At 42.7% G+C, this 71,923-nt stretch overlaps 4 protein-coding genes across 4 annotated transcripts; 2 read left to right on the forward strand and 2 right to left on the reverse strand.

The window, feature by feature from the left end:
- Window positions 1-15,929: 15,929 nt before the first annotated feature.
- On the reverse strand, window positions 15,930-34,329 carry snrnp40 (small nuclear ribonucleoprotein U5 subunit 40). Its single transcript, XM_033044992.1, has 10 exons — window positions 34,132-34,329; window positions 26,633-26,762; window positions 24,180-24,273; window positions 23,412-23,577; window positions 22,544-22,666; window positions 19,601-19,721; window positions 18,576-18,658; window positions 17,702-17,763; window positions 17,261-17,364; window positions 15,930-16,296 (listed from the first exon to the last, which is right to left on the reverse strand). Exons 1-10 carry the CDS (start codon window positions 34,243-34,245, stop codon window positions 16,247-16,249), a joined length of 1,047 nt encoding a protein of 348 aa, XP_032900883.1. The 5' UTR covers window positions 34,246-34,329; the 3' UTR covers window positions 15,930-16,246.
- Window positions 34,330-34,469: 140 nt separating this feature from the next.
- zcchc17 (zinc finger CCHC-type containing 17) lies at window positions 34,470-43,953 on the forward strand. The gene is made up of 8 exons (XM_033044993.1): window positions 34,470-34,504; window positions 37,423-37,583; window positions 37,669-37,726; window positions 38,034-38,134; window positions 38,860-38,951; window positions 39,627-39,727; window positions 42,895-43,022; window positions 43,578-43,953. The coding sequence occupies exons 2-8, from the start codon at window positions 37,542-37,544 to the stop codon at window positions 43,767-43,769; spliced, it is 714 nt and encodes a 237-aa protein (XP_032900884.1). The 5' UTR covers window positions 34,470-34,504; window positions 37,423-37,541; the 3' UTR covers window positions 43,770-43,953.
- Window positions 43,954-44,997: 1,044 nt separating this feature from the next.
- Window positions 44,998-56,792, reverse strand: fabp3 (fatty acid binding protein 3). The gene is made up of 4 exons (XM_033044994.1): window positions 56,723-56,792; window positions 51,986-52,158; window positions 46,905-47,006; window positions 44,998-45,201 (listed from the first exon to the last, which is right to left on the reverse strand). Exons 1-4 carry the CDS (start codon window positions 56,790-56,792, stop codon window positions 45,148-45,150), a joined length of 399 nt encoding a protein of 132 aa, XP_032900885.1. The 3' UTR covers window positions 44,998-45,147.
- Window positions 56,793-57,752: 960 nt separating this feature from the next.
- Window positions 57,753-60,031, forward strand: LOC116988359 (52 kDa repressor of the inhibitor of the protein kinase-like). Its single transcript, XM_033044995.1, has 3 exons — window positions 57,753-57,941; window positions 59,021-59,289; window positions 59,753-60,031. Exons 1-3 carry the CDS (start codon window positions 57,832-57,834, stop codon window positions 60,001-60,003), a joined length of 630 nt encoding a protein of 209 aa, XP_032900886.1. The 5' UTR covers window positions 57,753-57,831; the 3' UTR covers window positions 60,004-60,031.
- The last annotated feature ends 11,892 nt before the right edge of the window (window positions 60,032-71,923 follow it).

Genomic DNA, 71,923 nt, shown 5'->3' on the forward strand with positions numbered 1-71,923 from the left:
AGCACCTGTAGTCGGGATTGAACCCGGGTCTCTGGCGCTGTAAGGCAGCAAATGTACCGCTGTGCCACCCTGTTCTGTTAAGCTATTACTGGCCATGCTCTGTCCTGCCCCTCCTCTCTCCTAGCTTTCTTACCTATCCCCATACAATCAGCCTGAAGAAGGGCCCTGACTCCATGGTTGTTGTTGCTTGACCTGCTGAGTTACTCCAGCATTTTGTGTCAATCTCAACTATTCCACCCTGTGGTTTTGAAGTTCCACACGGTGCGAGTCGGCCACAAGGTGATTATTGAGAGCAACTCAGAAACAAAATGGAAGGTAAACATGTTTTCATATCCTGTGAAAGGGAGGAACCACAGGGTGGAAAATCAATGGGGTTTTATCTCCCAAGTTCTTTCAACTTTTCTCTTTAGAAATTAATTGAAAGAGTCTTTCAGTTCCTGCTGCGTTCTGGTGTTTCTGTCAGGGACGATCAAACAAGCTGCCACATGGATGATCAAAATGTTTGCAGTGTTTCAGATCTGCACAGACAATATTAGCTCTTTATCTATCTGATGCAAACTGCATTTTAAGGTTTAGTTACCCAAGCAAGATATCTCATTTTCTTGTTCTTTATAGTTTACCCATCAATAGAAAATCATGTGTAAAATCATGAGAGGAATATCGGGTAGATGCACAGTGTCCCTTGCCAAGTTACAGAGAAAGGTTGAATAAGTTAGGTCTTTATTCTCTGGAGCGCAGAAGGTTAAGGGGGGACTTGATAGAGGTCTTTAAAATGATGAGAGGGATAGACAGAGTTGATGTGGACAAGCTTTTCCCTTTGAGAATAGGGAAGATTCAAACAAGAGGACATGACTTCAGAATTAAGGGACAGAAGTTTAGGGGTAACATGAGGGGGAACTTCTTTACTCAGAGAGTGGTAGCGGTGTGGAATGAGCTTCCAGTGGAAGTGGTGGAGGCAGGTTCGTTGGTATAATTTAAAAATAAATTGGATAGGTATATGGATGAGAAGGGAATGGAGGGTTATGGTATGAGTGCCGGCAGGTGGGACTAAGGGAAAATAATTGTTCGGCACGGACTTGTAGGGCCGAGATGGCCTGTTTCCGTGCTGTAATTGTTATATGGTTATATGGTTAGTAGGGGAATCAAGGACCAGAGGACATAGGTTTAAGGTGAAGGGGAAAAGACTTAATAAGTATCTGACAGGTAACCGTTTCACGCAGAAGGTGGTGGGTGTATGGAACGAGCTGCCAGAGGAGGTAGTTGAGGCAGGGATTATCTCAACATTTAAGATCCAGTTAGCCAGGTACATGGATAGGACAGGTTTGGAGGGTTATGGACTAAATGTGGGCAGGTGGGACTAGTGTAGATGGAACATGTTGGCCGGTGTGGGAGAGTTGGGCCGAAGGGTCTGCTTCCCAATTAAATTGAATCTCCTGTTGATTTAGTAGAATTCCCTATATCTCTCTCTGTATCTGGCACCTACTGTTGGAATGCCATAGAATTAAATGGATGTTCCCTTCTCTAATTCACAATCTGCTTCAGTGCCACACTTAATGCACATACATCATCTATACATCAACACTGTTTTTTTGCTTCAGATTTATCTATAAACCTCAATAACGGCTCTTTGCAAAGTGTTTCATTGAAACTAAATATTTACTAAGTAGATTTATCTCTTGGCTTCCAAGTTAGCAAAGTATTAAACAAACAATTACCATACAATGCAATTATTTTTCACAGAACCATTAATAGTCTTTTTTGGTATTCAGTAAAAATGAGACATGAAACCTAACTGGACTTTCTTGATTAAATGCATTTGTAAATCAAATGAATATAAGATACTTAAGCAATTTCAGGGAAATTGATCTGAAAATGTCCTCGCATTTATTGTGTATAGCATTCTGCTTCTTTTCAATTAGTCATAAGATAGCCACAGGGTAGCAAATCATTCTCACTCTAATTTTTATAAAAAGATTATGCATATTAAATGTTTGATAAAAATAGTAAAGATTAATCAGTCAATTTCATGCAGTAATAGTCATAGGCAAGTGTTTTTAAATATTAAACAATATTAATATATCAATTTATTTAAGTTTTTCTTACGAAGATATCTGGCTTGCAATCTCCAGTTTTAATTATTCGCTTCATGTGGAATTTAAAAAAACTTATTGATATGTCCCTCTGTATTTTGATATTTTAATTAACCTCACTAGTTTATAGTTTTTAAGGATTGGCTTTTGAAGATAGTTTTTCATTTGGTTGAAAACGGTGTAAATTGGTTAGTATGTATGGAGCAGTATGCAACGATGAGGCCATGTTTTTCTGTAACATATTAACTTAGAAGCTCATGTCTTCAGCGGCCACAGCCTCAAGCTCTAGAATGTCCTCCCTAAATTACTCCCTCTCTGCCCATCTCTTCTCCATCCAGCCACATCTTAGAACCTACAAACAAGATTTGGTTTATCCTTCACAATATCTGCTGATGGGGGCAGTCACGGTGGCGCAGCGGTAGAGTTGCTGCCTTACAGCGAACGTAGTGCCGGAGACCCGGGTTCGATCCCGGTTGCGGTGCTGTCTGTGTATGAGATGGTAATAACTATGTCGTTCATTTAACTTCATATGAAGTTCATTATTATCCATAGAGACCAGAAGAAAGCCTCCATACATTCCAGCATCTCTTATCAGAATGCCCAAACCGCATCCTGAATAATACACATGCGCTAGCTAGATCGCATTTTTGGGGAGAAGGAATGGGTGACGTTCGGAGTCGAGACGAAGGACACGAAGCTGGGGGGCAGTGTTAGCTGTGAGGAGGATGCTAGGAGGCTGCAAGGTGACTTGGATAGGCTGGGTGAGTGGGCAAATGCATGGCAGATGCAGTATAATGTGGATAAATGTGAGGTTATCCACTTTGGTGGCAAAAACAGGAAAGTAGACTTATTATCTGAATGGTGGCCGATTAGGAAAAGGGGAGATGCAACGAGACCTGGCTGTCATGATACACCAGTCATTGAAAGTAGGAATGCAGGTGCAGCAGGCAGTGAAGAAAGCAAATGGTATGTTGGCATTCATGGCAAAAGGATTTGAGTATAAGAGCAGGGAGGTTCTACTGCAGTTGTACAGGGTCTTGGTGAGACCACACCTGGAGTATTGCGTACAGTTTTGGTCACCTAATCTGAGGAAAGACATTCTTGCCATAGAGGGAGTACAGAGAAGGTTCACCAGACTGATTCCTGGGATGGCAGGACTTTCATATGAAGAAAGACTGGGGGGGGGGGATCTTATAGAAACTTACAAAATTCTTAAGGGGTTGGACAGGCTAGATGCAGGAAGATTATTCCCGGTGTTGGGGAAGTCCAGAACAAGGGGTCACAGTTTATGGATAAGGGGGAAATCTTTTAGGACCGAGCTGAGAAACAAAAGATTTCACACAGAGTGGTGAATCTGTGGAATTCTCTGCCACAGAAGGTAGTTGAGGCCAGTTCATTGGCTATATTTAAGAGGGAGTTAGATGTGGCCCTTGTGGCTAAAGGGATCAGGGGGTATGGAGAGAAGGCAGGGATGGGATACTGAGTTGGATGATCAGCCATGATCATATCGAATGGCGGTGCAGGCTCGAAGGGCCGAATGGCCTACTCCTGCCCCTATTTTCTATGTTTCTATGTTTCTATGAGACTCTTCTTTAGACTCGACCCGAAACGTCACCCATTTCTTCTTTCCAGCCCATCCCGTTGAGCTTCTCCAGCATTTTGTCGATCTTCGGTGTAAACCAGCACCTGCAGTTCCTTCCTACACACTTCTCACAGATTGAATGGGCTGCTCTGCACAAGATCAATGCTGTCGAACAACTGTTTCCATTATGTGGAATTATTATATTCCAGTTCATAAACCAGTTTCTTCATCAACAGATTGTTAAACAATGCTTCTTTTCAATGACAATTACTGCATTAAAATAACAATGGGTGAGTTCATATATATTATACTGCCGACATGAAGCAATAATAAATGTATGATTCATGAGTGGTTCCAGTCAATCTTCAGGATTCTGAGAATTATGTACATAATTATGGCTTCTGTTGGGAGCAATGCTCAGTGGCATCATAGAAGATAATCTTCATGTGGAATTGGAAGAAATAGGCAGTAAGATGTGTACAAGTGCTAAAGATTTAGAGTCATGGCATCATAGAGTGATACAGCTTGGAAACAGGCCCTTCGGCCCAACTTGCCCACACTAGCCAACATGTCCCAACTGCATAAGTCCCACCTGCCTGTGTTTAGCCCATATTATTCCAAACCTGTCCTATCCATGTACCTGTCTAACTTTCTTAAACATTGGGATTGTCCCTGCCTCAACTACTTCCTCTGGCAGCTCGTTCCATACATTCACCATCCTTTATGTAAAAAGGCTACTCCTCAGATTCCTATTGAATATTTTCCCCTTCACCTCTATACATTCTAGTTTATGATGTTCAAGAAGGAACTGCAGATGCTGGAAAATCGATAGTAGACAAAAGTGCTGGAGAAACTCAGCGGGTGAGGCAGCATCTATGGAGCGAAGGAAATAGGCAATGTTTTGGGCCGAAACCAGCCTTTTGTGATCTCTGCTTAGACAGGAGACAATGGTTAGGAGAATTTTCTTTATCAGATTACAGCAAGGTAGATTTTGAGCTAAATGTGGATTGCTTTACGCATGCATTCAATATAACATCAAGAGATCCTTATAAGTTGTCAATTTGCCTCCCTCATTAAGTGTCGAGAGGAGACTCAAGGAACTGCAGATGCTGGTTTGCAAAAAAATAGTTAAATGTCCTGGAGTAACTCAGCAGGTCAGCGAATACCTTTGTGGGTATTCATGTTCCCCAGAGATGCTGTCTGAGCCGCTGACTTACTCCAACGCATTCTTTTTTTTAAAAGAAAACTTTTTTTCTCCCGTTTATCCTAAGGATAGTCATGAGAGCTTGTCCTTTTTAACATCTAAGCAGGATTGAAGTGTTTTGAAGCCGGATCTTGTAGTTTTAGATGAGTAGGTAGGCCAGGCATCTTTGGAAGGACGCCCTTCAGTAGCGAATTGTGGACGCAGCCCAGACCATCACACAAACAAACTTCCCTTCCATTGATTCCATTTACATCTCACGCTGCCTCAGCAACGCCAGCAACATACTCAAGGACAAGTCGCTCCCCGGCCACTCCTTCTTCTCCCGTCTCCCATCAGGCAAAAGGTACAGAAGTGTTAAAACGCACACCTCCAGATTCAGGAACAGTTTCTTCCCAGCTGTTATCAGGCAACTGAATCATCCTACCACAACCAGAGAGCAGTCCTGAACTACTGTCTTCCTCATTAGTAACCCCCAAGCTATTCTCGATCGGACTTTGTTGGCTTAACCTTGCACTAAACGTTATCCCCTTATCATGTATTGGTGCACTGTGAATGCCTCGATTGTAATCATGTTATTGTCTTTCCACTGACTGGATAGCACGTGACAAAAGCTTTTCACTGTACCTCAGCACATGTGACAATAAACTAAACTGTAAACTTTGTAATTGTAATTATAGCCTTTTCAACTGAGATCAATTAATATCAGTTGATCGCATCTGTGCTGTGTGGGTCAGTACATAACAGGGAAGATTGAGGAATCGTAGTGGCTTAGTAGAGGAATAATAAATAGATTAAAACATAAGACTCGTTTTGTGATATTGAATGACTTGGTGTTGTGAAGGGGAATGAATTCCAGCTTAATAATATTGCCACGATTCTTGAGTTATTAACAAATAAAAATGCAAGAGCTGCTAATATTATGTGGGTATTTTTAAGGCGGAGATTGACAAGGTTCTTATTAGTAAGGGTGTCGAGGATTATGGGGAAAGGCAGGAGAATGGGGTTGAGAGGGAAAGAAAGATCAGCTATGATCGAATAGCAGTAGACTCGATGGGCAGAATGGCCTAATTCTGCTCCTATGATTTATATGTGGAAATTCAGACTCAGACAGGTGGAAAGTAAAGACCCATCTCTGCACTCTTGCATCACTTTTATGGATGCTGTATTAAAATATTTTGTCACGAGTGAGAGAACTTCGTATAGGACCATTATTTCTATATGAAATTTTTATTGTGTAGAAGCAAATTAACATCTAGGATTCATGACTATCGCTCGGGCCACAGCTAAATCGGGGAAACCGTCTCGTTCAATGTAATAGAGAAACATTGTATAAAATGGGATACTTAAAATCTATGTGTAGGAAGGAACTGCAGATGCTGGTTTAAACCAAAGATAGACACAGTAACCTGGAGTAACTCAACGGGACAGGCACCATCTCTGGAGATAGTGGTCTGAAGAAGTGCCTTGACCCAAAGCGTCACCCATTCTTTCTCTCCAGAGATGCTGCCTGTCCCGCTGAGATACTCCAGCTTTTTGTGTCCGTCTACTTTTAAGGGCCTGTCCCACTTCGACGACATTTTTGGTGACAGCCTGGAAAGAAGTTGTCGCGTAAAGCACGTAATGAAGCGCGGTGTCGCCTTGCTGCCGCTGGGTTTTGGAATGTTCAAAATCTTTCCTCGACACCTGCGTGTCTTATCGTGTCGTGCGCTCTGTCGCACGCTGACGCAAGGTCATGAACTCGGCCTGCGTCATCATACGTCAACCTGTCGTCCTCAGATTTCGTAGACAATAACGCAGCCTGTCGTATCGTGTCGCGGGTGGATGTATGTTGACTGGCTGTCGCTGTTTGACGTCCGTGCGGTGGCAGGATATCGTAGGCGCTGTCGTATGTTGTCACTGTTGAGGACCTGGAAATTTTGACGTCAGCCGAACCAGATTGTCGCAGCTTGACGTCGGCCGAACCAGATTGTCGCAGCTTGACGTCAACTGTGTCGTAGCCTGTCGTCGATTCTCGTACAACTTGCTGCCAACCGTAATGGAGATTTTACAAACAAACATTACTCCTGATGACCTTTGCTTTCAAGCCCTTATCACACCTCGTAATCACTCTACCCAATGCAATTTCCTGAAATGCAAGCGGCCGTTCCGGAACTCCGAGCCGCTGAGCGCGTTCTTCCTACGCCGGAATTCCATCAACCCGACGAGAGTGCCTGAAACATCGGGCTACCGTAGCAGCGACTGCGGAGGCCTCAATAGGCCCCGACTACGGGTGAACATAGAGGAGGTGGACTGAACTTTGCTGCCTTCCCACAGTGGGAAACGTTGATCCCGCTGTGGGGGGATGTTTTTATGTTTACCGTTAAATTCTATAATGTTGTGTTTATTTTATTGGTGTGCTGCAATGGCAACTCAAATCTCACACCAATTGGTGTATGTGACAATAAACGTCCTTTGTCCTTTGTCAATGTTATCCTTTGCAGTATTGAGTACCTGCAATGTTCTTGCATTAATTGTTGGCATATGCTTCCACACCAACACATTCCAAGCCAAGAAGAGCAATTTCTTTACACAGAATATGGTGTGTAAATAGTAAGAGCTGCCGGAAGTTGCTTGGAGGGGCAGGTACGATGGTGATATTTTAAAAATATTTAGACAGATACTTGGATAAGAAAAGGTTGGAGGGGTATGGGGCAAATGGAACTTGCTCAACTATACACATGTAGGAAAGAACTGCAGATGCTGGTTTACACCATAGACACAAAACGCTGGAGTAACTCAGCAGGACAGGCAGCATCTCCGGAGAGAAGGAATGGGATGTTTTCGGTTGAGACACTTCTTCAGACCTGGGTCTCGATCCGAAACATCACCCATTCCTTGTATCCAGACATGCTGCCTGTCCCGCTGCGTTACTCCAGCATTTTGTGTCTACCTTCAATGATAAAAACCCCTGGTTTGCACGGACGAGTTGGACTGAAGGGCCTGTTTCCGTTGTGTGTGACTGAGCACAAACCTATGAAACCTACTCCAACTTAGCTTCTTCTCAATAGCTTCCAGTCATGGACAAATCTGTGTGTGTTTTAGGTCAGTGAAGTCATCAGTCTGGAGGAACCTGAAGACACGGCTGCAATAGATGAATCTGCTCCAACAGAGACAGGTAACACACACAAATATATACGAAAGCTTTTATTACCATGGAAACTCTGACAATATTTCGACTGGTTTCTGCAACAAAAAAAAAAGTACTTAGGCTTGCAGAAGATATGAACAAAAACATACTGGTGAAAAATGAAATGGATAATGTTATTCATGTTATTTGTACAGATGCAATTTGCATCTCGTGCGCTGCTCATGGTAATTTGACACTCAGAAAGCACTTAATTCCCTTAATGTGGTTATGACCCCAGCACGAAACAGCATACTATGCAGCAGACCTCAGATATGTAAAACATATCGATGAATACCTGAAAAGGGACTGTTTACAATTTCCTTCAGGCATGCTTCAACCTCTAGACTCACCAGTTGCAAAGAAACATCTGTTTATTCAATTTGAACACATTGATTTTTTTTTTAACATCTCATGTAATTACTACTCCCAACACTTAAAACTCATTGTGTGGGGGGGGGGACTACAGATGCTGGTTTACACCGAAGGCAGACACACAAAATGCTGGAGCAACTCAGCAGGTCAAGCATCATCTCCGGAGAAAAGGAATAGGTGGCGTTTTGGGTCGAGACCGTTCTTCAGACTGAGGGTCATGCGAGAGGGAAACTAGAAGTATGAAAAGGCACAGAACAAATCAGAACCAACACATAGAAAATAGGTGCAGGAGGAGGCCATTCGGCCCTTCGAGTCAGCACCGCCATTCATTGTGATCATGGCTGATCGTCCCCAATCAATAACCCGTGCCTGCCTTCTCCCCATATCCCTTGACTCCACTAGCCCCTCGAGCTCTATCAAACTCTTAAATCCATCCACTGACTTGGCCTCCACTGCCCTCTGTAGCAGGGAATTCCACAAATTCACAACTCTCTGGGTGAAAATGTTTTTTCTCTCACCTCAGTCCTAAATGGCCTCCCCTTTATTCTAAGACTGCGGCCCCTGGTTCTGGACTCGCCCAACATTGGGAAAATTTTTCCTGCATCTAGCTTGACCAGTCCTTTTATAATTTATATGTTTCTATAAGATTCCCCCTCATCCTTCTAAACACCAGTGAATACAAGCCTAGTCTTTTCAATCTTTCCTCATATGACAGTCCCGCTATCCCAGTGATCAATCTCGTGAACCTACACTGCACTGCCTCAATCACAAGGATGTCCTTCCTCAAATTAGGAGACCAAAACTGTACACAATACTCCAGATGTGGTCTTACCAGAGCCCTATACAACTGCAGAAGAACCTCTTTACTCCTATACTGAAATCCTCTTGTTATGAAGGCCAACATTCCATTAGCTTTCTTCACTGCCTGCTGTACCTGCACGCCAACTTTCAGTGACTGGTGTACAAGGACACCCAGGTCTCGCTGCACCTCCCCCCTTACCTAACCTAACCCCTTTCAAACCTCTAGTTTCCCTCTCCTCTGACTCAGTCTGAAGAAGTCTTGACCCAAAATGTTTCCTATTCCTTTTCTCCAGAAATGCTACCCGACCCACTGTGTTTCCAGATTTTTCTGCCTATCTTCGGTGTAAACCAACATCTGCAGTTCCTTCCTACATATAAATCTGTTTGCAGTTAATTACTTTCTTTACAGTACCTTTCCAGAACAATAGAATACAAAAAAACAGGGCCGTAATGTTAAATTCATATGGAGCTTTGATCAGAGCAGCCAGGGGAGTGTGCATGTTGAATTTGGATTGGCATGAAACACCGTTGAAATATTACGGAGAAAATGCAGAATAAATCTATCAACCGGAATAGAGGAAAGTTTCAGGAGGCTGGGTCTGCCTTCTTCAATAAATACAGTACTAGGCACTCATGGCATTGAATATTTATTAAATTGCTCAGTGGTGTGAATATAGAGAAATAATTTACACATGTAAGCAATTCCAGCAACAAAAAAGTATGAAGACAAATGAGCTGCAGCATCTTCTTCTTCTGGCGTATGGCGTGCACAGCCTAAAGTTGTAGGACAACTTGTTCTATTTGATTGTGCACGCCGGGTTGATTGCATTAGTCGAAACAGGGCAGACCACGTGAAGGTTGCAATCTCCCACCCCGGCTACAGCATCAAATCTCAAAGACAGAGTGATGAGAATGAATAGCTGACTGCAATATAGTAGATAGATAACCATTTAGTCAAAGGCCCGATGCATTTGGGGAATGGGTGCATAATTCAGAACCAAAGGAAGAGGATGACAGGAGATAAGTGATGCGAGAAGTCACTACCGAGTGGAAACACCCAAGCACCAGGTGGACATTTTATTTTGCCAGAGATTGCATGTAGTCTCTTTTAGTGTTTTCTCTGGAGTATGAGAGGCTGAGGAAGGAGGGGGGCGTAAACAGGACCTGATAGAGGAATATATAAAATTATGAGAGGCATAGATAGTGTAGACAGTTAGAACCTTCCATCCTCCTCCTCCTCCTCCTCCTCATCATCATCCTCTCCTCCTCATCATCATCCTCTCCTCCTCCTCATCATCCTCTCCTCCCTCCCCCTTTCCTCCCTCCCCCTGAGGGTTGTACTGTTGTGTAGGCTACAACCCAATGGTATGAACATTGAATTCTTCAATTTTAGGTAACTACATAACCCTCCCTTCTCCCATGTAACCACTTCCACTGGGCCTCCACCTATTTCTCCCCTCCACCTACATTCCTTCCTCTAGCTTCACAATTCACAACTCTTCAATCCTTTTGTCTCACACCATGTCTCTTATCATCTCCATCCTTTGCCCAGCCATCATCCTATCAAAAAACCCTCCCCACCTCCATCAACCTGTTTCTTGCCAGGTTTGTGGGAGATTTTGATGCCGCTGTGTGGGGATGTCGGTGTTAAAGTCGATCGTGTTCCGTGCTCTTTATTATTCATATGGCTGTATGGTGACAACACATTTCACTGTATCAATTGGTGCATGTGACAAATAAATGTATCTTGTATCTTTGTCCTGTTCTTTCCCCCCCCCCCATGAGTCTGAAGAAGGGTCCTGACCAAAAACATCACCTCTCCATATTCTCCCTGGCCCGCAGAATTACTCCAGCATTGTGTCTTGGTTTGTAAAATGCCATTTGCAGTTCCTTGTTTCTACTGTATTGTAGTATGTTCAGTCCGTTTCATTCAGCAGAGGGTGCATGAAACTATTGTGGTGACAGTTGTCACAAATTCTTACATATTCAGTGAGAAGTTTCAGACCATAAGTCATAGAAGCAGAATTTGGCAATCCGGCCCAACGAGTCTATTCCACCATTCGAACATGGCCAATCTATTTTTTCCCAACAACCCCATTCTTCTGTCTTCTACCTGTAACCTTCTTCTTCTTGCGTTTGAGGCAGGAGAGGTTACGTAACGCCCTCCAGGCGCTGTAGCCAGTTCAATGTGCTGTTGTTGAGGGCCGTAAGGTCTACCCCTCCACCAGGGGGGGGGCGGGGGGGGGAGGAGCGGAGGACAGCTCAGTCTAAACTTTTGACGCCCTGACGAATCCAGAAACATCCTTACCAATCAAGAAAGTTGAACATTCTTTTCTTATTGCTCAATCACAAATAAGACTCTCTTAGTTTTAATAGCAAATTTGTTTAGACATACAATTCAAACGAAGATTAAAAGTCCTCACAGTAGAACAAAGGTTATCTTCTTTCAATCAACATAATTGAAAGTAAATTAAAGGTTACTAATCACTCAGTGAAATTTTAGCTTATGAAGCTGCATGCTTAGCATTAATGACTGCAATTCCATTCAGGTGAAGTCTTTCAAATAAAGGTCCGATTCAGCTGCATACTTAAGACTGTAAAGCTAATTGCTGTGTTTGGCCAAATTACATAGAGATACAAGGTGGAAACAGGCCCTTCGACCCAACTTGCCCATACCGGCCAACATGTCCCAGCTACACTAGTCCCTGGAATTTAGGGTCTAGGAATTCCATTCACTGGAATTTAGAAGAATGAGAGGGGATCTTATAGAAATATATAACATTATTATGGGATTGGACTTGCTAGATGCAGGAAACATGTTCCCGATGTTGGTGGAGTCCAGGACCAGGGACCACAGTTTAAGAATAAGGGGTAGGTCATTTAGAACTGAGATGAGGAAAAACATTTTTCACCCAGAAAGTTGTGTATTCGTGGAATTCTCTGCCTCAGAAGGCAGTGGAGGCAGATTCACTGGATGCATTCAAAAGAAAGTTAGATAGAGCTCTTAAGGCTAGTGGGATCAAGTGATATGGGTAGAAGGCCGGAACAGGGTACTGATTGTGGATGATCAGCCATGATCACATTGGATGGCCGTGCAGGCTCGAAGGGCAGAATGGCCTACTCCTGCACCTATATTTTATGTATCTATGTACCTGTCTGTGTTTGGTCCATATCCCTCCAAACCTGTCCTATCCTATCCATGTACCTTGTCTAACTGTTTCTTAAACGATGGGATAGTCCCAGCCTCAACTACCTTATCTGGCAGCTTTTTCCATACACGCACCATCCTGTGTGTGTAAATATTACTCCTCAGATTCCTATTCCTTTTCCCCTTCACCTTAAATCTGTGTCCTCTGGTCCTCGATTCACCTCCCCTGTGTATCTACCCGATCTATTCCTCTCATGATTTCACACATCTCTACAAGATCACCCCCTCATCCTCCTGCACTCCAGGGAATAGTGTCCCAGCCTACTCAACCTCTCCCGATAGCTCAGACCCTCCAGTCCCGGCACGATCCGCATAAATCGTGACACCCCTTCTCTTATTTTGTTTTGCAGAGTTCCACACAGCCCAGCCCAAGTTTCCTTTCTACCAGGAACATGATGTGCTTATCGTACTGGCGGCTCATTTAACACTCGTCATTGCCGTTCTACTGTTAGGCGGCAGGTGCTTGCATGTACAAAAGGGTGTCACATTCAGTGACGTTGACGTGGATGAGCTGATTGTCACTGTTGGTTTAGTCAGCTGCATCACCGTTGCACTGTTTGCACTGTTGGGGGCCACCATAATTTTATTCATTCGTATATTGCTAACAAAGTTCCCGTAACCGATTCATCTTTCCAAAACAATAAAATGTTTAAGTGCCACCTGAAAGTTTTGTGCTCATTCACAGTATGTTATGGCAAGTAATAAAACCTTTTGCATTTGATTTAGTTTTACATCATGCTTGACTCCTTACTTTAGTCTTTAGTGCTGGCTCAAAGGGCCAAATGGCCTCTTTATGCCCCTGTCCCACTTAGGAAACGGAAACCTCTGGAGACTTTGCGCCCCACCCAAGGTTTCCGTGCGGTTCCCGGAGGTTTTTGTCAGTCTCCCTACCTGCAACCTCCGGCAACCACCTGCAACCTCCGAGAACCACACGCAAACCTTGGGTGAGGCGCAAAGTCTCCAGAGGTTTCCGTTCAGTTTCCTACGTGGGACAGGGGCATTACTGTACTTATTTTCTATGTTTAATAGAGTGCACCAGGCAGAGTTAGAAAAGAGTTTGAGCCAGAGGGTAGAAAGGTATGATATGGCACATTGTTCGCTTGTTCAACTCGTCCGACACTGATTTTGAACATCATTGCATTGACCGAGAAAGGCTTTGCAGCACTAATTGTGCTCAATGTGCCTTTGTCATGTTAGATTCTACACGGCATCCATTTTATAGCCCTGTCCCACTGTACGAGTTCATTCAAGAGTTCTTCCCGAGTTTTGCCCTGATTCGAACTCGGAGATTTACGGTAATGGCCACTCGTAGGTACTCGGGGCTCTCGTGGACATTTTTCTACATGTTGAAAAATCTTCTTGCGTCTTCCCGAGCTTACCGCGTTTCCCGAGTACCTGCCGTTAGCGTTACGAACCGCTAAGAGACGTCCCCGAGCTCCGAAGTACCCGCTATTTTCATTCTACGTGCTTACCACAAGTTTGATTATTTCTTAACTCGGGAGAGCTCTTGAATGAACTCGCGCAGTGGGACAGGGCTTTTATTCTTGCTTTAAATTCAAGCTGCCAGCCGGCACCTTAATGACCAGTTATAAATTAGCTGTATTGTTGTACCTCTGGAGTTAAGTATAGGTCCACCACTGATTTTCCGGCTCCATTGATTCCAGAGCATTGCCGTATGAACCGTTTTGCTGGACCTACTGAGGTCACGGCCTTTTGGGGGGGGGGGGGGGGATACCGGCCCGTAAAGCCGGTCGTGGAAGTCGGCTATGGGATGGATCAGCTGGCTCCGGCTGGGCCAGAGTTCCAGAGCCCTGGACACAGCTGGTCGGCCACGGAAGTCGGCTGTGGGAACGGATCTGCCGGCTCCAGCCAGGCCGACGTCACACTCCAATTTATTGTCCATAACTCTGCGTTGAACACCATAATCCCATCCAAACTCATCCCTTGCACCCCTCACTGCAACTTTGATCCGCTTCCTGACCCACAGACCACACAATTGGTGAGGATAGGCAAGATAACATCCTCCGTGATAATTCTCAGCATTGGTGCTCCACAAACATGCGTTCTCAGCCGTTTACTACCTTTGTTCTACACTCATGACTGTGCGGCCAACTCCACTTAACTCCATTTATGAGATTGCAGAGGATATCACTATAGTGGGCCGGATCTCAAACAATGACGACACTGGGTACAAGTAAGAAAGAGGCAGGAACCTCTCGCTCAATGCCAGCGAGGCAAATAAGTTATTGACTTCAGGAAGTGAGGACAGTATCAATAGTGTCAAAGTGAGATGGTTGAGAGCTTCAAGTTTCCATGCGTAAATATCACCAACAATTTGTTCTGGGCCAACCATATTGAAGCCACGGTCAAGAAAGCACACCAATGCCTCTACTTCCTCAAATACCAAGGGAGTTCGGCAAGTCTCCAACAATTACCAACCTCTGCAGAATAATGCATCCTAATGGGATGCATTACTGCTTGGGTCGGCAACAGCTCTGCCCAGAGCTGCAGGAAATTGAAGAGAGCTGTGGCTGTAGCCCAGTTCCTCACACAAGCTAGTTTCCACCCCAATCGACTGAATCTACACTTCACACTACCTTGGGAAAGCACCAAAAATAATCAAAGACAATTTTCTGACCAGCCAATCCCTCTTCTCCCACCTCCTGTTGGGTATAAGATGCTAAAGCTTGAAAGCAAATACCACCAGATTCAGAGTAGACAAAATTGCTGGAGAAACTCAGCGGGTGCGGCAGCATCTATGGAGCGAAGGAAATAGGCAGCGTTTCGGGCCGAAACCCTTCTTCAGACTCACCAGATTCAGGAACAGCTTCTTCCCCAATGTGATCGGATTACTGAATGATCCTCATGTAAGGTTGCGTATGGTCCTGGTCTTCCAACCTTCCTCATTTCGAGCCTTGCACATTTTATTTTAATCTTCACTTTCTCTGTAACTCCAACACGATAATGCTATATTCTACACTGGTATTTTTCTCTTTGCACAATGTTGAACTTGTGCACGGCCTGATTCTACTCATGCACAAGGAGCAAAGGGTTTTGGCCTGAAACGTTGCCTATTTCCTTCGCTCCATAGATGCTGCCGCACCCGCTGAGTTTCTCCAGCAATTTTGTCTACTCTGAATCTGGTGGTATTTGCTTTCATGCTTTTGATTTTCCAGCATCTGCAGTTCCTTCTTGAACACTTCAAGTATAATATGACTTGACTGGATTACACAGAAATAAAGTTCTTCATCTGGCGTATGTGAGAATAATAAACCAATGCATCAATATCTTAAATTAGAATAAATTAAATGTAGAAGTGTGAAATCAAGACTTCTTTCAAAAGGAAATTATATTCAACAATTAGTCAAACTAGTAATCAGTTAAGTGTTGAAAAATGTAAACTAAAATAGCTACTCTAGTATTAGTGATGCTTATTCTATTTAATTATTAGAAATGAAGGACATTTTCATAAATCGTTCACTATTCACACCAACTTCCAGTCAGAGTTTTAAGCAAAAGAAATGTCAATTTATTTTTTCCTCAATATAAAAAGGACTATACAGTCATATTATGAAACTGAAACCCAAGCCAGAATTTCCAAGTACAGAAACTGTGTAGATTCAGATTCTGAAACAATGAGTTTGCATTCACATTGCTGAATGCAAGAACCGCCAGCCTCATTTGGCTTGTCATGAAACAAGTCATGTGTGTATATACATACATCTTTTTAAACTTGCCATTACATTCTCCCTGGAAATCAAACGGTTTCTGGGCAGTAACCAAATAAAGTCAGGAGGGGTTCCTCTGCACAGGCTGTTCCTCTTTACTGAATCTCTCCAAGGTAGAGTCTTTTATCACTCGATGCAGATAGAACTGAAGGAATAAAACAATGCAAAAATTATCTGTCAATGTATCAACCACTCAAATTATAAAACTTCTTTGCAGTGGTTCTGAAGTATTGTTTTATCTACCATTATTTGGATGCAACAAAAGCTGCACTGCATTAAATAAAGTAACATTAATAGGGGTGCTTCAATAAACCTTGCGATCACAGCAGCAAGCCGACCAAAATAAATGTTTCTGGCAAACCATCAAACAGATTGAAATTACACGCTCATAAAGTTTATTACATTACAGATTATTCACTATTTTCTCAAATCACATCTTAGAATATATGTAGCTTTATCAAGGATTTTAAAGTTTTCTAAACAAACTCAGTTTGTAATTCAAAGAAAATGGGCTTGAGCAACACCAAATCAGTAAGGAATCTTTTGCATATATAGTAAAAGGGAGAAAGAATTTATCTAACATCTGTGATATTGATATACTTGAAAGTGCTTTACAGTCAATGAATTACAGCAAGTGGTTCAGAGTAGTAGTAGGTTAGGGGTCGGGAGGGATCGGGGTGATGCTTCAAGTGCCTCCAAGGTCAGCTAAAGGAGGCGCCCCCGGGACACAGAGGCAGCCGGGCGAGGAGAGGGACGTTGGATCGGACGCCAAGATAGTTGAGGGTGTCGGAGGAAGCCCCACTGCAGCCTGGGGCTTATCTGGGCCGGCAGCAGCTCCAATACTTCGAGCTTGTGCACTGGACTTTGGACTTCTGTAAATCGCGCTAAAATATGGCGACTCATAAATGTGCGATGTTATGCGAAAATAATTTCACTGTGCAGTGCATACGTGACAATAAAGAACTATTGAACCATAGAGCCTAGAAGCCATCAAACAATCAGCGGCAGAAGCCAGGATACGAATGCCTGCTCCATTTCAACGCCGACAGAAGACATCTTAGAATCTTTGTTTAACCTCTCTGAAAGCATCCCAATAATACAACACTTACTGATCTGTTCTTCAGGATGAAATGCCACCTCATTCACTGAGCCTGCATGTCCAGGTAACTTATACAGAATTCTTCGTGATGTTGTATCCCAGACATACACAAACCTAAAAGAAATAATGTCAACATTCACCGCCGATGGGTTTAATAATCTTTTCCCCCCCCCATTTTCAACAGCTTTAATTTACAAAAATTATTTAATTCAGTCAGAATTTTAGAACCTGCAGACTTTCACAATAAGCTGTTACGCACTGTTAAGCAAAATATTGTTGCAGTGAATTTAATTAAAATTTCCTATTACTTTACAAATGAAATTTAAATGATTTCCATTGGTCTTTATTCCTGACATTACAAGGATATTCAAAACACAGTTCAGTTATCAGGGAAATTATAGATTTAAAGATAATACATACAGCCCAAGGTCTGATAAGAATTAATATTTACCTGTCTGCAGATCCAGCTGCTATTTTGCTTCCATCAGTTGACCATGAACATCTCAAGAGGTTCTAAAAGAGATTGCATGTCATCATATTTGGCATAAGAGCATTCATTTAAAAACAGACGTATTCTGACTTGCAAACTAAATGTTTACTCCTCAGTTGACCAATAATTCACAGAGCAACTGATTCCAAATATTAAAATTATACAACAAAACACTCCATGATCTACAGCACTTGTTTATATTATCAAATCAGAAATCATTAAGCTTTGAATGTAACCAGCTATGATAATGAAAATCAGAATAATAATTAAAAGTACACAAAAATGCTGGAGAAACTCAGCGGGTGAAGCAGCATCTATGGAGCGAAGGAAATAGGTGACGTTTCGGGCCGAAACCCTTCTTCTTCAAATAATTAAAAGTGTTGGTTTAGTTTAGTATATTAGTAACCCTTTGGCCCAACGAATCCATCCCGACCAGCGATCCCCACACACTAACACTATCGTACATACACTAGGGACAATTTACAATTTTCTACAAACCTGTCTTTGGAGAGTGGGAGGAAACTGGAGCTCTCGGAGAAAGCCCAGGCAGGTCATGGGGAGAATGTACAAACTCTGTGCAGACAAGCACCTGTAGCCACGATCAAACCCGGAAATATGTAAGGCATTGCACTGTAAGGCAGCAACTCGATCGCTGCGCTACAGTGTTGTTTTAATTTAGTTTTCCGTTCTCAGCGAAGATAAATCCAATCATCGTGTTACAAATTCCAAAATATAGATGAAATTCCTGCTTCATATTCTCAAAGTACAGTGGTGCCATTATGTTATTTTTGATTGACAATGCTAACGCAGATAATTGATAAATAAAGACACATACCTTTTCAAAGTTGTGCACATTGCCTTGGAATATTTTTACACATCTCTCTTTTGGAGCGAATGGTCTCACATCCCAGACTCGCACTGTAAATCAAATCATAGTTTGCAATCAACTTTTGCTTTATTCAAAAGTAATTTTTAATAAAAATGCAGCATAAGCAATAAAGATTCCCAGCAGTTTATTGTTTGGCTCACTTCAATCTCCATTCATTTACCATAGTACAACACCAAAAAGGTAAAAACTAAACACAAGGCAGCTTCACTTTGTTCTCCTTCCCCCATTTTGGGAACTATGGCAATTTGAGCAGAGGCGTGGTTGTACCACAAACAGAATGGAAAGATATAATGGCATAATGTTCCCAACGTTTCATATTCTGCTAGGTCACCAATTTTCTGATCTAAGCAGTTAGTTATTTGCAACTGATTGGCCACTGTTAGCACACATTCAGTGGGCAAACATTAAGCAGATGATATTTGACCAAATGAATGTGTCATTTTCACTGGGACAGAGGCGATTCTAGATTCCAGTACTATTCCAAGATGTCAGTTTATAACCTAAATAATTTGACGAGGGGATGTTGAGTTTTCATCAATTATTTGGAAAGCTGTGTCTTAAAGCATTGCGAAAGCAAGTTCATCAGTAATATTCAAAATGTAGTGAAGCTGGAACGTGAATGAGAAATGGGGAAGAACAGTTGAGCCAAATAGTTTAGACAAGGAACTTGCACAGACACAATGCCTGCCATCTGGGCTGTAACATTCAATGACTTGCCATTTGTGGGATCTCATGAGCAAATCTTCAGCCAAAGCAAAGTTGCCTTCTTAAAAAAGAGGCAATTCAATGGTTCCGTAAAAGTTATTTTGAGATCAACTGGATGTGATAACCTATTGAAAACTATGCAAACAGCAACCTTTCATACAAGATTTCCAAAACGTCACAGGATTTTTTATCCTCATGACTGCATACTCCAAGGTTACTGAATCAAACAGCTAATTCTTCTTCTTTTGAAAGACACATTTTCTTACCTGTATTGTCCATAGAATTAGAAAGAAGATAAGAGCCATCACCACTTAGTGCCAAGCCAGTCACCGAGTCTGTATGACCACGCATGGTATAGATTAATTTGTTTTGTCGGAGGTCCCAAACCTAAATTGAAAAGTAGGTAATTTAAATTGAAATCGGTAGGTAATCGATCCTTGCAATATTTAAGAAAGTCTCAAAATCTACAATAGCAGATTTTCTTTTATTTCTGGTGTTTACAGCAAAGCAAACAATGCCATGAGTTTTAAAATCGCACACATTTTGCATTTATACTCTGGATTCTGCATCATGTATCAGAATATGGAAATCTTCCTACAAATGCAGTGTAGCTTTTCCCAAAAATAATTTTGAGATCAACATAATGAGTTGTGATTAGTTAATCAATATGATCAATTCATGTCTAGGTTTCTTATTTTTGGCAAGGGTTCTGACTTGTTTTTCAAGAGTTTTATTCAATGTACAATGGATACACACAGCATTCCATATAAAATAGATTCGATCGTGATCCTCTTAAGATGTTCAAATCCACAAACCACTTCTGCGATAGTTTCACATTTGGCTTATTTCCCTTTAACAGCTTCGGCGATGGGTAAACAAAATTAAGATAGAAAAGACAAGATGACAATCTTTGCACTTGCCCTTCGAATCCAAATGTGCAAGATCCCAAACCAGAGAATAAACTAGGTTCAGAAACATGTGCATGATACGGTTTGTAGGAAAGAACTGCACATGCTAGTTTAAATCGAAGGTAGACACAAAATGCTGGAGTACCTCAACGGTACGGGCAGCATCTCTGGAGAGAAGGAATGGGTGAAGTTTCGGGTCGAGACCCTTCTTCATGATATGGTAATTTTTTTCCCCCTTCCATCAATGTTCTCCCATTCCAATTGGTATGGAGTGCATGTTGGACATTTCATGGATTGCGGCTTTGATATCTTGACAGCAGACAGTGCAATGAGAAGGGGCATATAGAGTTCAATCTTGCCACTAAATACACATAGGATGTTGTTTAACAATTTGGAGCGGGTATTTTGTCAATCACTAGGAGTGAATAGGCAGCTGACTAAATTCTAAAGAATATCAGATTTAGTCTGCAGATGATAGTGACTTCTGGAAGCTCTCCAATACAATCTGAAAAGATACAGTAGCTCAAAGCTGGACTCTGTGGGGTGCTGTTAACCATGAGCAGCAGCAATGTACAGCACCACAATATGGCCCAGCATATCTCGCTCTCAGCCATAACCATTCGGCCAAGAACATTAACCATGGTTCAATTAAGATTGTGAAGGGCAAGCTGCAAAGTAAAATTGAGGTGCAAATCAGAAGTGGCAATATAGAACTACATGCATGCTAAACAATAAAAGCAGAGTGTAATCGGCAAAACCGAGTAATCTTACAAGCATTGAATTAAATCCTACCAAGTTTCATTACGAATAGTGGACAAATAAACAATTATCTGGAGGCAGCAGCTCCATTGACATGTGAAATCAAAAATACAGTGGAACCATTTGCAACCATGTTAGGTCAAAAATGCATGGTGCATGATCCATATTGGCTTCCTCCTAACATCACCATCAGAGAAGCCAGTCTTTGGCCGATTCCATTCACGCCACATGACATTAAGAAATAACTAATGCATTGAATACAGCACAGGCCATGGGACCAGTCAATATACTGGCTGAAGGACCGACAATCTTGCTCCAGACTGGCCACACATTTAGCCAAACAATCCCCGAAACTGAACCAGCACAAGGAAAGACCAGAGGTAAGAGCAAGTGACTTACATCCTCACACCCAAATATCCAATCATCTGCAAACACAAATCAATGCAAGGGGGGCGTGGATCTCCTGCCGCACTCAATCTCAAAACTATCCTGGATGAGGCAGGCTCTGTGTATGTGATCCTGCGCACACCATTAAAATCCACTCCCTCCACTGCCAGAGGATGTATAATCTACCAAATGCAATGCAGTTACTTGTCCTTGCAACTCCAAGATCACCTTCCAAACCTGCCATTCCTACCAACTAGAACAATGGCTTCAGGGACATGCAATCAACACCATCTCCAGATTCTCCACCAAGTTGCACAACATTCTGACGTAAATTTATTGTCATTCCTTCAGAGTTGCTGGGTCTAAATCTACGGACTTCAAAATTTCAAAAAAACAAGCAAGAATTTAATTGTCCTATCTGGGACACATGACAATGAACTCTCTTGAATTCTTGAACATTCTTAGAATACGAAACCGAATGAAACACAGAAATTCAAGACACTAGGTAACCCAGGTAAAGTTCACCAATCTTCCCATCCGAGCACCCTCCAGCTAACCCCCACTGAAAAAAAGAGTTGGACAACAACAGGTTAAGAATTAGCTGTGGCCTACAATACAGCATAATATTCTATTAAAATACCATGGGCATTGAGATGAGGTATCGGAAATTTTCTTTGAGGAATAAACAATTCACTAGAACAAGAGCCTTTCACGAAAACACCCATGGGTTTTCTACCAGAGAGCATCAAAAGCCGCACAACAGGTCTTGATAATACCACTATGGTATGTGTGAAGCTGAATGTTGGAAGATTATTCAGCTAGTTAGAAATGGAACTAAACTGATACTCTTTGGAGAAAAGTCTGCAGCATCTACAAAATTTCAGGTGCACAAAATATTTTGTGGGTTCCAAATCATTTGACCAATCGCTATAGAAACCTACTTATTAAACACAAAATCAAACCACATCAGTCTTCAATCAAAAATGAAAATGATGGAAATACATGGTCACAATATGAAAAAGAGCAAAAGCTAAGAAATTCTGGAGGAAAAAAAATCAAAAAATCAGCTTTTGCTTTTTTAAAAAAAAACTTTTTTATTACGATTTCAGTGTTATATTCCTGCAAATAAATTATTCACTTCAAAGTGCATCTTACCTTAATGTCGTTATCAATACCACCAGAGATAATCTGATCGCTTGTGTCATTAAATGTCGCTGCTAGCACTTGGTACGTGTTTTGAAACGTATGGATTGCAGCCTTCTTCCGAATGTCCCATAGCTGGGTTCAGAAAAATAAATACAATTTAGCCGTTGCCATATATTTTGGATTACAAAAGTAGTAAGCAAGGTAAAGGATAAACTGTAAAGGGCAAAAGAGAAAGTCCTTCAGAATGCAAAACAATTTGCTATTAAAAAAATAATCTTCCTTTAACATCACCTTTCACAAATTTTAGCAATTACAGCTTGCAAGTATGTAGTCCAGACAATATATCTTTCATATTTTTCTTTTCTTTTTTAGATAGTTAACACTTTTAAGACTACAGTTCCATTGTTGTCAATAATCTTCTGCTGCTTGTTCAAATGACAATTCCTGATGTACAAAACCAGACTCTGGCTGTCAATGGGATAAGGCACGATATCCACACAGATCTCATTCTTACCCAATTCACACTTCTTAACAAGGAATAAATCAACAACCATCGGAAGTGGAAATTACAGCAAACCCCTTGCACCTTCATCCTTTCACTTGAGTTAATGATAACATGGAACTACATTTATAATTAAAATATGCAAAATCAGCAGTCCCAAGACAAAAATCTGGGACGTATACAGCCTGTCCAACTTGTGTTAAGTAGATAAACTCCAATCATCGGCAGGGCTCAAATATTCAGACATAAATGTAGATTATACTTCTTTTGTGCTAGTATCTTTCAGTCCATTTGAACTGGTGAACAAATTCTTCTAGCTTTTACTGGTTTCAGTAAACTGGAGGATCAGGAAATCTGATGTTAAATTGCAGTCACCTTCACTGTCCCATCGTCGCTTCCTGTACAGACCAACTGTGGCCCCCGTCTGGCTGGATAACACGAATTCACGAAGGATGTGTGACCTTTCAGTCTCTTTATTCTTTCACCCGTTTCACTGTCCCACACTGCTACAGTTTTGTCTGTTGATGCTGAAAAAAGCATGCTGAGAATAAAACAAATCAAAGTAAATTGATGAACAGTAGGCCAACAGTAGATGAAGGTGGGAAAGTATATAATTTTATTAATAGATGTACACTTTATTTTACTTGATGAAATTTAGTTAATTTTTCAGATTTTTTGGTTAATTTGCAATTCCTGCTCAATGCCTTGCGTTGAGCAAAAATAAAAAGGAATCAGCATAGGATCAGTGAAAATGATTGCCTGATGGTCAACACAGACTCGGTGAGCCCGTTTCTGTGATCGATGACCATAATAAATTAAAGTAGTTTGACACCAAATTTTAAACCATACAAAAAAAGAGAAGGTAGCGAAGTAGTTCCATAATTTTGAGATTCATGAGATGGTGAAATCACCAAAGTAAGGATAGGATGAAGCAAGCTTGTTGAATGGTGCTTTTGTTTCGTGATAAAATAAAAATGAACAGATTTGAAGATTTTGAATCAATCTCTTTACAAGTTGCTGCAGCTCTGAATGAACAGTTTCACTGGACCGGAAAATTAGACTACAATACATGTTGATAAAGAACAGTTTTAATCAATAAATAAACCAGGCCTCAGAATGATGACAAGTATAATATTATAGTACCTGCCATCTGTGTTATAATGCAATTCCATCACTGCTCCACTGTGACCTTTCAATGTAGCATAATTATCGCAGTCGCCATATACATTCCAAAATACTAAAAGGAGCAAGAGACAATATATGAAAGTTCAAGCTACTTGGCCTTTGTGAACTTTCCAAAACAACACAAGCTTTTTGTCACAGAAAAAATTGCAGATGCTGGAATCTTGAGCAAAACACAAAATGCTGGACGAACATAGAGGGTCAGGCAGCATCTGTGGAGGACAAGGATAGATGTAGGACATTTCTTCAGACCGATTGGAATCTATCCATTCCCTCCACAGATGCTACCTGACCCAATGAGTTCCTCGAGCACACTGCCATTTACAGAAGGTTTCAGCCACCTGCAGACAGCATAAATCTAAAGCAAGATAATTCATCAAACATACTACAAACTTCAACAGAAACTAGCAGAAAAATAATTCAGTCGAGCAGCATTCTCAGAGGAAAAAAAAATGCTTGGAAGTTCACAGGGTCAAAACATCTGCATGATGCCATTAGACCAAATGGCCTTTTGCTTTACTGTAGACAGAAATGCTGGAGAAAGTCAGCGGGTGAGGCAGCATCTATGGAGCGAAGGATTAGGTGACGTTTCTGGTCAAGACACATCTTCAGACTCAGACTTCAGTTTCGACCCGAAGCGTCACCTATTCCTTCTCTCCATAGATGCTGCCTCACCCGCTGAGTTTCTCCAGCATTTTTGTCTACGTTCGATTTTTCCAGTATCTGCAATTCTTTCTTAAACATTATGCTTTACTGTGTTCCTTCATAGATCTGCAGCCAAAATATCCCACGGTTCTCAATCACCTCACTATTCTTGCAGCTGTGTGCAATTTCCCTGCATATTTCCTCCTGTAACTTCCACTGATAAAAGGGTCAATTGTAAAATTCCATCTGTGATCGCCCACTCCTTATTTCTCAATTCTACCCACCTCACCAGATGACCCCCAGAAATACCCTCCCCCCCAAGTACCACTATCGTGCACCACCAATTAAAAACATCTCCACATTTGTGGAGTAGATGGCAGTGTTTTGGCAAGTGGCAAAGCTGGTTCTGAATCTGCAACAGCACAGCCAGGATATTGTTGAGGTCCTAGCCTTTGTTGTGAGCTGTTTCTTGATTTTGCAAGCAAATTGATCAACGGCTAGGTACGGCTACCTACTCTGATGGTAGCCACCGTCGCAGGGTGTAGGGATGTATTATATATATCTGACAGAAGATCATTTTAAATGCTTCAAATTTGCCTTGCGTTTCAAACGGAATGATTAGAATGTTGCCGTGCGGGCCATTTGCTGTTTTTTTTTCAAATAGGCTCAGGGTGTTCGCAAACCAGCTTTAATAAGAGTCACAATTTATCAGCTAAAACTAGTCACCATACAACCAATAATAAATTATTTTGTTACACAGCTCAATGTCACCAGATACATAAAACCACAAGCAAAGCCCTACATTTGCTCTGATGGGTGCTTTTAACATTCACACGAGACGATGAACATTTTCCTCTCACAAATATCATGCCAACATATTAGTTCATGGCTGATTCATGCCTCAATCCATTTACCCATCTTTGACCCATATATCAATAAACACACCATCAACAGGGGTTATGAGGAGATAGCAGGAGAATGGGGTTAGGAGGGAGAGATAGATCAGCCATGATTGAATGGTGGAGTAGATGGGTAAAATGGCCTAATTCTGCTCTTATTACATGACTTTATGACTATTTGAGAGGACATCATAGATTTCTGCTCATTCTCTGCAGAAAAAATGCTTTCCCGTTAACTTTAAAATCTTGCAATTCTGATTTACTTTGAGAGTATAGATCTTTATGTAACCACTTATCAAATCGATTATCATTTTAAGCATCTTGATTAGAGTATATTTAAACCACATGTGAGTAGAAAATTATGGATTTCTTAAAACCATTTGCTAGATGTATAACATTGGATACTGTTATCATAGTGGCAATTGGTGGATCAATTCTCTGTGGATTAAGATGAAGATGCTCGAAACCTTTAGGCTCCTTTTCTTATAGTTGAATTCCAATTTTATTGGGAGTGGCCAACATTCCATTAACGGTTAGTTTTTGGGCCTAATTTTCGGCAATACACACACTAAAGCTCCCATCACTTTGTTCCACCATCATTTGCATTATTTCACCCATTATGAAGGTACGATAATGTTCCTTGGATTCAAAGACCTCGTACTTGCACCATTTAATTACACCAAAGTACAGAATTTAAACTTTGGTTACAATTGATGCAGTGGAACAAAAAAATGCATCACCATTAATGAAACAATAAATCCTGTAGTTTCAAACATAAATAAATCTCAGTTACACCTACCAAATACTGTGGTTCGTATGACAGAAAACAGTTAAAAACAGAAATACAAGTAAATAATTGCTCTCACTTACATATGAGTCGATCGAATCCTGCAGATGCCAGTGTTGATCCATTCGGGTGAAATTTACAACAATAGACTTCTCCCTCATGACCCGTTAAAAGCATTATGGGAGCTTGAAGACTCGAGGTTCTTGGCGGTCCCTATACGATTGGCATGAAAATCAAAAGACAAAATGATCAGTAATTCTATCTACTTCTGGGTAACTACTATCACCATGACCCCCATTATTCATAGGCCATGGGAAAATGGAAACCTCTCAACAAATTTCCAAATTAAACTGTTTCAAAGGGTCAATGATGGGCAGAATACCTTCATTCAGTCTGTGAAGGATATCCCAAGCTCCCAGTCACTGTCACTTTAATTCTCCACCCTACTCCCACAACCTCGGTCTTCAACCTCCCACATTGCCCCAACAGAGCCCAACAAAAGCTTTAAGAAGGAACTGCAGATGCTGAAAAATCAAAGGTAGACAAAAGTGCTGGAGAAACTCAGCGAGTGAGGAGCATCTATGGAGTGAAGGAAATAGGCAACGTTTCGGGCCGAAACCCTTCTTCAGACTGATGTAGGGTGGGGGGGGGGGGGGGGGGGGGGGGGGGAGGCATGGAGAAGAAAGGAGAAAGGAAGAGGAGGAGCCCGAGGGCTGAGGGAGAGCTGGGAAGGGGAGGAGACAGCAAGGGCTACCGGAAATTGGAGAAGTCAATGTTCATGCCGCTAGGGTGCAAACTGCCCAAGCGGAATATGAGGTGCTGCTCCTCCAATTTCCGGTGGTGCTCACTCTGGCCATGGAGGAGGCCCAGGACAGATAGGTCGGATTCGGAATGGGAGGGGGAATTGAAGTGCTGAGCCACCGGGAGATCAGGTTGGTTAATGCGGACCGAGCCCAACAAAGCCCAAAAAAAGCTCAAGTAACAACATCTCATCTATCAATGGGCATGTTACAATGCTTGGAACTTAATATTCATTTCAACAATTTCAGGTAAATGTTTTTTCTATTTTTTCCCCACTGTCCAAAAGATGTGGCTGTACCAAATTAGCTCTATCGTTTTGCTCCAACTGCTGAATTTTAGAAGCAGCTGTTACCGTGACAATTTTGAATGGAGCCTATCACAGGTGTCCCCTCTGTTCTCTCCACTTCCCCTTGCTGCAACTTAATCTATTCTAAAATGGGTCCTGCACAGAAACAACCTCATTCAGTTTCTGTTTTTGACATGGGCTAATGACTGGAACTAGTGAATTGCACTAGGTCAGGGGTTCCCAACCTTTTTCGTCCCGTTTACCACAGGCAACGATAATAGCACATCACAATGTTATTTCACTTATTTATAAACAACTAATGATACCAAAACCAAACACAGTCAGTCAATGAGAAAAAATATGCACAAATCCAGAATCAGCAAATTTACACCCTGGGGGTAAATTTAACCCAGGTTGGGGACCCTTGCTCTAGGTAGACACAAAATGCTGGAGTAACTCAGCTAGACAGGCAGCATCTCTGGAGAGAAGGAAAGGGTGACATTTCAGGTCTAGACACTTCTTCAGACTGATGTCAGGGGAGTGGGCGGGACAGAGATAGAATGTAGTCAGACAGAATGACCAGTGGGAGAACTGGGAAGGGGATGGAGAAAGAGGGAAAGCAAGGGCTATTTGAAGTTAGAGAAGTCAATGTTCATACTGCTGGGGTGTAGAAGATTGAGGGGGAATCTTATAGAAACTTACAAAATTCTTAAGGGGTTGGACAGGCTAGATGCAGGAAGATTGTTGGGGAAGTCCAGAACAAGGGATCACAGTTTAAGGATAAGGAGGAAATCTTTTAGGACCAAGATGAGAAAAACATTTTTCACACAGAGAGTGGTGAATCTCTGGAATTATCTGCCACAGAAGATAGTTGACGCCAGTTCATTGGCTATATTCACTGGAGCTCTGGCGAGCTGGACCGCCGTGAGCAACATCTCCGGGCTGCGGGTTTGCGGAGCGGAGAGGCGGCGTGCGGAGAGACGGCAAGGCGGCAGTGAGGAGAGCGGGGCGCCGACTTTTTCATCTGGAGCCTAGGAGCTCCAAACCGGCGCGGCCTTGTCGGCTTCGGCAGCCGCGGGCTCCAACCAAGAAGCGGCCGTTCCAAGTGGCCCAGCCGCCGAAAGGACTCTCCCGACGCCGGGGCAAGACCACCCGGTGAGAACGGCCAGGGACATCGGGCCTCCGTACAGGCAATTGCGGTGGCCCCAATAGGCCTGACTTTGGGGTGAACATGGGGTGGGGACTGGACATTGTGCCTTCCTCCACAGTGCTATCCACTGTGGGGGGATGATTTTTTTTTTTGTCTAACTGTAGTCTTGTAGGTCTGTGTCCAAGATGGCTGCCGTGAAGGGAGAGTGGACGCTGGCACGAATTGGTTGCCGCTGCTCTCTCTTCACACTGTGTTTTTGATTTTCTGTTTTTGGATTGAATTCTGTTTTTAATTTGTGTCATTGTGATGTCTTTAATTACTTGTTTTACTCCGATTATATGTTTTTATTCCGATTACTATGTAAGGTGTCCTTGAGATTTTGTATGAAAGGCGCCCATTAAATATAAAATTTATTATTATTATTATTATATTTAAGAGGGAGTTAGATGTGGCCCTTGTGGCTAAAGGTATCATGGAGTATGGAAAGAAGGCAGGTACAGGATACTGAGTTGGATGATCAGCCATGATCATATTGAATGGCGGTGCAGGCTCGAAGGGCCAAATGGCCTACTCCTGCACCTATTTTCTATGTTTCTATGTAAGCTACCCAAGCGAAATATGAGGTGCTGTTCCTCCAATTTGCGCTGGGCCTCACTCTGACAATGGAGGATGCCCAGGACAGAAAGGTCAGATTGGGAATGGGGGAGGGAGTTAAAGTGCTGAGCAATCGGGAGATCAGGTAGGGTAAGGTTCAGCAAAACGATCGCCGAGCCTTTAGTCTCGCAGATGTACAGAAGTTGGCACCTAGAACAGCAGATGAGGTTGGAGGAGGTGCGGGTGAACCTCTGCCTCACCTGAAAAGACTATCAGGGTCTTTGGATGGAGTCGAGGGGGGAGGTAAAGGGACAGGCGGTTGCAGGGGAAAGTACCTGGGGAGGGTTTGGGTGGGAAGAGACGAGTTGACCAGGGAGTTGTGGAGGGAAAGGTCTCTGCGGAAAGCAGAATGGGGTGGAGATGAGAAGATGTGGCCAGTAGTGAGATCCTGTTGGAGGTGGCAAAAGTGTTGGAGGGTTATATGTTGTAGAGAATTGCTCTGGTTAACAAACAGCGTGGTCATGAGAAAATACCTGTGGAGAATAGCAGCAGGAGACAAATCTCCCTGGAGGCTATGCACAGCAAAACAAGTATTGCAACCTTTGCAATTGGCACATTTCAATTAAAATTACTCCTATAATCACATTCTATTGATCCATTTCATTTCAGAAAAATATACAAATCAATGAAATCCACTTTTTCCAATCACCATTAATTGAGACCATAATTCCCTGCATAAACTAAAAGTTAAATTTGTCGAGGCAAAGCAAATAAAAATTATCCTACCATTATTTGATTGAAAGGTAGAGCATGTAAACAGGCCCTTCAGCCCATCAAGTCCAAACTTACCACAGATCACCTGTTCAAATTAGTTCTTTATTATTCCACTTTCACATCCAATCTCCACATGCTAGGGGTAAGCTCACAGAGGCCAAATAACCAACAAATCCACAGCACATTGGGATGTGGGAGGAAACCGGAACACTCGCAAGAAACTTAAATGGTCAGAGGGAGACCGTGCAAACGCCACACAGCCAGCTCCCAATGTCAGGATCAAACCCAGGTCATAGCATAGAGTCTTACAGCATTGAAATAGGCCTTCGGCCCAACTTGCCAACACCAGCCAACATGTCCGATCTATACTAAACACCTGCCTGCATTTGGCCCATGTCCCTTTAAACCTGTTCTGTCAAAATGTTTTGTAAACGTTGCGATAATACCTGCCTCAACTACCTCCTCCGGCAGCTCGTTCCATACACCCACCACCCTTTGTGTGAAAAGGTCTCCCCCCCTAGGATCTTATTAAATCTTTCGCCCCTTCACCTTAAACATATGTCCTCTGGTCCCTGATTCCCCTACTCTGGGCAAGAGACTGTGTGTTTACCCGATTTATTCCCTCATGATTTTGTACACCTCTATTAAATCACCCCTCATCCTCCTGCACTCTAAGTAATAGAGTCGTAGCCAGCTCAACCTCTCCATACGGCTCAGGCCCTCAAGTCCTGGCAACATCCTTGTGAAACCTCTCTGCATCCCTTCTACCTTGACATCTTTCCTATAACATGGTGCCCAAAACTGAATACAATACTCCAAATGTGGCCTCACCAACATCTTTTACAAGTGCAACATGACCTCCCAGGTCTCTGGTGCGGCAAGGTAGCAGCTCGACCAGCTGTGCCACCTTTTTGTTTGAAGGGCTGAGAATTTTCCAACACCACATCCGTACATGGCCAGGGGGCTTATAATGATATCTGCCAGTCACACGTAGATTTTAAACCTTCAATCTCCTTATACGACAAGTTTATTACACTGACAGATCTTGGAATTTTGGTTAATGTCTGCCAAACACCTTTCCAAATCCCAAACTCAAACTTCACAACGTCAGTTTCCCTGGAGTGAGAATGCCAATAACTGAGACAAGCAGGGAAAAAGTTTATTTTTTAATAACACTGGCTATATTTATACAAGATCTGTTTAAAATAGTATTTTTGGTTCATGATTCACATTGCATGCATTTCTAGCAATTTCTGCTGATCTCAGCATTACAGGAAAACATTTTTAGGCACAGTTACTGTACTATTTGCTACATGAGCCATGAGTAGTTGAACTTCTTAGCATTTAGAAATACTGCCTGGATAAACCGATTTGAATTTTTGGCATTTGGAGGGAGTTTTGTTTTAATATACAGTAAAGCCTCATTATAAAGTACCTTAGAGGATATCCGTTATCCCCTAATTTGTTATAACCAAGTGCGATATAATCATTGCATGTAGTTGTAACAAAGAACTGCAGATGATGATTAATATACAAAAGGACACAAAGTGCTGGAGTAACTCAGCAGGCCAGACACATCTCTGGAGAACATGGATAGGTGCCATCGGAACTCTTCTTCAGACTGATTCAGTGCTGAGTAACTCCAGCACTTTGTGTCATTTCACCTTAAAACTGGGGTCAAGGAAAGAGCGTTCACGTCGCGGCCCTGTTTCAACCAATCTTTCCACCACCACGCACAAGAAGCACAAGAAGCGCAAGATAGACACCATTGTGCAGATGCCGAGAAGTGTGTTCAGCTCTGGCTGAACAACTTCTAATCTTGTGTGTGGACTCGATAAGAAGAAGAAGACCTTAAAACTAGGGGCCGATACCGTTGGCCTGCACCAGCGAGCCCTTCTTCACTCACCACATTGGTTGACACCGCTATTATTGCGACTGACATTGTAGCGCCCGAGACCTGTGCTTTCTTCAGACTGCTGCCACTGACAGGGCGTGCTTGGCCACTGTGGGGCTTCCTCCCACCTCACCAGCTGCGGCTACGTCCTGTCTTTGTCTCCACCACCACCTCCTCCCATTGCTCTGTCCACTCGGCCTTTTCGCCCCCTCCTCCTCACTGTCTCTTCCTCTTCCTTCTCCCCTGGAGTCGCCTAAATACTGTACCTTGGAAGATGTCGGCGACTGCGGGGAAGATTGAGGAGGATGTGGAGGAGAAACAAAGTGCGGGCCAACAGGATGAAGCAGCAGCAGGTGAGAGGGAAGGGAGCCCCACAGTGACCAAGCACATCCGGTCAGTGCCAGCAGCCTGAAAAAAGTGCTGACCCCAGCGGCTACAATGCGAGCCGCGTTAACTCGCCCAGATCCTCCAGCAGCAAAGTGATGACTAGGCAACTGCAGATACTGGAATCTTGAGCAAAACACAAAGTGATGGAGAAACTCAGCAGGTCAGGCAACATCTGTGGAGGGAATGGACAGACCACTTTCAGGTCGGTCCCTTCTTCAGACAGATTGCTCTACAGGGAAGAAAGGTGCAAAAGAGAGATGGGGACAGGACATAGCCCAGCAAGTGATGGGTGGAGACAGGTGAGGGAGTGCTTGATTGACAATTGGGTAGCACAAGTTCTTCCAGGAAATTGTTTGTTACACTGGCGGTTATTCATTTATTTTATTCTTAATTATTTTATATTATCTACATTTATGGTGTTACAGGCCTGTTATGTTGTTTCAAGTAGCTCTATTGTCAGTGCATAAGACAATTAAATACAAAGACGCAAAGTGCTGGAGTAACTCGGCGGCTGGCAGCATCTCTAGAAACATAGAAAAATAGGTGCAAGAGTAGGTCATTCGGCCCTTTGAGACAGCCCCACCCTTCAATATGATCATTTCGGGTCAAGATCCTTCTTCAGACTTGGAATTAAACACTCTTGACTCCAAAGGTAAAGGTAGACGTTATAAGATGCAGTTACAGGATGTCACAGATGTTGCATCCGGAAGAAGGGTCCCAAATCAAAACATCACCTATTCCTTTTCTCCAGAGATGCTGCCTGACCCACTGAGTTACTCCAGAATTTTGTGTCTATCTTCAGTGTAAATTAGCATCTGCAGTTACTTCCGACACAAGATGTTAACTCGGTTTTGCTTAACCTGAGAGTCGGACAAATCTGACAGCTCAAGGGGTAATGCTGCGGTGACAATAACCGCGAGTGTCTCCAGACGGCTGGTGAGTAAAAACAGGCATGTGGGGGGGGTCCCTGATCAGGCAACTGAACCATCCTACCACAACTAGAGAGCAGTCCTGAACTATTGTCCACCTGATTGGAGACCATGGGACTATCTTTGATTGCACATTACTGGCTTTATCTTGCACTGGACGTTATTCTACGAAGAAGGATCTCGACCCGAAACATCACCTATTCATGCTCTTAAGAGATGCTGCCTGTCCCGCTGAGTTACTCCAGCTCTTTTGTGTCTTTCTTTGGTGTAAACCAGCATCTGCAGATCCTTCCAACTAAAGCTTTTCACTGTAGACAATAGACAATGGGTGCAGGAGTAGGCCATTCGGCCCTTCGAGCCAGCCATTCAATGTGATCATGGCTGATCATCCCCAATCAGTACCCCGTTCCTGCCTCCTCCCCATAATCCCCGATTCCGCTGTTTTTAAGAGCCCTATCTAGCTCTCTCTTGAAAGCATCCAGAGAACCCGCCTCCACCTCTGAGGCAGCGAATTCCACGGACTCACAACTCTGTGAGAAAGAGTGTTTCCTCGTCTCCGTGACAATAAACTAAACTAAACGAAACTGTCTCCGAACTAATTCAGGAGCGCAGCCTGAAGAAGGCGCTCGAGTGAAGACGGATGCTGCCTGTCTCGTTGAGTTACTCCAGCATTTCGTGTCTGTCTTCGGAGAGCGGCAGTAACGTGGCCGCCGCCGCCGGGCCCGAGCTGAGCTGAGCCGCCCACACTCGCTCTCTCCCTCACTCACCGCCTGCAGCACGGCCTGCTGCGGGCCCCCCTGTACCGGGGGCAGCAGGTCGTTGCGGGGGCGCTTGGCCTGCACCAGCGCCATCTCCTGCGCCTTGCGCTTCTGGTCGATCATCTTCTTGTCTTCGCCGCTCCGACAGCCCGTCGTCAAGGGCCTGTCCGCCACCTCCCAACAACGCGCCGCCTCATTGCCCGCCGCCGGGGTGAGGGGTCAACGCTCCTCACCTCTCGGCCTGATTGGTCCGATCCTCCGTCAATCACAGTCCCTATGGGGGCGGGCTCTCAAATCTGCGCGCTGATTGGCCATCCGTGACGTCATTTGCAGCGGTATCGTTGAGTAAGACCCTTCCCCATTGGTTGTGTTTGGAGCGGAGGTAAGATGGTGGTCGCTGGGTGAATTCTGTCTGTTCTCAATTAGTTTTGTTTTGTGAAGTTGCTGCCTTGTAGTTGTAGCTGGATGTTATGCTGCAGTTTATAGTTTAGTGGTTAGTATCCGTGAGGAGCTATTGTTGTGCTTTGATGACATAAGAGACTGCAGAGGCTGGAATCTGGATGGAGAGAGAGAGAGGGAATACAAGGGTCACTTAAAGTTAGATACATCAATATTCATGCTGCTGGGTTGTAAGCTGCCCAAGCGAAATATGAGGTGTTGTTCCTTCAGTTTGCGTGTGGCCTCACATTACTCAATAGGGTATCTGTGGATGGAAATACGATTTGGTTGCCATTTCAGGTCGAGACCCTACTTCATCCTTTTAACCTCCACAAATGCTTCCAACTCCCCGAGTCTCCAGCAGATTGTTGCTCTAGATCCCAGCCTCTATGGTCTTATAAGATGCATCTTGTATTTTAGTGATTGACGTCTGCGAGGAGTTATTGTTGTACTTTGGTGACACAGGAAACTGCAGAGGCTGGAGCCTGGAGCAACAATCTGCTGGAGGGACCCAGCAGGTCGAGCAGAATCTGAGGAGGGTAAAGAGATGAAGCAGGGTCTTGTCCTGAAATGTCAACCAATCTATTTCCATCCACAGATACTCTGTTGAGTTCCCCTAGTAATGCGGTCAGCGGGCAGCAATATATCTGCAGGAAAAAGGAATGCAGATGCTGGCTTACAAAGAAAAAGACACTGGATGGATAGATAATGATTCGGGTCAGGAATATCACCTTGGTGATGAGCTCATTTTGGTTGCCTATAACTAGTTTGCTCTCAGTACCAGGACCCAGTCAAATGTTGTTAACTGACACATCCAACGTGCAGGACTATGAGCTGAGCTCATTGATACTCATAGATACAGGGTACAGCTGATGGAAAGGCTCCGGGCGGAAAAGGCACAATTTGGGGCTAATCTTGTGTTAAAATACTTAGTGTTGGGAACATTTGGAGAAAAACATTGATATAACCTAACTCATTGTACCCAGCATTGTGATATGTAGGTACAATGAATACAATATATATACTTGCAAATTTTATGAATGAAGTAGATTTTGTGGGTTAAATATCTATTGTAGGGCATTGAGATGGCTTCCTGAAGGAGATACTGAGCAATTAGGATATGAGATATATCTGCAACAATGTTGTGTTAGCAACATGACCAGTAATGTAACTGCAGCCTTAAATATACACAAATCTGATGTTCAGTTGGATGAACAAACATGAATATGAAAAATAAGAACAAAGGGACATTGGACTGCACGAGAACTGTGTAATGATTTAGGTGTTATTGTGGTGAGCACTCTCATCATATCTGAATCAGAAGATGCCAAATTCAAATTCTCCTCACAAAAATGGGTTTACAGTAAGATCTGGCATAGATTTGAATGGCTGAATGACCTCTAATGTTATGAGAAATATGGAAACATAAAAGTAAAAGTGACATATTATGATTGTAGGCCATGTTTATTTGTCTAATAAATATTTAATTGGTGTGAGTTTTGGGAACCTCAACTAATTCTATGCCCAAAGCAGGTCTCCCCACTACGGAAAGCAGGTCTCCCCACTACACACCTACGAACTTTTTATAGGGGGACAATCGAGAGCACATTAACCTATGGCATCACTTCCTGGTTCGGGAGCTGCAAGGCGTATGAACGGCACCAACTAGACAGGATTGTGAAGACCGCCAGAAGGATTATTGGTGCTCCACTCCCTTTCCTGCTGGACATATACAGGAATAGATGTATCAGCAGAGCCATCTCCATCATCAAAGACCCCTACCACCCATCGCATCACATATTCTCCATCCTGCCATCTGGGAAGAGGTACAGGAGCATTAGCTGCAAAACCAGCAGGATGCTCCTCAGCTTCTTCCCGCAGGCTATAAGACTGATAAACGGACTTTGCCCCCTGCCAAAGTATCGCGCACCAACCACCAACCTGGACACACTGCAGCAGAGCCACTGTCGTGCCGCTGCCGATCGGAAAGCCTGTTGATGTTTAGTAGAGTAGAGTGTTTAATTTGTTCATGATATATGCATTTTTATTTCTATTTATTTTTTTACTGCACACTGAATGGACACTGGTTGAGCAACGTTTTTTTTGTTTCCTCTGGGTATGTGAGTACTCAGGGAAATTACAATAAAGATATACTAAAAAGGAAAGTCTAAATTTAGTTTTCAGTCAGAGGCTTTGATTAAGAATGCGTATAAAGTTTTGAATCCCACAAATGTTATTTACATTTAAGGCTGCCTGGCAAATTCATGAAGAATATTTCATGAGGAGGTTTAATATTAGACAAGGGCGTGAAGAGAGAAATAGAATGTTCATTCCAGAAAATAGGTTGTGTTTTGTAAAATGTTGGCAAAGCAAATAATCACTGGAATGTTACAGTAATTACTGCATAAGAGCTGCCTGATTATAGTGAGAATGTTTCTGTTATGGGAGTATTGATATCAGTTTTTATCCATGAGTAGTTGCTCTACTCAACAGCCAAAAATCTGTAGCCTCCCTTTTGATCTGGTATTTTGTTGGTTTACATGCTTGATCAATGGTGTTTTATCATTAATGTCTTATTATTATTAATGTTTAGTATTTTCTGAGTCATTCTTAACTGTCACTGTAAGTCATGTTGTTACTTGTGGGCGGAGCACCAAGGCAAATTCCTTGTATGTGAATACTTGGCCAATAAACTTACTTGCTTACTTTAGGGATCATTTGATTTTCTAGTGAGAGAAATGACAAGGCTGGAATGAAAAAATCATTCCCTCCTCATAAGTGAATGAATGTGACTTTATTAACATCTTATCACATTCTGAGAGCAAATATTTGTATTACTTGCATATGTTTTTCTTCATCTAGATCCTCTTGTGGAGAGAAAAATGAAAGGAAAAAGTATTTCTGGCATATATGTATATCATAGCTACTTTCTGAAGAATTCTGCAAGATCCCTTTTTTAGCAGACAACCTGTTGCATAAAGATGGAAGACATACCTGAAATATACACTATCTCCGAGGGCGAGGTACATTGTAATTGCTTCAAACATACACACATTTAATTCAATTGCTATTAACTGTTTAAAATTAAAATGTCAACTTTTTCTTTAGGTTGCAACCGTAACAGAATATGGAGCATTTATTAAGATTCCTGGTTGCAAACGGCAAGGTGTAGTATCTATTACTGTTTTGTATATTGGCAGCATGCTTGTAATGATACACAAATCTTTGCCTCTCTCTGAATGAATATAATCTTTAATTTTTAATGCGACATTAATTTTCAAATTAAGTAATAGCAGCAATGTGAAATGTTACCAGTTATATATTTTTTCCAAATTTAAGATGGCTAACCCAACTACATAACTCAGAACTAGAAAAGGAGCGGTGTGCTATGTCGAAACAGGGCAGGATATCGGTCAGGGGTTGTGGGGATTTCAATTACAGTCAATGTACTAAATCCTTATTTTCTTTTACAGGTCTTGTCCACAAGTCACAAATGTCAGCAGGACGGGTGGATAATCCATCTGAGATTGTGGATGTTGGAGAGAGGGTCTGGGTTAAAGTAATTGGGAAAGAGGTACAAGAACCTTCTGCTGCACATTTTATCTCAACTCTTTTCCTCTGATAATCTGCAAGATAAATATTCAAAAGGAAACTAAAGCAGATCTGGTAATCTGAAATAATTTCCATGGAACGAAGGAGATTGTGATAGACCATGTGATAAGAGTAGAATTAGGCCATTCGGCCCATCAAGTCTACTCCGCCATTCAATCGTGGCTGATCTATCTCTTCCTCCTAACCCCATTCTAATATGACATGTTTCAGGTATACAAATTATTACGGGTATAGTTAGAGTAGATAGCAGGAAATACTTTTCCATAACAGAGGTGAATAAAAATACAGGACATAGATGTGCAACTGGTCGGTATGCATGTGGTTCAGCGAACGGCCTGTTACTGTACTGTATGCCTGTGATTCTATACATATAACTTTTTACACGGTGCTGCTTTCTTGTTTTCCTCTTCATTGGTTTATTTACTGTGGTTGATAATTTTTTAAGTCTAGAATGCGTTCATCTGATGCAGTGAGAGTGAGCATTTTTTTCAAATAAACCTTAGGATGGAAATTTGTCTTTGATTGTTTGTGCTAAATGTTCACTATTGAAGACAAGAGAATATTTATTTTTTTGCAAGTGTCCAATGCCAATCTGTTACTAAATTATGCATTTACCTCGTGATCAAGGATAGATTTCTATCATTCAGTGAATGTAAAACAACAACTTAAACCAAGCTTATATTTTAGGTAAAGGATGGCAAAGTCAAGATCTCTCTTTCAATGAAGTGTGTTAATCAAGGATCTGGGATGGACATCGATCCAAATAATGTGGCTCTTGAGTATGTGTTTCTGTTAATGAATTTAACTTATTTGTTCAAAAAGCATGCACTGGGAATTTGAATTATTCCAAAACGTACTTCTGTTTAATTCAGGGCTATTTGAGCATTATCTCGTCACTGTCATCCTTCTCTCCACAATGCTTTGTATTTTCCTGTTTCCTGAAACAACATTTCGTTTGGACCTCAAGGGGTCCAAATGACAATAAATTGTATTGTATTGTATTGTATTGTATTATGCCAGTGGTATGAATATTGATTTCACTCACCTCAGGTAGCCCCAGCATTCCCTCTCTCTCTCTCTCTCTCTCTCTCTATCCCTCCCCCACCCAAGTCGCACTAGCTTCTCGTTTTCACCCTACAAACAGCTCGTTTCCTTTATCATCATTGCTTTTTTTGCATATTTTTTGTTCATTGTTCTTTATCTCTCCACATCATCGTCTATATCTCTCGTTTCCCTTATCATTAACCAGTCTGAAGAAGGGTCTGGACCCGAAACGTCTCCCATTCCTTCTCTCCAGAGATGCTGTCCCGCTGAGTTATTCCAGCTTTTTGTGTCTATCAAAAAAAGTAATTTGCCTTGTGGGGGAAAAAAATATCATGCTCTAACGCACACAAAAATGGAACATAATATTTGTAGATGATAGATATTAAATTAATAATTGTGACTGTTTACAGTCAGGAAGAGAGGAGAAGACGCACGTTCAAGGACTTCACAACGCAAAGGATAACACTTGAAGCTGTACTGAACACACTTTGCAAAAAGTGTGGATGTAAAGGTACTTATTACATGCATTATTGTTCATATTCAATCAAATGTTTCTTTGAAAAAAAGAGATAAATTGTAGCTGATGTTTTAGCAGAATTAAATGGAGACCAGTAAATTGCGTTGAATTTTTTAACTCCGAAGTTACAAATGAGTTTATTTATCCTTTTGAGACTATTAACTAACTATCTATGACAGCAAGCATTTTGTAGATGCACAGTTGATTTTTGTAATGATCACATCAAACAAAATCCAGCTTGATTCCACTGACTGAAGGCGAGAGGAACACGCAGCTGGAGTTGAATTCGCTTGGGTGTGTTTGGGAATTGGTTTGAATTTTCCTTTGTAATTTACAAAATTATTTCAAGTGGTAGAGTTTCTTGATTAGTATGGGTGTCAGGGGTTATGGGGAGAAGGCAGGAGAATGGGGTTAGGAGGGTGAGATAGATCAGCCATGATTGAATGGCGGAGCAGACGATGGGCCGAGTGGCCTCATTCTGCTCCTATCACTTATGACCTTATGAGTTTCTGCCTGACAGCGCCAGAGACCCGGTTCAATCTTGACTATGGGTGCTTGTCTGTATGGAGTTTGTATGTTCTCCCCGCGACCTGCGTGGGTTTTCTCCAAGATATTTGGTTTCCTCCCACACTCCAAAGTTGTGCAGGTTTGTAGGTTAGTTGGCTTCGTATAGATGTAAATTGTCCCGAGTGTGGGTAGGATAGTGTTCGTGTGCGGGGATCGCTGGTCGGCGCGGCTCTGGGCCGAAGGGCGTTTCCGCGCTAGATCACTAAACTAAATTTCAGCTTTTCATTGATTGATGTGTAAATGCAACCAGCAGCACATTCAAAGTTTGATCTACAATGCCTGGGTGTGTGTAATATGTATATGATGCTGTTAATGGATTTGAGTACTTTTTTTTCAGTGAATACACCTTGCAGAGAATTGGTCAAGGCTCTTATTGAACGAAAATCCCAGTTTAATCTATCTCTCCCACTGGAAGAGGATAACACCAGGATAGTGAATCATTGGCTTAAGTATAATGCAAGTAGAAACCAGGGAGCACTTACTTTGAAAATAAAAATTAGGGGAACATAAATTAATTCTCGAAGCACCACCAATCTCTTATAGACACAAAGACGAGAGGCTATAAATTTAAGGATGAGCAGTAAAAGTACGTAACGTTATAATAACTTCCCTTGTGAATTAAATTTCAAATTGATGCTGCAGTTGTCTGAGAATCCTTGAAACACGGCAATCTCAGTAGGTTACATTTATTATTATCAGCATTTGCAAAAGTGCAAGGAGTTTTGCTTGGAAAATCAAACATGAGGTTTAATTTGGAGAGTGTGTAGAAAAGAACTGCAGATGCTGGTTTATACCGAAGATAGACACAAAGTACTGGAGTAACTCAGAGGGTCAGGCAGCATCTCTGGAGAAAAAGGATGGGTGACGTTTTGGGTCGAGACCCTTCTTAATTTGGCGAGTGCTGGATGTTTTCAGCAGGTTCACTTCGATATTCTATGGGAAGCTTCAGATATTTATCCTGAGGTTGAGGGTTTACTCCGTGTGTCGGCAGCTCTGCCAGCTGTATCATTGTGCAGCCTGTCTTCATCCAAATCGATTTAGTGCCCCTAATTGTAAGGTCCAGGTGAAAGCACTGACCAGAAACGCAACTGGACCAGCCATTTAACTAAACCTTTGCAAGAGCAGAGCAAAGGCAGGATATCCTCCTGACACTAGACGTGTAAAGCCACACATTACACATGACACTGTAAACTTGTAAAGCCATTCCGCCACACATCAGGAGCACGATGTGGTGTGGTCCACTTGCCTGGATGAGTACATCTCCAGCAACACGCAAGAAGGTTGATACCATCCAGATACAAAGCAGCCTTTGTGAATGGAACCTCATATGCAGCACCTTAAATATTAATCCCCTCTGCCATTGGCACACAATTGGATAAAATGAAGTGATGTCAAAGTTCTGTTCAGTTAAAGGCAAATGAATGAAACGTAGCTGCTTTGTATTGGAATGACAATTTAGACTCTTTGCAGTAAGCAGAATGCTTTATCGTAGGGTGCAGCCATACAAACATTTCCATCTGAATAATCCACTGCAGATACTCCACGAGGCTACTTCTGATAGCAGCTCTGAAGCCAAAACCAACAACCTTTATAGAGCAACAACTGCATGTGAACACCATCATTTACTTGTTCTCCTCCCAGTTTCACGCCATTCTCACTTGGCAATATACTGCTGTGTATTCCATAATGCCACTGGGTCCAAATCCTAGAAGCCCCTCGTCAACAGTTTTGTGAAATAATTTCATCAATGGAAATGCAGCACTTCAATAAGGTTGCTCACCACAAACTTTTCAAGGGCACCCACCAAATATGCAATAAATACTTGCCTTGGCAGCAGATCAATGGAAAGTGAATAAAAAATAAATAAATCATCCTTCAGTTTCTTTCTATTGTCTTTTTTGCTACTTTATCAATGGGTTTCAGGAACAATCATTATCCAACCACATTGCAGAATAATCCACTTTAGATTAAAGTTCAAAGTCTTTAGGTAGAAAGACATGTAGGAAGAGTTGAAGTGAAAAAAACCAAACATTATTTTGATAAATGTATTGATTATTGGGCGGAATTATCAGCTAAACAAGAATACAGGTCCTTGAAGTTTGAGTTCTGCCACAAAAGAGCCATTGCATGATGCACTGGTCCACATGTCCACACTTTCTTTTGTGTGGCATGCACAGCCTAAAATCATTGGACAACTTGTTCTATTTGATCTTCCATTTGTGCACGTCGAGTTGATTGCATTAGTCGAAACAGGGCGGACCACGTGAAGGTTGCAATCTTCCACCCCATGTCCAGACTGAGAGCAACATTAGAAATGATGGTGAAGGTCTCTTGGCAACTAATTGATTTTGTGTGTGGGCATCTGCTTTCATACAAGCTCATAAGTTATATGAGCAGAATGAAGCCATTCAGCCCATCGTCTACTCCACCATTCAATCATGGCTGATCCATCCTTCACTCTCAACCCCTTTCTCCCCATAATCCCAGACACCCTGTAAATGTATTGTGCTCACAATGGCCTTCTTATTATAAATGTTGTGCTTAACAGGGCTGTTTCACAGATGATAAGCAAATGATAATTGATTTCCTTCCAGGGCATTTTGCGAAAGACTGCTTCATGCAGCCTGGAGGTGTCAAATATAGTCTGATTCCTGATGATGAAGTGGCATTAGCAAACTGTTCCAGCCAGCCTGAATGCCAACCTCCAAAGAAGAAAAAGAAGGTAATTACACATATAACAGATGGAAGCTCAACTCATAATTCCGTCCATCTAGCGCCCTGCTTTCATGTGCAGATGGTTCAGTAATTGAAAGGCACCACGTTGAAAGATATCTTAATATTGATCCGATTTCTTGCTTCCAATATGCAGAGCAGAATTCTCGATTTCTTGTCAGGAATAATGAGGAAATACTACAGTGGTTAGTTATGTTCAAATGACTGAATGATGTTCATAAGTTATAGAAGCAGAATTAGGCCATTCAGCCCATCAAGTCTACTCCGCCATTCAATTTGGGCTGATCTCTTTCCCTCACAACCCCATTCTCCTGCCTTCTCCCCATAACCCTGACAACTGTAGTCAGCACCCATCATGTTGATGATGAATTAACAGATCCAAAGATCAGGCCAAGTGTTTCACCATATTTGGAATTTGTAACGTTAGAAGGATAAATTAAATCGAGGAAATATATAAAAGTAGACCTATTTCTGAACCCGCTGGGTGAAGGGGAATGACAACAATTTTACCACCGTTCTCACAAATAATGTCGATCTCCTGCAGGTAAAAGAAAAGGAACAGAAGAAGAGCAAGGAAAAGAAAACTTCCTCCAAATCTTCTTCGGATACATCAGATACAAGCAGTGACCGAGACCGTGCAGATAACCAAAGACACAAGCATTCAAAAAAGACACAAAAATCACATAAAAAGAAACACAAAAAACACAAGCATAAACGATCCAAAAAGAAGGAATAAGTAAGAACTGTAGAAAATCTCAAAATTGATTTTTGAGATCAAGGATATTTGTATGTAAATGTTAACACTCAAGAAAGCTAATACTGTGGTTCCTTCCTTCCCTGTAATTGATGGCAATGCATTGTATTTGATTACAAGATGAAATAAATTTGAAGTACACTGAATATATTATTCTGTTGTCAAATCGCAGCAGCAATATTTCATCATTTCACAATTCAATGATTATTTTCTTTCTGAAACCTTTCCATTTTAGTTACACTTTTATATTTCTTGAATGGTTCTATAGAGCACTCTTTATCATAAATATATTGGTTCTGCAATTCATTATTGTGATGTAAATTGTGATTCTGATCTCAACCCGAAACGATGACCACCTCTTTCCTCCAGATGTTGTTTGAACTGCTGAGTTGCTCCAGATCCCAGCATCTATCGTCCCTTGTGTCCCCATAAGGGTATTTGCTATGATTAATGTTTAAGAAGGAACTGCAGATGCTGGAAAAATCAAAGTTAGATAAAAATGCTGGAGAAACTCAGCGGGTGAGGCAGCAGCTGTGGAGCGAAGGAATAGGTGACGTTTCGGTTCGATACCCTTCTGAAGAAAGGTCTTGACCCTTAACGTCACCTATTCCTTCACTCCATAGATGCTGCCTCATCTGCTGAGTTTCTCCAGCAATTATATCTGCCTGCTATGATTAATGGGTCAGTCTGTGGGGTTTTTTTTGGCCAAATGTTTAATTTAGAGGTACAGAAAAAGAAACAAGTCCTTGGCCCACCGAGTCCACACCGACCTGTTCACACATTAATTCTGCACACTAGGGGCAATTTATAGAGGCCGATTAACCTGCAAACCCAGATGTGGGAGGAAACTTGAGCACCCGGAAGAAACAAAGAGAACATGCAAACTCCAGACAACACCCAAGGTCAGGATCGAACCCAGGTCTCTTGGTGCTGTGAGGCAGCAACTCTACCTGTTGCGTACTGTACTGCCCATGTTGCATATAACAATGCAATTAAATCATTTAATTAAACCAATTCTGTGATCTGTCTCAATTACTCATTGAATTACAATATTAAATAAAACATTGTTGAGCTATTATCGAATCAGGTTCTTCAGTTTAAAATGAAGCTCTTAATGTGGGTTATTTAATAACTAAATGAAGCCTTCAATTTGGAAACAATGTTTTTTTTAATTTGGTTGGAAGACAAATAAATTATTTCAGTTGAACATTCCAAAATCCCACCATTGTTCCCAAATATGTGATATATTTAATACATTTTAAGGTTTGTCAGAGAATTACATATGAAAGGTACAATAACACTGCATATTTCCCTCTGAAACCATAACATGAATTACAGCAAATAATAAAAAGTAGCATCCTTATTCCTCCCTTTCGTATGTGTGAACACTGACAACATCGTTAAAGGTAAGTGTCTAGAGAAGGGAAACAAAAACAAATAATCCATTGGATAACAAAAATGTACACACTAACTTCAAATGGGAAGTTATAAAGCTACATATTAATCGGCTCCTATTTAAGGAATTGTAGATAGTGTAGTAAACCAAGCATTGTGAATCAAACGGTTCAACAGTGGTTACAATATTAAATAAAACATTGTTGAGCTATTATCGAATCAAGTTCTTCAGTTTAAAATAAAGTTCTTAATGCTGAATTGAGGGGGGATCTTATAGAAACGTACAAAATTCTTAAGGGGTTGGACAGGCTAGATGCAGGAAGATTGTTCCCGATGTTGGGGAAGTCCAGAACAAGGGGTCAGTTTAAGGATAAAGGGGAAATCCTTTAAGACCGAGACGAGAAAAAAAAATTTCACACAGAGAGTGGTGAATCTCTGGAACTCTCTGCCACAGAGGGTAGCCAGTTCATTGACTATATTTAAGAGGAAGTTAGATGTGGCCCTTGTGGCTAAAGGGATCAGGAGGTATGGAGAGAAGGCAGGTATGGGATACTGAGTTGGATGATCAGCCATGATCATATTGAATGGCGGTGCAGGCTCGAAGGGCCGAATGGCCTACTCCTGCACCTATTTTCTATGTATCTATGAACGAATGCGCGCTTAGGAGAACAGTTAGGAGCTTGCTGCCATTGAGAGGAGCACCACACGTCTGACTCGTGGGCTCAACCTGAGCTTCTCATCTGCAACTGTCATCTCCCTGTCACCAGTTCTGGTGCCAAAGGTTCGATCAGTAAGTGGCTTGACCACCAGGTGGCGCCACAATAGACACAAAATGCTGGAGTAACCCAGCGGGACAGGCAGCATCGCTGGAGAGAAGAAAAGCGTGACATTTCAGGGCGAGACCTTTCTTCGTACAGTGTCAGGGGAGACGGAGTCTAGAGATAGGGAAGGGTACGGTGTGAAAAACGATAGATCAAAGTGGACGATGATAAGGAAATGTAGAATGTTTCATTGTTAGCTGAGGGGAAGGTGACCAGAAGGCAAACAATCAGAAAAATTAATCAGGACAGTGAAACTAGTCGGAGAACGGTGGCGGAGGGACGGAGAGAGGGAAAGCAAGGGTTACTTGAAGTTAGAGAGAGAGATGTTGCCTGCCACGCTGAAATATGTAAACCACCATCTGCAATTCCTTCTTAGACATTGGGATTGTAGAGTTTGTCCATCTGCAGCTTGTCATAAGGACATGTATAAAATGATCAATACGGTCCTTGGGAGTATATGGGCTAACAAGACAAAACTGGCTGAATGGGCTGCGAGTTGACTATCCAAGTGGCAAACGTGGGAAATTGAATACTTTGATACCAATGCATCAAGATCTAAATATTAGTACTTGGGGAATATTGGGATTAAGGGGAGCTTTATTCTGTAAATGGTCCATATTGATCTTACTCTGATTTCTTAGTTAGTTCGATAAGCAGAGAAGTTCACAAAAAGCAGGAGGTTCTCATCAAACTTGTACCTTGTTGGAACTGAAACAGATTAGTGGGACAAGATTGGAAAAGCTTCACCTAGATATCAGCTTGTTTGATACAATCATTCCCAAGGGGTGTACGTTTATTTATGACATCAGTGAATAAATACAATGACTTAACCTTTTAGAAATGTGAATATGATTTATGAGCTATTAAGAAAAAAAAGAAAATCTCGCTCTCCTCAACATACCAATATTAATTTTCCGTCTCGGATTTCCCGGACTAGTGTTGTTTGGTTTTCATCCCATTTTTGAGTCTGAATCAATTTTTCACCTTCAAATCGTACAATTGTCTGGAATAACAACAGCCAGCATATTACTCGACTGCGGGTAACACATGAGGTTAGACACTCCACTCTCCGCAAAGGTTCCCCTCACCTCTTACCCAATATTTCGGACTTCAGTTTTGGACATTAAATAATGTGGAGATACATAATTGTGTTAGGATGTTACACCCATTATACAGGACTGAGAGTCAATGCTCATTATTTTTCAGATTATCTTCATTGTGCAGCTTTTAAAAACGTATTTAAATTTAATTGGAAAGCATTATTCTCAGCAGAATGGCATGTGTATTTGAGGATCTGTTCTTAATATTGCTGCCATTTCATAACAATCCTATATATTCGAACAATGTGGCAGAACGTGAGTGTACTGGTAAAACTGAGCCGTCACACACGCAGATTATGTCTGGTCTATGATCAGAGTCAATATTTTACTGCCACTTTTAAAAGGCAATCACGGTGCATTATTGTACTGCACCAGTACAGTATTGAAATATGCAGCATACTTTTTTGCAAGGGCATTTTAGAGGACTGCAAAGCCATCTTAAAATGAAACAGCTGCAAAACAAATTAGTTTATTTTGTATTGAATACATTAACAGGAATGGTTTTCAAAGTCAAATGTTCATTTCCTGGCTACATTGAAGACTAATTTCAAGTCAACCGATTAGACTTTGCAGTGGGACTTAGATTCACCCAGGCATCTAACATAAAAGTGCACATAAGGCACTGTGCACCCCTCAGGATCATAAGGTATTAGGAGATGGCTGAATTTCAAATGTATAATTTACCTGCTGTTTCAGTTCCTTCATGAAAATCTCCACAGTTTGAATTGAATTGAATAAATGTTATTAGCCAAGTATGTATACATGCAAGGAATTTGCCTTGGTGCTTTGCTCGCAAGTAAATACACGATATTCAGTAGACAATTAAAAATAAAATTTAAACGTGAAGAATGAAATAAAATACCAGAACAGGCTTTTGGCTCTTGAGTAGAGCTACTGCTCGTGGAAAAAAAGCTGTTTTTATGTCTGGCTGTGGCGGCTTTGACAGTCCAGAGTTGCCTTCCAGAGGGAAGTGCTTCAAAGAGAGGGGTCAGAGATGATCTTACCTGCTCGCTTCCTGGCCCTTGCAGTGTACAGTTCGTCGATGAGCAGAAGGTTGCAGCCAACAACCTTCTCAGCTGATCGAACAATGCGCTGCAATCTCCGGATGTCATGCTTGATGGCTGAGCCAAACCAGACCATGATGGAGAAGGTGAGGACAGACTCTACGATGGATATATAGAATTGGACCATCAATGCCTGTGATAGATTGTGTTTTCTCAGCTGCCGCAGGAAGTACATGCTCTGTTGGGCCTTTTTGACTGTGGAGTCGATGTTGGCCTCCCATTTAAGGTCCCTGGAGATGATGGTTCCAAGGAACTTAAATGACTCCACAGATGTCATTCTGTGACATCTGTGTGGTGTTGTTGAAGGTGAGTGGGGGGAGGGGGAGCTCTCCTAAAGTCTACAATCAATTCCACCGTCTTAAGAGCATTGAGCTCCAGGTTGTTGCGATGGCACCAGGATGGCAGATGTGTCACTTCCTATCTGTAGGCAGATTCCTCCCCATCCTGGATTAGTCCAATCAGGGTTGTGTCGTCCGCAAACTTGAAAGCTTGACAGAGGAGTCTGTGGAGCTGCAGTCGTTGGTGTAGAGAGTAAAGGAGAGGGAAGAGTACGCAGCCTTGCGGTGTTCCTGTGCTGAGGGTCTGCGAGTCCAAGATGTGCTTTCCCAGCCTCACATGCTGCTTCCTGTCTGTCAGGAAGTTGGTGATCCATTGACAGAGGGGTTCAGGCACAGTCAACTGGGAGAGTTTGGAGTGCAGTAGCTCTGGCACAATGGCGTTGAATGCAGAGCTAAAATCCACAAACAAAAACCTTGCATAGGTCCCCTGGCGGTCGAGGTGCTGGAGGATGAAGTGCAGACTGCGTCATCCACTGATCTATTGGCCTGGTATGCAAACTGCAGGGGTCAGTCCGACAGGTCTGTTATCATTAAGACCAGTAATCCTTTGCTTTTTGGATATGGGAACAATAGTGGAGACTTTGAAGCAGGCAGGGACAGTGCAGGTTTGCAGGGACCGATTGAAAATGTCTGTGTAGACTGGTGCCAGTTGTTTGGCACAGAGCTTGAGGGTAGAGGGAGAGATTTCCGGTCCTGGAGATTTCCGGCATTTCTGTCTCCTGAATAGCTTTTCCACCTCCTCAATTGCAATTGTTAGTGATGGTGAAGTGGCCAGACTGATGTTGCGCAACAAGGAGGGGGTGGGTAGTGGACGAGGGCCCAGTCGTTGCCGACTGGAGTCAGTCCGTAAGTGGATGTGAAGTGGTGATTGTGGAGGAGTGGGTGGGGAAGGTCCAGTCTTTGCAGACTGGAGTCAGGCTGTAAGTAGGTGTGAAGTGGTGATTTTCATCACACACATGAAACCAAACAATGAAATGGACATAATAACAGTGAAGTGGATAAATTGATTCAGTTTAAGTGTTTTGACTCCACATAAATATGTTCCTCGAAGTATACATGATTTTAAAATGTGTAATCTTTATATAATAATAACAATAATAACTTTATTTATAGAGCACTTTATAAACAACCACTGTTGCAACAAAGTGCTGTACATGACTAATCATGGACAAAAAATTATTACACGACAATAAAAACATTAAAAGAGAGAGTAAAAACAATTTAAAAAAACATTAAAAACACGAGCAAAGTCTCATGCAGGGTCAAAAGCCAAGGAATAGAAATGGGTTTTAAGATTGGTTTTGAAGATGGACAGTGAGGGGGCCGGAGCAGCAACAGAGAAGGCTCTATCCCCTCTGAGCTTCCGCTTAGACCTCGGTACCTCCAGGAGCAGCTGATCAGCTGACCTGAGGCACCGGGCAGGAGCGGAGGGATGAAGCAGCTCAGAGAGGTAAGGAGGGGCGAGGCCATTTAAAGATTTAAAAACAAATAAAAGAGTCTTAAAATGAACTCGAAAGTACACCGGGAGCCAGTGGAGGGAGGCCAGAATTGGCGTTATGTGCTCCCTCTTTCGAGTTCCAGTTAAAAGGCGAGCAGCAGCATTTTGAACCAACTGGAGACGAGCCAGGGAAGATCGAGCAACTCCAAAATAGAGTGCGTTACAGTAATCCAGCCTAGATGTAATAAAGGCATGGATTACTGTTTCATAATGCTGCCGCTCAAGAATGGGCTTCACCTTTGCCAGCTGCCTTAAATGAAAGAAGCTGGACTTAACCACCGCGCCTATTTGATGATCTAATTTAAAATCACTGTCCATCTTAAAACCCAGGTTCAAAATTGAGCCCTGTGGAACCCCATATGACAGAGGAGTGGAGGAGGATTCAAAACCAGCAAGGCTTACACACATAGTTCTGTCTGCCAGATAAGACCTGAACCATCCCAGGGCACTGCCACAAATGCCCACTAGGTGCTGTAACCGAGATACTAAGATACCATGGTCCACTGTATAAAAGGCGGCAGATAGGTCCAGCAGGACAAGAACCACATAATCACCAGAATCATTAGCAAGGAGGATGTCATTAAAAACCCTTAGATTGCTAAGGGTTTTTAATGACATCCTCCTAGCTAATGATTCTGGTGATTCTGTGCTGTGCATAGTTTTAAACCCAGACTGGAATATAGAATATTTTGTTTTAATTCAGGAATAACAAAATGTAGATGGAAAATCTTGTCATGGTATTTGAATCACTTAGCTCGTGTAACACATCAGTTTATGGTTGCTGTGGTCTAGGGGCGGCAGGGCGTTGCAGCGTTAGAGTTGCTGCCTTACAGCGCCGGAGACCTGGATTGGATTCTGACTATGGGTGGTCTGTACGGAATTTGTATGTTCTTTCCGTGAGCATTTGGGTTTTCTCCGGTGCTAAGGATTTCGTCCCACACCCCAAAGACGTACATGCACATTGGTACATTGCCGGTGATCAGTCAGGGTACGGGAAGGTATTAAGTATAGAAGGTAGACACACAATGCTGGAGTAACTCAGCGGGTGAGGCAGCATCTCACGTTTGGTTGACGTCACCCATTCCTTCTCTCCATAGATGCTGCCTCACCCACTGAGTTACTCCAGCATTTTGTGTCTACCTTCGATTTTATCCAGCATCTGCAGATCTTTCGCACACATATTGAGAATGGAAGTTGGATTGTCATGTTACAGTTGTGCAAGATGTTGGTGAGGCCACATTTGGAATGTCGTCTTCATTTTCGGTCACCTTGCGTTAAGGATGTCTTTAAGCTGGAAAGAGTGCAGAGAATATTTACAAGGATGTTGCCAGGACTCAAGGACCTGAGCTATAGGGAGAGATTGAGCAAGCTAGGGACTTTATTCATAGGAGCTCAGGTGATCTTATGGCCCCCATAGCAGAAGCATCCATGTCGCGGGGCTGGAGACAGGAAGTATCCCGAGCTAATTCTGCCACCACCATCATCTATTACGACAAGTGATGGCTCCCACTGATTGTCGCCGGAAGCTCGCGTCCTTTTCAGGACGGACGATGACAGCAAGGCCAACATTTGTAACAAGATGGACACGAAAAGAAGGTGATCTTATCATGGTGTATTAAATCATGAAGGGGATAGGGTGAATGCAGTCTTTTACCCAGGGTTGGTGAACCAAGAACCAGAGGGCATGTTGCAAGGATGGGCGTGTTGGGCTGAAGGGCCAGTTTCCATGCTGAAAACCTCTATGAATAGTTACTAGAACATATTTAAGTCCCTTATTACATCTTATAGGATCAAATCCATTATAATTATACGTTTCTCAAATAAAATGCCGCTAGTTGCACCATAAAATTAAGGCTTAAAGAGGAATTTTGCAGTCCATGAATAGTGATCAGAAATATATAACTTTGACTTTTTGATATTTTGTTATATGGCACAAGGTGACCGATCAGGGATTTGGTATTGTAGCTTTCTAATGCCCTTACCTTGCAAGTTCTATTATCAAGGGTACGCTCGTCGAATGGTTTGTCAAGGGTGAACGTAATTTCTGAGTTCCTGTAGGTGCTAATGCTTTGCACAGTGACCTGGTCCCCATCCACCTTGATGACTGTGGTGGGTTTATTGACATTGCCCAACTGTCGAGTTATAAAGTTCATTCCTGAGTTAGGAAGAAGAAACGCTCTTAACTATAACAAATGATGCACTTAGTGCAAACCATAACTATAGCATTACAAAATACAGAGGATCCTGCTCTGCAAATAATAAACATCAGAATGCATCCTTTAAATATAGAAAAATCAATCAATCCTACTAGAAGAATAATCATGCACTTGTATATGTAATGTAAAATTGTTAATTACTCAAGCTTTAAGATCACTTCAAAGCCCTAAGCCCCCAAAATCGGGCAGTTCTGAATTATATATTCAAATGATGAGTCCTGTAAATATAAAATTATTACATATACACTAAGACTTCATTTTCCACTGAATTACCATCTCCAGGCAGGTGAAGTTGGCTGTTTATTTCCGCGAACATTGATAAGTACAGTGCGTTGGTCCAGATTCCCCTTCTGAGTTTGCAGAGAAGTTTGGCAGCTATGAGATGGATTGCATTTGATGTGTTGTGCTGGCAAGCAATGGAAAATATTAATAATCAGTATCCAAGGTTAGCAACACTGGGGGGGGGGGGGCTAAGGATTGGGCACACCGGAAGTCAGGAACATAGGCTGATTTGCAGTCAGGGCTTGGGTACGTTTGTAGCTGGATTCAGGATTCGAAGCTATGATCTGGAAAGTGGTGAAATCATTGGACAAAGTCAGCATGGATTTACAAAAGGTAAATCATGTCTGACGAATCTTATAGAATTTTTCGAGGATGTAACTAGTAGCGTGGATAGGGGAGAACCAGTGGATGTGGTGTATCTGGACTTCCAGAAGGCTTTCGACAAGGTCCCACATAAGAGATTAGTTTACAAACTTAAAGCACACGGCATTGGGGGTTCAGTATTGATGTGGATAGAGAACTGGCTGGCAAACAGGAAGCAAAGAGTAGGAGTAAACGGGTCCTTTTCACAATGGCAGGCAGTGACTAGTGGGGTACCGCAAGGCTCAGTGCTGGGACCCCAGCTATTTACAATATATATTAATGATCTGGATGAGGGAATTGAAGGCAATATCTCCAAGTTTGCGGATGACACTAAGCTGGGGGGCAGTGTTAGCTGTGAGGAGGATGCTAGGAGACTGCAAGGTGACTTGGATAGGCTGGGTGAGTGGGCAAATGTTTGGCAGATGCAGTATAATGTGGATAAATGTGAGGTTATCCATTTTGGTGGCCAAAACAGGAAAGCAGACTATTATCTAAATGGTGGCCGACTAGGAAAAGGGGAGATGCAGCGAGACCTGGGTGTCATGGTACACCAGTCATTGAAAGTGGGCATGCAGGTGCAGCAGGCAGTGAAGAAAGCGAATGGTATGTTAGCTTTCATAGCAAAAGGATTTGAGTACAGGAGCAGGGAGGTTCTACTGCAGTTGTACGGGGTCTTGGTGAGACCACACCTGGAGTATTGCGTACAGTTTTGGTCTCCAAATCTGAGGAAGGACATTATTGCCATAGAGGGAGTGCAGAGAAGGTTCACCAGACTGATTCCTGGGATTCAGGACTGTCTTATGAAGAAAGACTGGATAGACTTGGTTTATACTCTCTAGAATTTAGGAGATTGAGAGGGGATCTTATAGAAACTTACAAAATTCTTAAGGGGTTGGACAGGCTAGATGCAGGAAGATTGCTCCCGATGTTGGGGAAGTCCAGGACAAGGGGTCACAGCTTAAGGATAAGGGGGAAATCCTTTAAAACCGAGATGAGAAGAACTTTTTTCACACAGAGAGTGGTGAATCTCTGGAACTCCCTGCCACAGAGGGTAGTCGAGGCCAGTTCATTGGCTATATTTAAGAGGGAGTTAGATGTGGCCCTTGTGGCTAAGGGGATCAGAGGGTTTGGAGAGAAGGCAGGTACGGGATACTGAGTTGGATGATCAGCCATGATCATATTGAATGGCGGTGCAGGCTCGAAGGGCCGAATGGCCTACTCCTGCACCTAATTTCTATGTTTCTATGTTTCTATCTTTGGTCCGAAGTGTGAGTTGAGTGTGTGGCTAGGGTGGGGGGGGGGGGTCAGAATTGGCAACACAAGAAGTTAAGAATGAGTGTATGTTTGCGCAGGGGGTCCTCAGTGCAGGGTTGACCCGAAACATCGCCAATCCATGTTCTCCAGGTACGCTGCCTAAACCGCTGCACTATCTTAAAACTGATTGTGCATGGTAGGACAAAGGCCGGAGGTGGAAACACAGGAGGTGAGGACACAAGCTGATTGAAGAGTTGTGAAGTTACAGCAGGTGAAGATGCCATTGAGATGATGGGTGAAAGCATTAATGCTGCCATTGATACTGGTCATTGAGATTCATGGTCGAGCACACCTCTCCCCAATTCCTCCTTCTTCCCCCCACCTCCCACCCCTATCGTACCCCTCACCCCACCTCCCCGCTCCTTTCACCTCTCCATACCTCCCCCTCACCCCACCTCCTCTCCTTCCACCGACCACCTTCCCTCCACCTCCCCTCCTTCAACATCCCCCCCACCACCTCCCTTCCCTCCCTCCACCTCCTCAATCTCCCCCACCTTCTTCTCCCTCTCCAGGCCTCCTCTCTTTTCTTCCCTCTCCCTTCCTCCTCCATCTCCCCACACCTCCACCTACCTCTCCCTCCCCGCGCCTTCCTTCCATCACCCCTTCCCTTCTCAGACCACCACCTCCTCCTACCTTCATCTCCCTCCCAAGGCCCCCCTCCCTCCTCCACATTCCCTCCTTCACCCCCACCAACTCCCCTTCCCTCTCCACCACCTCCCCTCTCCTAACCTTTCATCTCCTCCCCCCCCACCTACCTACCTCTCTCCCTCCCAGGGCCTCCCCTCCCTCATTCACCCCCCCCCCCCCCTCCATCCAACCACCTCCCCTCCCTTCATATCTGCCCTCCCTTCACCTCCCTCTCCCCTACCTCTCCCTCCCCTCCTCCTCTTCCCTATCTCTCTCTCCCCTCTTCCTCTTCCCTATCTCTCCCCTCCTCCTCTTCCCTATCTCTCTCTCCCCTCCTCCTCTTCCCTATCTCTCTCTCCCCTCCTCCTCTTCCCTACCTCTCCCACCCCTCCTCCTCTTCCCTATCTCTCTCCCCTCCTCCTCTTCCCTATCTCTCTCCTCCTCCTCTTCCCTATCTCTCTCTCCCCTCCTCCTCTTCCCTATCTCTCTCTCCCCTCCTCCTCTTCCATATCTCTCTCTCCCCTCCTCCTCTTCCCTATCTCTCTCCCCTCATCTTCCCTACCTCTCCCACCCTCCTCCTCTCCCCTACCTCTCCCTCCCCTCCTCCTCTTCCCTATCTCTGCCTCCCCTCCTCCCCTACCTCTCCCACCCCCTCTTCCCTATCTCTCTCCCCTCCTCCTCTTCCCTATCTCTCTCCCCTCCTCCTCTCCCCTACCTCTCCCTCCCCTCCTCCTCTCCCCTACCTCTCCCTCCCCTCCTCCTCTCCCCTACCTCTCCCTCCCCTCCTCCTCTCCCCTACCTCTCCCTCCCCTCCTCCTCTCCCCTACCTCTCCCTCCCCTCCTCCTCTTCCCTACCTCTCCCTCCCCTCCTCCTCTCCCCAACCTCTCCCTCCCCTCCTCCTCTTCCCTACCTCTCCCTCCCCTCCTCCCTCTCTCCCTCCCCTCCTCATCTTCCCTACCTCTCCCTCCACTCTCTCTCCCTCCAAACCTCCTCCCTCCAACGTGGTGCCCGGCGCCGGCCCGCCCTCCCTCCAGCGGCGGTGGTCGACGACGGACGGCCAGGCCTAGGCCGAGGGCGCGGGGCCCAGGAGAAGGAGGCCGCTCTCCCTCCCGCCTCAGGTAAACCCCCACACACCGTGGACACAAATAAACGACGGGTGCTGCTTTGACAAAGGAGAGACACAAGATGCCGGGGGTAACTCAGCGGGGCGGGTGACGATTCGGGTCGAGAACCTTTGTCGACGGGCTGAAGGGTCTCACCCGTCCCTTCTCCTCCACAGACGCTGCCCGGCCCGGCCTGTGTCCATCTGCACATCTCCTGTGGGCGGACACGCGGCTCCCTGAGGTAACGTCGAGTTACTCGGGCGTCGAGTGTCTCCTCAGGTCGGACATCACCGCGACCCGCGGGGCCCGGGTACTGGATACTGTGGGCCTGGGGCCCGGGTACTGGATACTGTGGAGGTGTGGGGCCCGGGTACAGTGGGCCTGGGGCCCGGGTACAGTGGGCCTGGGGCCCGGGTACAGTGGGCCTGGGGCCCGGGTACAGTGGGCCTGGGGCCCGGGTACTGTGTGGGCCCGGGGCCCGGATACTGTGGGCCCGGGGCCCGGGTACTGTGGGGCCCGGGGCCCGGGTACTGTGGGGCCCGGGTACTGTGGGGCCCGGGTACTGTGGGCCTGGGGTCTGGGTACAGTGGGCCTGGGGTCTGGGTACAGTGGGGGTGTGGGCCTGGGGCCCGGGTACTGGATACTGTGGGCCTGGGGCCCGTGTACTGTGGGGCCCGTGTACTGTGGGGCCCGGGTACTGTGGGCCTGGGGCCCGGGTACTGTGGGTGTGGGGGTCGGGTGTATCTGGGGTCGCGGGTCCAGGCCCCGGTGCTGTGTAGGGTGTGGCGGCGGGGAGGTGGGGAGGGGTCTCACCGATCTCCTTCATGTAGTTGTCGTAGTTGTCGATGTCCACCAGGCGCCAGGTGCCCACGAACACCTCCATCCTCCCCGCCCCGGGTACAACACGGTCCCCTCGGACAGGGCAGCTCTACACCCCTCCCTCACCCCCCTGTTCACCCATTCCCCCGGGGACACCCCCCACCCCCACAAAAGTGTGGTCCCAGTTCCCCACCCCTGTTGTCCCACCCCCCCACCCCCTGTATGGACACTTCCCCCACCCCCCTGTATGGACACTTCCGCCCCCCACCCCCCTGTTGTCCCACTTCCCCCCCCCCCACCCCCTGTTGTCCCACTTCCCCCTGTATGGACACTTCCCCACTCCCCTGTTGTCGCACTTCCCCCCCCCCCACCCCCCTGTTGTCCCACTTCCCCCCTCCCACCCCCTGTATGGACACTTCCCCACCCCCCTGTTGTCCCACTTCCCCCCCCCCCCCACCCCCCTGTATGGACACATCCCCACCCCCCCCCCCCCACCCCCCTGTATGGACACTTCCCCACCCCCCTGTTGTCCCACTTCCCCACCCCCCTGTTGTCCCACTTCCCCACCCCCCTGTTGTCCCACTTCCCCCCCCCCCCACCACCCTGTATGGACACTTCCCCACCCCCCTGTTGTCCCACTTCCCCCCCCCCACCCCCCTGTATGGACACTTCCCCACCCCCTGTTGTCCCACTTCCCCCCCCCCACCCCCCTGTTGTCCCACTTCCCACCCCCCTGTTGTCCCACTTCCCCCCCCCCCCACCACCCTGTATGGACACTTCCCCACCCCCCTGTTGTCCCCCACTCTGTTGTCCCGCACCCTCACCCCCCCCCCCCCCCCCCCCCGTTGTCCCACACCCCCACCCCCTCTATGGACACTTCCCCCACCCCCCTGTTGTCCCACTCCCCCACCCCCTGTTGTCCCACTCCCCACCCCCCTGTTGTCCCACTTCCCCACCCCCCTGTTGTCCCCCCCCCCTGTATGGACACTTCTCCCACCCAACCAAAGATGATAGAGCAGAGCAAGATGCGCCACTCTGAAAAAAGCGAAGTATGACATGGGTGATTGTCGCCACCATTTTACCGGGCTGCCTCGACTACCGACATGGCGTCTACATCTAAATCATCATCTCACTGCTCTGCCATTAATTGTTCTAATCGTAAATGTAGACGGCCCGACCTGTCATTCTTTAGGTTCCCCAATAAAAAAGAAAGGTGAGAAAATATTATTATTTTCTGTCGATATTATTCTGTCCTGAAAATGTTATTTTCTGTTCTCCCATCAACGGCCATGATTGGGGAAACTAGGTTTTTTCGTTTCATTAGAAAGTGATTAGAATTATTTTTAATAGATCTTTACTTACCCCCAATAATAGACAATAATTTTAACACTTCGGTACGTTTTTGGTTTTGTTCTTGTAAGGCTGGGGTCTCCAATATGTGGCCCGCGGGACACATGAGGCCCAGTGACCACGAGGAGGTTTTTCGAGCTCAGTCCGGGAACGCGGTTACCCGTTATCAATGTCCCTCGAATTGTCGGGGCATCACAAGCAAAGATCACAAGCCCGCTGTGAAGAAGGGTGCAATCAAAGATTATACAACTCTGCTCTATAAGCTTTGGGTGCAATGGTGGTGGTGGTGGTGGGGTGGGGGGGGGGGTGGGGGGTTAAGGCAGCGGCGGTCGGAATCAAAGATACTGCTCTATAATCTTTGGTCGGAATGGGACGGCTGCGCGTTATAATTTGCTATCGTTCCACTCTCTCTTCTCCCTCTTTCCCCTTTCCCCTTCTCTCTCCCCCTTCTACCACTCCCCCTTCTCTCTCATGCTCCCTTGTCCCTCTCCCCTTCTCTCGATCTCTCTCTCTCTGCCCTTTCTCTCGATCTCTCTCCCCTCTCTTCTCTCGATCTCTCTCTCTCCCCTCTCGATCTCTCTCCCCCTTCTCTCTCTCTCTCTCCCCCCTCTCTTCTCTCGATCTCCCTCCCTCCCCCTCTCCATCTCCCTCCCTTCTCTCTCTCCCTCCCTTCCCTCTGTGTGAGAGTTGGCAGCCCTGCTATGCCTTAGGTCCAAAAGAGGATAGAAAGAAAATACTTCATGGTCTTTGTAAGAAGATTTTAATAAACTCTTCTACATTTAAGGTAAATTCACATATTAGAGGCAAAATGCATCTTCAATATACAGGTCTCTCCACACGACTGAAAACAATTGCACTTAAGTGATACATCATCCATTCTGCAGGAAATAATCATTTTTTTTCTTATTAGTTAATCCTAAATGATATTTTCTGTAATTTCAGATGTCAACAGTGGGTCCAGAATACTCGTCGACAAGATCTCCTACACCGAACTCCGGAGTACTTGTCAGCCAACTGTTGTCTTTGTTCTTTACACTTTGAACTTGACCAGTTTTCCAACAAGCAAGCCAAGAACAGGCTAAATTGGAATGCAGTTCCAACGCTCTTTGACATTCCTAACCCGCCGAAACGTCTGTCTTCCCAACGCAGGTTACTCAAGAGGAAGAATGAGAACCTCCCATCCTCACCAACGCCTTTAAAACAGCAAAGAGGCAAGTATTTTTTTCCTTTTTTAAATAAAATATAATCTCTCACTTTGGCTAAATATGAAAAAATTGTACCCAAACTGATATAATTGCTAATGGTCAATATGTAATGGCATGTATGGTACTTTTATTTTAATTTGTGAAATGTTCACAAAACTATAATCAGACATAAGACTACACAGTGTGGGCTGATGGAATGCATACTAGTATTTAATTCAAGTAAGAACATCCACTTAAAGCTTCCTCAAGCATAATTCATACAACATTTAAATTGATTTAATTTTTAAAAGTCTTCAAAAAATCAAGATCATGATTTTCTTCTGGTAGATTGAAATTGGTTCATCACATCTATAATTTTTAATTATAATTAGTGGTAGATGCTGATTTATTTACATGTATATGCTTAATCTTTTTCATTAGTGTGCTTGCCATTTATTTTCCCCTTCCTCATTTTCTTTTGTCTTGGCAGTGTCACACAACATACAGGACGAACATTCTTACTGCTCAGCTGCAGACAAAATTCATCAGAAAGAACCCAGCAGTGTCTCGACAACTCCTGAAACACCTGATCTTCAATTCACACCAAATGTAAATGACAGCAGAGGTCTGAAGAAGGAAAGACAGCGTGCTTTCCGCCTCAAAAAAAGAGTACAACAGATTAAATTATCAATGGGAAAGAATACTACAGAAAGTAAGACAATTAGTGACTTGATCAGCTAGTGTCTTTGCACCAAACCATGGTCCCACTTCCCCCACCCCCTGTTGTCCTACTTCCCCACCCCCTGTATGGACATTCCCCCACCCCCTGTGGTCCCACCCCCCCGCCACCCTGCACACACACTCCCATGCACGTATTTCCCCATCCCTTGTCGACCCACTCGCCCACCACCTCCCCTCCCCGTGCACCTATTTCCCACCTCTAGTCAACCCGATTCCCACCCCCCATCCAAGTGGTGACCCACTCCCCCTCACCACTGTGGAAGTGAGACCCGTTCCCCCCACCTTCTTTGACATACCCCCTGTAGACCAACCCCCCCCCCCCCCCCCCCCCCCCACCGTTGACAGGAGTTTCGACCGCCCCGACGTGGGAGTTTCGATGTCCCCGACGAGGAGGCTTCGACCACCGGCTGCGGAAGCTTTGATGGCCCCGACGGATGGTTCGACTCCCCTGACCGCGGGAGAATAAAGAGGAAGATTGGACCTTTTTTGCCTTCCATCACAGTGAGGAATGTGGGGAATCAGCTGTGGTGGATGTTTATGTTAACTTTTATGTATTTGTGTGTCTTGTTGCTTTTTTTTTCGTATGGCTGTATGGTAATTTGCATATCACTGAACCTTAATTGGTACGTGTGACAATAAATGACCTTTGGAACCTTTGATCTGTCCCTTTTTACAACCCCATCCCTTTGTTCAACTTGCGATCAATTTTCCCATCACTCATCACAAGTTTAGAGAGTTCAAAAATATAAATAATTCATTTTATGGCAGAGAGTTTATCTTCTGATCTGGTACTCATTCCATTGTCTATCAGTGGGATAAAATGAAAGATAACAAGGCAGAAATTGAAAGAAAATAATTTTATTTCATTTGATTCCAAATGGTTAGTTTGATTGATTTCCCACTAAAACAGCGTGACTGAAGAAAATAAAGAAAATTGTACATTTATGGGACAGCTATTGTATTGTGGGAGTGGCGAATCTTTGGAACTTTGGAACTTTCTTCTTCAAAGTGCAGTGGAATCAATCCTTGTATATTTTTAAGCGAGGGGTTTTTGATAAGCAATGAGGGTAAAAGGTTTAGGAAGGAACTGCAGAGAGAAACATAGAAAATAGGTGCAGGAGTAGGCCATTCGGCCCTTCGAGCCTGCACCGCCATTCAATATGATCATGGCTGATCATCCAGCTCAGTATCCTGTACCTGCCTTCTCTCCATACCCCCTGATCCCTTTAGCCACAAGGGCTACATCTAACTCCCTCTTAAATATAGCCAATGAACTGGCCTCAACTACCTTCTGTGGCAGAGAATTCCAGAGATTCACCACTCTCTGTGTGAAAAATGTTTTTCTCATCTCGCTCGATGCTGACTTACACCGAAGATAGACTCAAAAAGCTTGAGTAACTCTTGTTTCCTGTGGAGGAGGCTTAGTTTTGTTTAGAGATACAGCGTAGAAACAGGCCCTTCAGCCCACCGAGTCTGCGTCGACCAGTGATCCCCGCACACTAATGCTATCCTACACACACTACGGACAATTTACAATTTTACCAAAGGCAATTAACCTAGAAACCTGTACATCTTTGGAATGTTGGAGGAAACTGGAGACCCCAGGGACAACCCACGCAGGTCATTGGGAGAACAGACAGCACCCGCAGTCGGGATGGAACCTGGATCTCTGGCGTTGTAAGGCAGCAACTCTACCCCTGCGCCATTGTGGCGAAAACGAAGAGATACGGATGGTGAAACTAGTGGGATGACATTTGTACTTCTACAATATCCCATTCCTTCTCCTCCAAACATGTCAAGTGGAAATCAAGCCACGGTCTGACACAAGATGACTTTTTATTATAAATGGAAACAATATCCCAAACCACAGATGATCTCACTCAGAGTAGCAGCAATATGCTGTCTTGGTGAGATCATACGCATTTTTGAGTTTTGTTTCTGTAAGAACCAAAGTTATTTCATCTTGACCTCCTTTGACTCCTTACTGCCACTGGCATCATTGGAAAGGCTATAATTTCCCAGTCACATCATTAGTTCTGATCCCTAGACACCAGCTCCAGCTGGCTAGCTAAATACTCAGACTACAGTAAACTGCAATGTTGCTGTCCTGCTGAGCACAGATTTCTCCTTTAAGTCGTATCTCCTAATAATCGCCAGCACTCCCTGTTTCCATCATGCTCTATTTCTGTTCCTCACCTTTACTGCCACTTAGATTGTTATCCACAATTTTGCCAGAATCAAACTTAGATTCTTAGATTAGATTCGAACTTTATTGTCATTGTGCAGTGTACAGTACAGAGACAACGAAATGCAGTTAGCATCTCCCTAGAAGAACGACATAGAATATGAGCAATAAATAAATATATTTACGTGCATACTAAAACCGTTGGGTTTTAGATTTTTCAGATTATACCAATAATCTTTATCAATTTATAATGTTAGTTTTAGCTAAAATAACATCTCATGGGGTTAATCTAATATAGTCAAGACACAAAATAATGGTTTGCAAATTATTAAAAGGCCACAGGATCAAAGATAGATTGGGAAGAATCCCAAACAAACTTGGGTACCAAGTTGTCACGAATAATGGTGGTTTACTGGGTTCTTGTACACATCGATGATTTGAATTCAGGAGACACACACAGTAATTAATTTATTTTGCAAATAATACAAAAAGGGCTGATTGAAAAATAGTGCGGGTGTACAAGGAGACAACAGTGGGAAGAAAAGTAGTAAATTAAATTCAATCCAGAGAAAAAGATAGACACAAAGAGCTGGAGTAACTCAGCGGGTCAGACAGTATCTCTGGAGAGAAGGAATGGGTAACGTTTCGGGTTGAGATGCTTCTTCAGACTGAGAGTCAGGGGAGAGGGAGTCTCGAGATATGGAAGGGTAAGCATTTTGCACCTTACCCGTCCATATCTCCCCGACTCTCAGTCTGAAGAAGGGTCTCGACCCGGAACGTCACCCATTCCTTCTCTCCAGAGATGCTGCCTGTCCCACTGAGTTACTCCAGCTCTTTGTGTCTATCTTCGGTGTAAACCAGTATCTGCAGTTCCTTCCTATACAGAGAAAAGGGTATTTTGGAATAAATGTACAGATGAACAGTGGGATCTTGGAGTGCATGTACACAGACTAGTGATGATTGTTGGGCGGCTAGATACGGTAGTTAAGGCACAGGATACTGATTTTTTTTTAGCTGAGGCAGAGACCAGTGAAGCAGGGAGATTATGTTCAAACTGCGTGCAGTTTTGTCATTTTGTGGGAAAGATATTTTTTTCAGGTCGTTGCCAATATTGCAGCCATTCGGAGGAGGAAATTGGATAGAATAGTTTGTCTTCTTTGGAAAGAGACCAAGTAAAGTTTAATTGAGGTATATAAAATTGATGGACCTTTATAGCAGTGGATAGGGTTGATCTATTTCCATTATCAGAAAAATCAATAACCTGAGTACTGAGAGCACGTGGAAGGATTAGAGAATTATTTTCACAGGGGGGGGGGGGGGGGCTGGGGTAAGAGTTGGGGAGAAAGAGGATGGTGAGGAAGCCTTAAAAGGGTGTAGCGAAGGAAACCTTTAATAGACACAAAATGCTGGAGTAACTCAGCAGGACAGGCCTGTATCGCTGAGTTACTCCAGCATCTTGTGTCTATATTCAGTGTAAACCAGCATCTGCAGTTGCTTCCTACACAGGACACCTTCAATGTATTTAGGTAGTTAGATTTGAAGTTGAAGTCCCTGATTTAAAGCAACTTGAAAAAGTAACTCAAAATGATGTGGACTGAACAGTTTTTCCACACAAACACCCTCCCTCCGATCATCTTACGCGAGACTTCAATTACAATGACTGGACCAGTCTGGCAATGAAATACACCCAGTGACCAATCATATTCTTTGCTTCAATAACTATTTGATTCATTTGGCATATTGGGGGCCATTTTCAAATTATCCTGAGACTGCACCAGAGGTATAGAGGACACAGCAGCAGGACTCCAACTACAAGTGGAAAATGGTGTCATCTTTTCAAAACTAAAGTTGACATATTTGTGCAATCAGGGCACAAAAGTCTGCAATAGTACCTGAAAAAAACCTGAGCAGCACAGTGGCAGAGTTGCTGCTTCCTTACAGCGCCAGAGGCCCGGGTTCGACCCTGACTACGGGTGCTGTCTGTATAGAGTTTGTACCTTCTCCCTGAGACCGCCTGGGTTTTCTCTAGGTCAGGGGTGGGGAACCTTTTCATGTTGGAATGCCGCTTTAGCTGTAATCTAATAAGGCCCCATCCAAGAAACTTCAATTAGATATACTTCAAAATGTACATTATTTTGTAAAAATCTAACTACTATGTACTAACTTCAAGAACATGATTAAAAAATTGTTCATTCTAAAGTTAACTAATCTTTTAATGACTTTGTTATGACTGCTTTTTGTGGGAGGTTAACATACATTCTAGAGTCACATTAGAACTGAGTCTTCCGGTGGCGACATGCTTTGTTAGCAGTCGCAAACTTACTAGCTCCGCTGAAAAAATCGCGAATTTTCGCGTTAAAATCGGGTCAGGAGGTCGGGACCGTTTTTAAAAACTTACCGGAGTCTCATGTCGCGGTGCTGATGACGTCATCAGTAAGCGCCGTGAATTTAACGGAGGGAAAGGCATTTTAAATGAAAAAAACGTCTCCAGGTCAGAGCCCACAGAGGAAAGCTACAAAACACCTGCTGAAGACTCAGGAACACCAAGAAACTGCAAAACTGACCTCTGGAGTGGACTCTGGAATGGCTACACGATCTAAGACTGAGATGACCACAAAAGAGAAAACCGAAATGGAGGAGTTAAAGAACTCGGTAAGAGATTTGAAAAATGAGTTGAAAGCTGGAAACTTAAATTTGATGGAAAACATGCATGCATTTATTAATGCCGGTAATGAAAAAATACTTGAGTGCATTGGGGCTCTGCAAAAAAAAGTTGATGATGTGCAAGAAGAATTAACGGAGAAAATTAATAAGGTGGCAGAAGAGTCCACAAAGATGTTTGAGGCTGTGCATGAAACTGTTTCTGCAAATGTAACTGCAGTGAAAGATATAAAAGCTGTTGTGGAAGAGATGGCTGGAGAGATGCAGACGATGAAGTTAGAAATAGACAGCCTCAAGAGCCAACTTACAAAGGTTTCTGATAAATATGTTGACCTAGAAGCTCGCTCAAGACGTCAAAATATACGAATACGTGGAGTAAAAGAGGGAGCTGAGGGGGACAATGCTCGTGAGTACACTGCCAACCTAATTAAACACGTGCTCAATCTATCTGAGGCACCTGTAATTGAAGAAGCACATCGACTACCCAGAGTTAAACCAAAATCTCAAGGAGAACATGCCTACCCAAGACAGATCATAATCAAACTTCGGGATATCCCAACAATGGAAGCGCTGATGAAAAAGATCAAATACGGAGAGAACATGATGTACGGAAATGATTCTATTAAACTCCTACGGGACTACCCTCACGAGATTGTTCTGAAGAGAAGAAAGTTCTCACAGACCAGAGAAGCTCTTTACGAGGTCAAGGGTGTCAGATGTGGAGTATATTATCCGGCCAGAATGCGTATTACTTTCAGGGGAATCTCAAAAACATTTATTAACTCGGTGGAATCTCTTAAATACGCTCAAGAAATCGTGGCCAAGGCAGCAACAACTGAAGATTGATCACCAAGACGTCATGAACAAATTAATTTGCTTATCCCCCCAACAAGAATATCACAAGAAAAGTGAAATAAGCGAACAACACCAATCTTTAAAAATTACTACACGCAACAGATTTTCCAAGAGACGTGTCTAGACATTATTATCTCGCCTTGAACATTGCGGAATCTAACTCAAGGACATTCTGTGCTCAAACGAGGAAAGACTGATAACATGGGAGTGAATCTGCTGAGCTGAGAGCGAAAAACATTACATGGCTTATACAGTTTTACAAAATATTGAGAATTAATAATTAATAACTAACAATACTAATATAGAAATAGCAACTGAAACTGATAAAAATTAATAATTAATAATTAATAACTAAAAATTCTAATATAGAAATAGCAACTGAAACTGATAAAAATGTGTTGCCTGCTTTATAACGCAGACAACCGTAATCACATATGTTCCGCAGCTCGAATGGGGAGGGGAGGAGACTCGGGCACCTGGCACAGTTCCAGGAGCCTGACTTCGGTTAACCCTTTCAACGAACAAATCACTTTTAACAATACTAAAACCACTTACAAATAGTTAAGAGATAAAGAGTGAGGAATATATGTAACTTAATACATGATTAGATTTGATAAGTTGGAATGAAACATATATATATATATACTGCAACTGGGTGAAATAGAACTTATTTGGAAACGGTACCGACCCCCTAGGGTTTGGGTAATAAAGGCAGCGGGGCTAATTTTTTAACATCTACACCGGAAGCGATATAGATGTCGTACCCCACAGACGAGTGGGTCACTCACTACGGTGTCCGAAACTCAGACACCGTAAATTTATTTGATATACTTTTTTTTTTTATTATCACAATATGTCACATCTATGTGTTTTCTTTTCAAGGACAATCGCAGAGGGGAACTACCAAGGAAGTCTATATTATAAATGCTCCCAAAATAACCAGAGTCCTGAGGTATGAATGCACCATAATAAATAAGGTCATCAAAATAGGTAGAAATGTATGACGACAATCAAAAGAAAATGGGAGGAATCACACTATGCAGTTGGAATATAAGGGGTATTAATGAACCTATTAAAAGGGGCAAGATACTAGCTCAGTTGAAATCATACAACACGGATATTTCGTTTCTACAGGAAACGCATCTTAAACATCAAGATCAGACGAGACTGAGGGCGAACTGGATAGGCCAAACATTTCACTCTTCATTTACTTCCAAATCTAGAGGTACCGCTATCATTATTCGTAAAGGAATTCCATTTAAATCAAAGAATATTATTTCAGATAAGGAAGGGAGATACCTTATAGTAGCAGGAGAGATCAATAATACGCCAATTACGTTGGTAAACATATATGCGCCCAATTTTGATAATCCTCAATTTTTTAATAAAATTCTGAATATAATTGCAGAATGTACTTATCAAAATGTCATAATTGGAGGAGACTTTAACTGTGTTTTAGACCCTTATCTAGATAAATCGATGCAAAAACAAAAAGGTAATAGGAAATCTAAAACCAGTGAACTTTTACATACATATATGGAAAACACAAATATAGTAGATGTGTGGAGGATTGCAAACCCGACGGGAAGGGATTATTCGTTTTATTCAACGGTGCATAAAACATACTCACGGATAGACTATTTTCTTGTGGATACAAAATTAATTCCGCACACTATGAACCCTAAATACCACACTAATGCGATCTCAGACCACTCCCCGCTAACTTTTGTTTTAAAACTAGAAGGAATGTCTATGAATAAATCGTTCTGGAGGTTTAACCCGCAAATTTTAAAAGACCCACAAGGGAGTATATATCTAAAAAAACAGATGGACCTATTTTTTGAGATAAATGATACACCAGATATATCCCCCACGCTATTATGGGAATCCTTCAAAGCATTTATTAGAGGAGTCATTATTTCATTTCAAGCTTATCAAAATAAAAAGAATAAGAATGAACAAAGACATTTAGAAGAACAAATAAAACAATTAGATACAGATAATGCTAAAGATCCAACTATGGATAAACATAATAAAATCCTATTATTGAAATTCAAGCTAAATAAATTACTGTCAGAGAAAGTTATAACATTATTTCAAATTACAAAACAAGAACACTTCGAATTCGGGGATAAACCCCACAAACTTTTAGCACGCCAACTGAAAAAACGGGAAAAAGAGAATGCAATATTAAAGATTAAATCAGATAGAGGGGAATTATTAACATTACCCAAGGATATCAATAAAAGATTTGCTCAATTTTACCAGAATCTATACACATCTAAAACGTTAATAGACAATAATAAAATTTCAGAATTTCTAGATAACTGTAACCTACCACAATTAGAACTGAGGGAACAAGAGGAACTGGGAGCACAAATTACTTCTAAGGAGATAGAAGACACAATAAAAACACTAAAGAATGGAAAAACACCAGGACCAGATGGATTCAGTAATGAATTTTATAAATCTTTTTATGACATAGTTACTCCACGATTACAGAAAATGTATACATATGCTTTTGAGGAGCAAAGCTTACCTGAAACACTAGCAGAATCAACGATCATATTAATACTTAAAAAAGATAAAAATATAGAAGAACCAGGTTCATATAGAGCTATTGCTTTGTTAAATACGGATCAAAAAATAATAGCGAAAACACTAGCCAGTAGACTAAGCAGGTATGTTAGTAGATTAATAAATGAGGATCAAACAGGATTTATACCTAAGAGACATTCATTCAATAACTTGAGACGTTTGCTTAACATAATGCACTCACATAAATCTCACGACCAAGAGTTAGCTATCATCTCACTGGATGCAGAAAAAGCGTTTGATCAAGTAGAATGGGATTATATGATTAAAGTATTGCAAAAATTCCAATTGGGAGAGAACTTCATTGCATGGATAAAACTATTATATAACAAACCTACGGCTAGAATACTAACTAATAATATATTATCCCCGAAATTTGAACTATCAAGGGGCAATAGACAAGGTTGTTCATTATCTCCGCTGTTATTTGCTTTGGTAATTGAACCCCTTGCTGAAAAAATAAGAACACACCTGGATATTTACGGTTATAATACAAAATATTCAAATAACAAAATATCCCTATATGCCGATGATGTACTACTGTACATCACAAAACCACAAATTAGTATACCGAATATATTAAATTTAATTGAGGACTTTGGATCCTTTTCAGGATATAGAATAAATTGGAACAAAAGTGAAATTATGTCGATAAAACCAAAAGACTCAACACATCTCAGGAAATTCCCCTTTAAAATAGCTACAGAAAAATTCAAATATTTGGGAATTGAAATTACTAGAAATTACCAGGATATGTTTAAAGCCAATTATAATCCCCTACTTAAGAAATTAAATAATTTGATTAAATTCTGGAAAACACTTCCGATGTCCTTAATAGGCAGAATAAACGCTATAAAAATGATTTTCTTACCACAAATTCTATACCTATTTCAATCAATACCTATATATCTCCCAAAAAAGTTTTTCAAAAAATTGGACTCAGACATTACAAATTTCATATGGGATTATAAACCCCATAGAATACAAAGAATACACCTTAATAAACAAAAAGAGTGGGGGGGTCTAGCGCTCCCTAACTTTATGTATTATAATTGGGCAGTAAATATTAAAAATATGATTCACCTGCTGGACAATTCTGCCCAGCAGGCGGACTGGATTGTAATGGAAAAAGGGGATTGCTCCCCGAGTAATATAGGAGCGATTATCCTCTCACCAATAAATCTGAATAATAAAAATTATAATAAAAACCCAATTATACATAGCACAATTAGAACATGGAAACAAATAAAACAGAATCTAAAATTAAGAAACCTATCTCTCTCAATACCAATAGCCAATAACCCATCGTTTAAACCATCAATCATAGACAAATCATTTATACATTGGGAAAGAATGGGAATCAAAACGCTCGAAGATCTGTATGAAGTGGGAAAATTACTATCATTTCAACAACTACAACTGAAATATAATTTGAAAAATAACCAATATTTTAAATATCTTCAAATTTGTGATTATTTGAAAAAATACACAAAAGACTATCATAATATGCCTTCCGACTTACTGGATGAAGCAATGAAGACAAAGGCGGAATCAGCTAACTTAATATCGTACTTATATAATATCATTTTAAACATAGAAATACCCACAACAGATGGAATTAGAAGAGACTGGGAACAAGAATTAGCTATAAAAATTTCAAAAGAGAGCTGGGATAAACATTTACTACAGGTGCATAAATGCTCGATCAATGTACGACATACGCTTATCCAATTCAAAACATTACATAGACTATATTATTCAAAAACTAAATTAAATAAAATCTTTCCCAATGTTTCACCAATCTGTGATAAATGTCTGTGTCAAGAAGCTACCATAGCGCATTCTTTTATTTTTTGTACAAAAATCCAAAAATTCTGGCATGGAATATTTGATATTTTTTCAAAATTAATTAAAATAAAACTGGTACCAAAACCAGAATGGATCATTTTTGGGATATCGGAAGATATCCCTGAATTAAACGTGTATCAGAAGAATTTACTCAATTACGGGCTAATAATGGGAAAAAAGCTCATACTTAAATTCTGGAAAAATGCGCCCACACCAACAATAAAAATGTGGATATCAAATATGTTTGAAACATTACATCTGGAAGAGATGAGATTCCTCTTATCAGATAAAGCAAACCAATTCCAAAAGACGTGGTCTACGTTTATGGACCTATTACAAGCATGAGGTGCAATAGTAATTTTAAATAAATAAATAAATAAATAAATGGTATCAGGACCTGGCATTGGGTGATAAAACAACAAAAACAGACTTGGTTGGTAGTCTTTCTGCGGAGTTTAATGTCATAATAGAGCGATTGTCCTTACTTTCTTTTTCTTTCTTTTCTAGGGTCTACTTTCTTACTTTACTTCCTTCTCTAACTTCTTTTCTAAGGGGCTTTCTTTTCCCAACACTCTTCTGCACTTCACAACTCTTGCGCACCTTCTTTACTTTCCTTACTTCTATCTTTTTCTTAAAGCTTTAAAAAAAAAAAAAAATGAAGCGGTACAAAAAATGTATTAAGATATATGTGTTGTGTATTATTGCAATTTACCGTACTTCTAATAAAAATAAAAAAAACAAAAAAAGAACTAAATCATGAACATAACAGGTGTTAAAATTGCCCTCATGACTCACTGATGTTTTAATTGTGGCCGTCAGTCGGGGAGGATTATTTCGTTGAATCTTCTTTTACACTTTGGTATTTTAAATACGTTCATTTTAAGATTAAAATAAAAATAATAAAAGACTAACAAAAACATATTAATAAAATTAAAATAAGAGGATTTGTTCTACAAAATTTGGATTCATTCAAAAGGCCGTACTTAATGGCCTAGAAGGCCGCATGCTACCTTAAGGCCGCAACTTCCCCACCCCTGCTCTAGGTGCTCCGGTTTCCTCCCACACATTCAAAGATTTACAGGTTTGTAGGTTAATTGGCTTGGTAAAATTGTAAATTGTCACTGTAGGATAGTGTTAATGTGCTGGCCGGCGCGGAGTCTGGGCCTGTTTCCGTGCTGTATCACTAAACTAAACCAACTTTCAGGACAAATTTTGTTCATCATTTAGACATCCTGATACCCCACTTGTTGTTATATCCTTTACCTATAACTTCCTTCAGCCGATTGTCACATCCCAAATCCTGGCAGTTTAAGAGAAATTAGGAAAGAGAAAATAACAAATTGTTTCACATGAATTTGTAGATTTATGGTACACAGGACAGAGTGATAATTTCAGGGCTATAATTCATTGCAATTTTTATAAAAGATTAATAATCTTGAAAACCGTTACTAAACAGGTCTCATAATTCCAGCTAGTAACGCAGGTGTTAGAATAGTGCAGATCACCTAAAATCTTTCTATTTTCTACTTGTCTATATAATGAATCGGTATGCAATGCAATATGTAATACAATCACAAGTATCTGTATCCCTGTTTTGCATAATTGACTTTTTGTGTTTGGTAAACATTGACATTTTTTTCCTTTGACATCGAACAGTATTATCCTATATTGGAATCCCAATTAGCTGATGATTTTGTCATCGTGGTATTACTACATAGACTCTTTGGAGAAGAGGGTAATAATGACGTGTAGGAAGGAACTGCAGATGCTGGTTTC

Source organism: Amblyraja radiata, chromosome 27, assembly GCF_010909765.2.
Source record: "Amblyraja radiata isolate CabotCenter1 chromosome 27, sAmbRad1.1.pri, whole genome shotgun sequence".
NCBI lineage: Eukaryota > Metazoa > Chordata > Chondrichthyes > Rajiformes > Rajidae > Amblyraja > Amblyraja radiata.

Bases quoted from the DNA above. Each gene is read 5' to 3' on its own strand.
- snrnp40 (XM_033044992.1), bottom strand. From the start codon at position 34,245: ATGATCGACCAGAAGCGCAAGGCGCAGGAGATGGCGCTGGTGCAGGCC. The intron at 24,274-26,632 runs GTAAGTGAGAGC...TGCTCCTTTTAG, and splicing joins AGGATTCGATCGACTCATAT to TATTTTGGAATGTATATGGC. The intron at 19,722-22,543 runs GTAAGATGCACT...TTTTCAATTTAG, and splicing joins GTATTGATAACGACATTAAG to GTTTGGGACCTCCGACAAAA.
- zcchc17 (XM_033044993.1), top strand. From the start codon at position 37,542: ATGGAAGACATACCTGAAATATACACTATCTCCGAGGGCGAG. The intron at 38,135-38,859 runs GTACAAGAACCT...CTTATATTTTAG, and splicing joins TTAAAGTAATTGGGAAAGAG to GTAAAGGATGGCAAAGTCAA. The intron at 43,023-43,577 runs GTAATTACACAT...GATCTCCTGCAG, and splicing joins CTCCAAAGAAGAAAAAGAAG to GTAAAAGAAAAGGAACAGAA.
- fabp3 (XM_033044994.1), bottom strand. From the start codon at position 56,792: ATGGAGGTGTTCGTGGGCACCTGGCGCCTGGTGGACATCGACAACTAC. The intron at 52,159-56,722 runs GTGAGACCCCTC...TTCCTAACTCAG, and splicing joins CAACTACATGAAGGAGATCG to GAATGAACTTTATAACTCGA. The intron at 45,202-46,904 runs GTATGTTGAGGA...TCCCTTCTCTAG, and splicing joins GAGACGGAAAATTAATATTG to ACACTTACCTTTAACGATGT.
- LOC116988359 (XM_033044995.1), top strand. From the start codon at position 57,832: ATGGCGTCTACATCTAAATCATCATCTCACTGCTCTGCCATTAATTGT. The intron at 57,942-59,020 runs GTGAGAAAATAT...CTGTAATTTCAG, and splicing joins TTCCCCAATAAAAAAGAAAG to ATGTCAACAGTGGGTCCAGA. The intron at 59,290-59,752 runs GCAAGTATTTTT...TTGTCTTGGCAG, and splicing joins GCCTTTAAAACAGCAAAGAG to TGTCACACAACATACAGGAC.